This window comes from Malus sylvestris, chromosome 14 (assembly GCF_916048215.2).
Source record: "Malus sylvestris chromosome 14, drMalSylv7.2, whole genome shotgun sequence".
Lineage (NCBI taxonomy): Eukaryota > Viridiplantae > Streptophyta > Magnoliopsida > Rosales > Rosaceae > Malus > Malus sylvestris.
The window spans coordinates 13,545,419-13,617,507 of record NC_062273.1 but is presented as its reverse complement, the minus strand read 5'-3'; the positions used below and the strand labels follow the sequence as shown (position 1 = coordinate 13,617,507).

The 72,089-nt window shown below is 36.9% G+C and overlaps 2 protein-coding genes, 1 long non-coding RNA gene and 2 pseudogenes across 3 annotated transcripts; 1 reads left to right on the top strand and 4 right to left on the bottom strand.

Moving 5' to 3' along the window:
- Positions 1–7,171: 7,171 nt before the first annotated feature.
- On the bottom strand, positions 7,172–11,390 carry LOC126599964 (DEAD-box ATP-dependent RNA helicase 38-like). The gene is made up of 8 exons (XM_050266449.1): positions 10,991–11,390; positions 10,546–10,839; positions 10,098–10,325; positions 9,661–9,726; positions 8,740–9,144; positions 8,528–8,657; positions 7,766–7,851; positions 7,172–7,499 (listed from the first exon to the last, which is right to left on the bottom strand). Exons 1-8 carry the CDS (start codon positions 11,279–11,281, stop codon positions 7,443–7,445), a joined length of 1,557 nt encoding a protein of 518 aa, XP_050122406.1. The 5' UTR covers positions 11,282–11,390; the 3' UTR covers positions 7,172–7,442.
- Positions 11,391–23,136: 11,746 nt separating this feature from the next.
- Positions 23,137–26,032, bottom strand: LOC126600526 (cytochrome P450 71D8-like; annotated as a pseudogene).
- A 450-nt stretch (positions 26,033–26,482) lies between these two features.
- Positions 26,483–27,541, bottom strand: LOC126600528 (uncharacterized). Its single transcript, XR_007615459.1, has 3 exons — positions 27,159–27,541; positions 26,898–27,022; positions 26,483–26,794 (listed from the first exon to the last, which is right to left on the bottom strand). It is a non-coding gene; the product is annotated as an uncharacterized LOC126600528 (long non-coding RNA).
- Positions 27,542–29,864: 2,323 nt separating this feature from the next.
- On the bottom strand, positions 29,865–39,037 carry LOC126599037 (uncharacterized; annotated as a pseudogene).
- Positions 39,038–60,698: 21,661 nt separating this feature from the next.
- LOC126600527 (aspartic proteinase 36-like) lies at positions 60,699–65,535 on the top strand. Its single transcript, XM_050267101.1, has 10 exons — positions 60,699–61,070; positions 61,596–61,725; positions 61,834–62,084; positions 62,442–62,669; positions 63,413–63,575; positions 64,017–64,090; positions 64,239–64,335; positions 64,447–64,510; positions 64,714–64,785; positions 64,885–65,535. The coding sequence occupies exons 1-10, from the start codon at positions 60,829–60,831 to the stop codon at positions 65,049–65,051; spliced, it is 1,488 nt and encodes a 495-aa protein (XP_050123058.1). The 5' UTR covers positions 60,699–60,828; the 3' UTR covers positions 65,052–65,535.
- Positions 65,536–72,089: the final 6,554 nt, after the last annotated feature.

The window sequence follows — 72,089 nt, the reverse complement described above, 5'->3', positions numbered from 1 at the left end:
GCCTCCAGCTTCAGTGTGGTGTCAACAACATCCAAAATTGAGACAATTTCCAAGGTCCTACTTAGCTCGCGCTGCTTTTCAACTTCGGGAATGGTGGTAGGCTTTTTAGGAGAAACACATTCTTCATCACCAAACGAGATATGACTGATTCCAGCAATCGCTTGCTGGTACATATGAATTCCGGGTTTTGGGGTAGGGTTCGCACCATCTGCTTCTGTGGCATCGTTTTCTGCTTTCGGTTAAAAATGCCGCTCCCGATGATCTCCTTCATTGAGATTCTCAATGAGATTCATTTCAATGAGATTCTCAGTTTCATTGAGCATCACAGAGACCATGATTTGATAATTCAGAGAAAACTCTGAAAGAAAAAAAAAACTTCTGAACAGATTGATTTGGAAGCCTCACTTTTGTGGGTGATGCCATTTTTTTGTCGCCATTTTTTTTTTTTTTGGTGCCATTTTTCGTATCTAACCATTGAGATTGAGGGGCTGCTGCTTCCCTTCCTACATATTTGAGTGCTAGTCCTGGGATTAAATAATCCCAAACTCTCCCAATCTCTCTCTTTTTGCCCAACTCCTCAACTGCTGGTGCCTACTGTGCTGGGATCTAAATAAAATGATCAACTCCGAGGAAGGCGATATTCAACGGATCTTGGCTTTGGGCTACGTGGTCGTGGGTTGACCCACAAAATCCCATCAACTGATAGACTCTCAGAAACCCATTTGCAGATAGTAACCACCTCTTTAATTTATGCAAACCTAGTGAGAGACAAAACTGGAAGGGTCTTGGAACAATGTAAATCCGACCGTGAATCTGCATGAAATGTAAATAACACAAGATGTATCGTGGTTCACCCCAAGGTTTGGGCTACGTTCACACTGATTATTGTATTTATCTGAGAGGTGAGGGAGAGAACCTTTGAATATGAGAGGGGATGTGAGAGGGGTGAGAAGGCCTAGGAATTGGCCTCCCCTAATTGTGAGGGTGAGGAGTCCTTTTATAGAATAAGGTCTCCTCACTTATTACATATTTGCCCCTTCTTTTATTACATAATTACATTTAAGTCCCCCGAGTATTTGTATGAGATCTAAATACGGAGGCCCTAAGTATGGTGTAAACAAATTTAATTAAAAACAATTAAATAAATTGAGAAAGTAAAGAAAACCAAAAAGAAAATAGTTTTGCAATCTATTTAAGCACTAGGGTTCCACCGTCACCTTAACAATCCTACATAGTTTTTCCAATTACTGATGAATTACCCATGCATATTTTGAAGGTTAGGTTTTCCTAAAGTATGCCCTACTTGGAACTCAAACATAGAACGTATATCTAACATGCAAACCGTTCATGGCGTTCAGATCGAATGTGAACATGCAAGACTCATTGAGTTTTGTGAAAACCTTTTGAAAAACCATACAACCCTTAAAACGTGTCGTCCATCCTAAGAAGTTACACATATTAACCACAAGAAGCCAGCGCCAATTCCAAGAACAGCCTTCTGCCAAAATTGCATCAAGTTACTTTTCTAAATATTGTAATGGTGGCCAATCATCAAGACAATTAGATAGTTTAAAGCACAGTGATTAATAATTCAAAACTTGCATGCATAATATCATAAGCAAATTGAAAAGAAACTACATATTCCTATTAAAGCTCGTGGCCTCGCCCTAGCAAACAAACTAGTTCTGAACAATCAAAAAACAAAGTATTATTAAAAACATGGATAGAAAACACCTTAAAAATAAACTTGAATCGTCAAAAGCTCTCTAAAGCCAAAATGCGTTCTCCCCCCCCCCCCCCTTTTCTCTCCCTAATGGCTAAAAAGCCTTATTTATACTACTACAAAATAAAATCCTTCCTAGAAAAGGTCTTAGAATAAAACTAGGAAACATAATAAAATAATAAAACAGAAAATAAAAGATTTCCTATTTAAACTAAAATTCAGAATTCTCAGAAAATTAGTCTTTTGACTAACTAAATCAACTCCGATTTGGTCTCAAAATGTCTCTTTTTAAAGCTGAAGACGTCCCCTACAAATCCTCAGAAGGAATATTCCTTAAAATATGCCATCTTGACCTCCAAAATACCCAAAACATGTAGAAACATCAATCTGGGAAAGTTGCGCTAGGCCTTAATTCATTGCCACGGATAAACGGCTTGGTAGAAAAATCTAAAATTTTGACACAATCATCTTACAAGGCACACGAACATCCTCCAATTAGAATCACTCACTCTAAAATTTCATCCGTTTGATCACGTTTTGCTCCAGAGGAAGTCTAATGTTCTACATTGGAAATATATAAAAAAGTATCACAATTCTACCAAAATAACTAATAAATTATAACTAAGATTAGTGTAAAATAAATGGTATAATATCGACTTATCACTAACAACCACTCAAATTTGAAATATACAGAAATATATAGACTCAAATCCACTAACATGGCCTTAGAGCTTGGTTTGATTTGAATCAAGGGGCATGGATCTAGGATTTTGGTTTTTGGGTTTTCAACGAAGAACTCAATTGAATCAAAATAAGAAATGGTTGGATCTGGAGCTGAGCTTCGAGCTCTGATCTTCACTAAAGTCAACTGTGACTTCTAGTGCATTAGGATTAAGATAGTTTTCAAATCCTACAGTCTGTGAAAATTTGTAGCAATCAAGCTTCCAGAGGATATTAATGAAAAAGCCTCAGAGAACAAGCAAATTATAATCCATGATCTCATTGCAAGAGATTCAAAGGCACTACGATTGATTCAAGGTGATGTGTTCGATGATATTTTTTCTAGGGTCGCCAATCAAGAGACAGCAAATGAAGCATATGATGTCTTGAAGCAGGAGTACAAAGGTGACTCACAGGTCATGACTGTGAAACTTCAAGATATCCGTCGTGATTTTGAATATGCTAGAATGAGAAATGGTGAAGAATTGTCTGATTATGTAACTATGTTGTTTAGACTGATTATGTAACTATGTCTAACAAGAGAATTGTAGAGAAGCTATTGATTAGTCTTACTCCACATATGATAACATTGTGTATGTGTTAGAAGAGACTAAGAAGGTTAGTGGAATTAATCCCATTAAGGTTGTAGCCACACGAAAGGGATCTGAGTTAAGATTAATTAGGCACTCTAAAGATAGTTAGGTCACTGAGAGAGTCTTTAGGCCATCTCCAACTGAAGGCTGGCCAGAGGGCTCGTTTTAGCCCTCTAGCCCTCTAGCCCTCCAAGAAATTAATATTTTGCAGGGCCATATTTCTTACCATCTCCAATCGAGGGCCAAGGGACCATATTACAAAAAACCGTCTCCAACCGAGGGTCAAAGGGCCATAGGGCCAAATATAATTTATTATTTAAATTTAAAAAGGGTAAATTACATAGAAACCCCTCAGATTTGAGGGTTTATTACAATCTCATACAACATCTTTAAAACATTTCACTTTCATACCTCACGTATTATTTTATTTCAAAATAACACCTCCGTTAGATTTTCTATCCAATGGTCTGTTAAATGCTGACGTGGTTGCCACATTTGTGTTGATATGGCTGCCACGTGGTAAAAAAATAATTTTTTTATACATTAACAATATTATAATATTAACTCTATTTAAAAATTAAAAAAAAAACACCAGAAAAACCCGAACCCAGTCCCCTTCCTTCCTCCTCACCTATCTGTAAAAATCCCTTCCCCCAGAATAAAAAGAAACCAAACCCGTCCCCCGCCGCGACCCACCTGCTCTTCCCCCCCCCCCCCCCGCGATGACGCACCGGCGACGAAGCATCTGCTCCCCCCCCACGACGACACAGCTCCCCGCGACGACCCACCTGTTCCCCCCCCCCCCGCGACAACCCACTTGCTCTCCCCCCCCCCCCGGCGACGACACACCTGCTCTCCCCCCTTCCCCTCGCGACGACGCACCTGTTGTCCCCCCCCTCGGCGACGACCCACCGGCCTTCCTCTGCCGCGACGACCCACCTTCGACGATGAGCTAGCGACCCCCGCGGGCGACTATTGTAGGTATTTGGGTTATGGGTTGTGGTTTTCAGGCAGTGGGTTGCAGGTATTTGGGTTGCAGGGGTTTCTAAGAAAATTAGCGAAAAAAAAAAACAGATAAATGATTAAAGGTGGGGGCTTTGAGGTGGGAGAGGTGGAGGGGGATATGGGTTTTGGGGGAAGGAGATGCGTGGAGGCAGAGGGTGGCAAGGGAAAAGGTGGGAGAGGGGTGGAATTCGAAGTTCAAACCCTAGAGAGGGAGAGGGAATGAGGGAATTGAAGAAAGGGGGACAGGGGGTGTGTTGGGGTTGGTGTGGAGGAAGAAGAAGAGTGGGAGAGATGGGTAAGGGGGTGGGGACGGACGGACGGGAAGGAAGAGATGGAGAAGGGGTGGGGAAGGGGATCTGGATTCAGGTTTTCTGTTTTTTTTTTTTTTTTTTTGGTTAAATAAGCTTAATATTATAATATTGTTAATGTATAAAAAAAAAAAATTTGCCATGTGGCAGCCATATCAACACAAATGTGGCAGCCACGTCAACATTTAACAGATCATTGGATGGAAAATCTAACGGAGGTGTTGTTTTGAAATAAAATAGTACGTGAGGTATGAAAGTGAAATATTTTAAAGATGTTGTATGAGATTGTAATAGACCTCAAACTTGAGGGGTTTTTATGTAATTTACTCATTTAAAAACTATAACAACTGAAATTTAAAAACTACAACTTATATTTAAAAACTACAACTTAAATTTAAAAACGACAAATAAATTTAAAAACTACAACAACTTAAATTTAATATCCATAATCAATATTATCTTTATCATCCGCCATTGTAGGAGTATAGTTAGAGGTAAACAACTGTTCGTGGCTCAAAAAAAATTTTTTTTTCCTATCAAAATAGGCCTTACTCATTGGAGTGTAATTTGAAGTGTTCTTTTCCATATTCTTATCATCCATCTCTTCTTGTATTTGTTTGGCCAGTTCTTCATGCCTACGGTTCCTTTCTTCCGCGACAAAAGCATTCTACTCCGCCATTAATCGTAATGAGGCTGCCATTTCCTGTTGAGTGGCGTAATCATCCTTTGCCTTGCCCTTTTCCTTCAACCTTGGGACTTGTTTCATTCCGTAGCCCTAGGTATGGAACCTTCACCCGAAGACGGATTTTCTACCCTTGTTTGTTGAATGGTAGGAGATCCACATTCATCCATATCTACAGTTGAGGATGCAGTTCCGAACACCGGCGTAGGACCTACTCTATGTTGAGGTGGATCTTCAAATAACACCCACCCTTTACAAATTTTCCAACAACTGTGAAATTGAAAAGGTTTTGAGCTGCCTTCCATATACAATTCATTCGCTTCGTGTACCTAGAAAATATAATTACAAAAATTAAAGGAAATTAATTTATGAAATTAAATGTAATATAATTAAATATTTAAAATAAATTGTGAAAACACTTACTTCGTTGTAGTAATTGGCACCACTTTCATGCCTACTTGCGACTACTATCAGTGCTTGATGCCATTTGTTCAAACTTGGTTGAAGATGTTTCTTCCATCTTGAAGAACAACTCTCGTGGTTTCGGGTATTCGGTGAAGTGGTCCCTTCGTAGAACTCTAAGTATTTTTTGGACAGACGAGTCCAAACACCTTCACTTGTTTGAGAACTCCCCCTCACACTATCTTCTGAGACCCATCCATAAGCCCTGCAAAGAGCTTGGAGTGGTGCCTTCGTAGAACTCTAAGTATTTTTTGGACACACGAGTCCAAACACCTTCACTTGTTTGAGAACTTCTCCTCACACTATCTTCTGAGACGCATCCATAAGCCCTGCAAAGAGCTTCATCTGCTTTTCGGATCCAAGCCCTACCTTTCATTGCAAATGAGGCCCTAGGAAAGTAGTGTAAGAAGTACCCTATGCCAAGGAAATTGGAAGAGAAACTGCTATATTTGTTTTTTCTTGCAACCATATGACCTCACATGAATTATTGCTAATAAATGTCGACATAAATGTGACTTCAAGGATTAAAATGGAAAATGGACATATTGTGCAAGCCATTATGAAAGGGACATTGGTAATTGAGACTAAGAATGGTATTGGTCACATCAAAGATGTGTGATGCTAGTTCCAAGATTAGATGAGAACTTGTTGAGTGTTGACAAATGATTCAACATGGTTATTTTCTGCTTTTTGGAGATGACAGGGTTCCAATATCTGAAGACATAGAACTTGAGTATCATGTGACTACTGTGAAAATGACTGGAACCTCTCATTATAAAGGTTATGAGTCCAATAGCACTGAAGGTTACAATTGAATAAGATGTTTGGGAATGGCATAAGATGTTTGATCATTTGAATTTCCAAAGTTTGCAGATTCTAGCAGATGAGGAAATGGTGCATAGCTTAACTAAACTAAGAAATCAAATGTAGTTTGTGAAGGGTGTGTAGCAGGAAAGCAACACAGAGAGGCATTTAGCAGAGAAGTGACAGAGATGAAGAGTACACTTTATTGGAGTTTCAAAACTTTTGTGAGGATTTGGGACTTGAAAGACAACACTGTGGCTTATTCTCCTCAACAAAACAGTGATGTAGAGAGGAAGAATAGGATCATTGTCGAAAACGGCTAAGAATATGCGACATGACAACATACGGGGGTTGTGGCAACAGTTCGATTTGATAATACGGGCAATGGCAATAGTTCTGTGAGGTTTTGCATGACCATGTGGTGATGAACTTGATCCGGGACACCAAGGCGGTGATGGAGATCAGCGCTTGTAAGGATTTTTCGGACATGGTATCGAGTAACTCGGATAGAGTGTGTTACGGTGCCATGAACGTGGAATCGCGCACGAGTTGATGGCCATTGAGACACTGTTGATCACAGATGAGGTGTTTGAGAGCGAGGAGGTTGCGACAAGGCATAAGCATGGAGGGCTGGTGAAGTCCATGAAAGAGGAGGGAGGGTAGGCAGTCATATTTTTTGCAATGCATGTGTCTAGTATGGTGCTTGCTGCAACATTAAGGTTTCCAATGCCAAACCTAGAGGACAAGGTTTTGTAACATACGAGCTTTCATTGATATCGAGTTTCTTTATTTCTTCATTTTGATATGTAGAGATCAATCCAAAATTTCGGCGTTTCATTGACAACGAAACTCCACTAGAAATGTATCCAGCAAATTGGGTCAAGCACCAAACTCACTAAATGATTTATCACAATCTCTTCATACAAACATGGCACAAACTAACAAGAATGAGAGAATATTTTGTAACGAAATAATAGTGAATTTACATACACTACAAAACGAACCCATCAAGCATCTCCAGAGGTCCAGAAACAAAATCAAATAAATAACAAAATTCTTCATAAGATATGCTCTCCGCTACAACGCTTTCGCCTCTTTCCTTTTCCCAAAACTGGTGGTTCTAATTCCTGCGTAGGCCCATTACATTACAGTAAGCCAGCTGCTTTCAGAGCGCCTTCGAAAGCTTCTTCGGTGTTTTCAACCTGTAAATGAAGGGGCAAGAAAATCAATAAGATAATGTGAAACTTATCACATTTATCGAGTTTATGGTTTATCTCCAATAATGTATTCAGACCACAACGTCAAAGTTCTGTACAGAAAGAACAGACTAGAAAGGTTTGAACTTTTTTGTCAAAAACTATCGAGAGCCAGGACTCGATTTTCCATGAGCGTTTCAATGTTAAAGTAGGATGAGGTGCTTGCATCTTCAAATCAAAAACTAAAGTACGATGAGGCGCAAGATTGTTACCTCTGTTACTGGAGAGTTAAAATACTGCTCAATCTTTGACATGGTCAATTCATCCCAATCACCGCAAATCAAGTTAAACACCGCCCCTGCACAATAACTTATACACACCCTCAGACAACATTTTCATTTCAGCTCCATATCGACATAGCACTGTAATATCTGTATACTAGCTCAATTAATATATGGAGCTCAATACAATGGGAAACACCTAATAGCTATGTTTTTTTCCTTCTATTCAATGAAGCATGATGAAGTGAACGGGATGGACTGGAAAGGGGTAGCTCTTCCAAAGAAATTCTGGGGACCACTAGTGTTTTGTAGAAGTGTTGCATAAAGCTTCTAAAGCCAATAAAGTAAAGTAATGTAAAGCTTAGGATTGAAACTAATGCTTCAGAACATGACCTGTACCGGTATTGTAACTCTACACAGCCAAATCTGGCCCAAGTAGCACATAAACCAAACCGATCCATAAAATAGCTATTATGAATCTGCTTAAATGTGAGGATGTACAGCATACATGATCCCAGCACATTTCAAGGGAAAATGTACTTGAAAAAAAGTGTTTGCTAGTTAAACCCTACACAACTGTTCTCTCAGTACTTAACCCCTACACAACTGTTCTCTCAGTCACAGCTAAAAGATACACGTTTTGTTAATAAAGCAACAGGTTTAAAACTGACAACTATATTAGTACATGGAAAGAGCCAAAATATATATGGGGAAAAATCACACCAAAAGAAAGATTTCAGAACGAGAACTTACCCTTGCGACCAAAACGTCCAGCCCTTCCAATTCTATGCAAGTACACCTCATAATCAGGTTCGGGAGGATCACGTGTCCTGGGGCCCTCTCTATATTTGATTGGAAGGTCATAATTGACAACACAATTAATCTACAAAAAAGGTATCAAGTCAGCAAGTAACTCTTGTAAGGCATATAAAGGGGGGAAAAGAATAGAGGGAAAGTGAAGGCACCTGCTGTTGATCAAATCCTCGAGCGAGTAGGTCAGTTGATATAAGAACTTGGGTTAAACCATCTTTGAACTCTTTGACTATTTTGTCTCTATCTTCAGCATTGAGGGCACCTTGAATAGTAGTAACTGCATAACCATCTTGTACAAGTTGCTGATGTAACATTCTTGCACTATTTTTTGTCCGAACAAATATAATTCTCTGCCCCAATTTCTCTCCCAGTTCAAATATTTTGCTTTTGATGACGTCAATCTTTGCCAATTCATCAGGACAGTACACCTTGTACTGCTTTACAGCCTCCAATGATAGCTCTTCTTTCTTTACAAAGAGTTGGTTACCACCACCTTTGATCACTTTTGAAACAAAGTTCGTGACTTTTTCATTAAATGTAGCAGAAAACAAAAGCACCTGAAGCAAATGTTACATGAGAAAGCAGTCAATCCCACTCCATACAAATAATTATATTTTAAGGTAATATTCTACAAAGTACAGACATAAACCAATAATTTAATCACCCAAACATTCAAACAGTGGTAAATTCAGCCACTACAACCATTCTTTTGTTTCTAATACCAATAACGTTTATCATCAATACTAAAGAGATCCAACCACAACATTAATAGTCCTTAAGTCCTAGACAGTCTTTGAGAAAACGGTACTGAGGCTACTGAAACAAATAGTATATGGGATATGTTTAAGAGATTATCATTTGAGCTGACTTTTATTATGGTCAACCCCCACCGCTGGTAGTTGAATAAAAAGAGAACTAGTTCCATAACTTGTTTCATAACCTCAAAAAAAAAAAAAAAATAATAATTCATTAATACGTTACTGGACGAAATCATAGAAGGAAACATACAGAAACAATGACATAACATACGTTAAATCTTGGTGCAATACAAATTTAAATATAATTCAACGTACCTGGCAGTGAGAGCTATATCTCTTTATGTCATTCATTATCCTCAAAGAATCATCCTTAAAGCCATCCTGCAGAAAAACATTTTGCAAACAAGATCAACAATGCATGCTAAAAAAGAATAAATCGTTGCATATCCCAAGACAACATAATGCCCTAGATTGTACAACAGCACTTCATGCTCCAAGAGAAACACAGTGAGGGATGCTCAGAGGATTCATGCTCAACCAATTTAGACTCTTAAAATCCCACTCTGTTCATATCACATCAGCCAATCAAAAAACGACCTTTGGTCTATATCGTCCCTGAGGCTCATTTTGTTTCTTATCAAATAATTATGTTGACATTCTTTCAACATTTAATCCCATACAATGAACAACAACAGCAAAGAATCCAAGGTGAGAACTTTTAAAATTCCTCATATATGCAAGCACACAATTACCTCAGCAAGCATGTGATCAGCCTCGTCGAAAACAAGAATCTTGACACAGCTCACACCGATTTTTTTCGTCGACATTAATCTCTTAATCGTACCAGGAGTTCCAATCACAATTTGTGCCGATACTGGTGGCCTGGATTGTGCCGAGGTAGAACTTGTCCTATCTGTTGGGATAGCACACTCTGCAGTTATCCCTGTATACTTCCCCATCTTCTGAAGAACCTCGAGATTCTGCCGCATTCAATTAACAACATCAAATCTCATGTTCTCAAAAGCTTAGTTTTATTAAATTTCCACTCACATGGTCACGGCACAAAAAACAAATCTTCAAAGTAAACCTTCATATTATTTACCCAATATTTTGCATTCAAATTAATAAAAATAAAAAAAACAAAAAAAACAAAAAAAAAAACAAATGGAGCAAGAATCAAAGCAAACAACGAAACTTGACCTGAATGGCCAACTCTCTGGTGGGGCAAATGCAGAGCGCCTGAGGAGCTTTGATATTGGGATCGACACGGCTGAGCATCCCAAGCACGAAACAAGTGGTTTTGCCCGAACCATTATGCGCCTGAGCAATAAGATCTTTGTAGGGAGGGGTCAAAATCATTGGCAAAGTGATTGCCTGGATTTTGCTCGGCTTTTTGAATTGCATCTCGACATACAAGCCCTTCAGTACATCTGGCGACAGATTCAGATCCTCGAAACTACTCGCCGACGTGTACGGCGTGTCACCGGCCGTAACCTAAGTCAAATTCAATCCCGAAATTTATGAATAAAATCAACAAATAATCTTAGCCCTATTAAATTTGCGTCAAAAACCCTAATTGACAATAAGAATTGACGATTTCAAACATATATATATATATGCAGAGAGAGAGAAAGGAAGATCGTACGGCACTGATTTTAGAGTCTTCGGGGTCGTCGAGGAACTTGTTCTCGGTAATCTTCAATTCGGCAAGGTTTACCTCCGGTTCCGAAGTAGACGGCGCCGGAGCGTCGTCTTTCTTCTCGGGCTCCTCCGGAGGGTCGTCCTCTTCGTCGGCCCATCGTTTTGTCTCCGACTTCTCAGGCTTCTCCGCCGGCGGAGGAGTGGTCGTAGAAGCCTCGGGAGACGACTTGTTTCCTGATGGCGCTGCGGGTTCTACGGTTGATGTGACAGCGGCGGGGGCGGCAGACTCAGCCATTTCGTGAGATTACAGAGAGATTTTATGGATCGGTCGAGTCGATCGAGAGAGAGAGAAAGTTGGAGGTATGTGTTCCACTCCGCGAGGTTTATACAGGTGTCGGGTTTAAACGGGGGACTAGCTTTAGCTTAAGCTTTAGCTTTAGCTTAAGCTTTAGCTTAATAGTGACGCACTGAGTGGACTAGCTTAATAGCAACGCGGTATAATTTCTACAAAATTAATTTCTTATAGTAAATTCTGTAACTAAAAAAAATTAAAATAAAGAGTTAACTTCAATTTATTTTCTTAAAGTTTCACGGTTTTCAACATTTGTTACATGAAATTTTTTTTCATCCTAGAAGAGTCATACCTCATGCCACGCCTCAATCCGATATACGTCTAGGATCGACGCGTGATGGTAGACTTTAGGAAGATGCCAAGAAATACAACCAAGAAGTAGAACTAAAATTAACAATATTCACAACATCTGTATAAGGAAAGTAGGGCTAGGCACGGGCCAAGCCCAAAATGAGAGGGACCGAACTAGACTAGTTTAAAAATAAAACGGGGTGGCGCAGATCGGGTAATAGAAATTTGAAAACAGGATCCGGACCTAACACGGCCCGTTTGAAACGGGCCAATTCCTAAAGGTCCACAGGTCTATTTTGGTTTTTTTTTTTTTTTCTTTCAGAACAAAAACTATCTGACTGAGCTTCAAAATTAGATGGGTTTCATATCCATAACCTGATCTCTCTTAAAAAATAATCTAACAATCATGATGATTAAAGAAAATAATACATCTTTAGAGGGGTTCGGGGTTAATTTAGGTGGAGATGTAGTGTAGTACAATAAACTTAGTACTGATTTGTGTACTATGGTATTGATCAAAATTTGAATAAACCCAGAAAGCATTTGGCATAAAACAATTCACAAAAAAAAAACCTAGAAAATGTTGCTTTAGACCAATCAACCTTGGAGATGTCTCATAGAAAGTATTTTGCATAAAATCCAGAAAAAGTTTGGTATCTACAAAATCCCACAGAGAAGCAATACCCACCCTGGCAGAGAAGCAAACCCAAATTCCAGTCGAGTTGAGAGGCGATGAGGGAGGGAGTCGACGACGAACCATCGACGAGTAATTCCCACTCACAACGACAACGAACGGTGGATGGTGTGTGAATTATGGAGAGAGAGATCGAGAAACTGAGAAATACCCATGTGAATTGTGATTTGTGATATGTGTGGAAAATGGGCGTCGACGGTGGAGATTTACTCAATAAAAAGTTTGAGTGTTGATACAGTCTAGGCCGGGGACACGTGTCCTCAAATATTTAGACCCACCCCGCCCCACCCCGTTTCGTGTATAAAATATATAGACCCACCCCTAACCCGCCTTGAATCTCTTAGACCCGCCCCGACCCGCGGGTTCATAGCCCGTTTGCCCACCCCTAAAGTATAGGAGTGACCTAACACTCCAAGCTCTCTTACCTCTAAATGCTACCCTAAAACTCCTCGTATCAACTAAAACCTGCACAATCACCCCGTACACCTGGGAATGGTGCACCAGGCAAACAACATCCAGATAAGCCGCAAAACTCATGTGAGTGACAATAATTCGACATCCAAATAGCCATAACTCATACAATACACCGAAACGCAAGGCTAGAGAGACACAGTTTGGCCGAAGCCTAAAATTTCAAGTATCACAAATCAACGAAGTCAATGAATGCGATTTCAAACCACTCAACAAAATCCAATAACATCAGGTGCCGGACAATTCAACGGAACCAAAATACAAAGCGGGATTCCAGACCACTTAATGAAATTGCATAATAAAAGGGATTCCGGACCACTCAACGAAATCTGAGTGGATACGATTTCGGACCACTCAACAGAATCGTGGAATACAAGGGATTTCAGACAACTCAACAAAATCCAAAACAGGATACGATTATGAACCACTCAATGAAATCCAAACGGAGCAGGGAACTGGACTACTCAACGGAACCCCAGCAGAAGCCAGCTCCGGACCACTCAATGGAACCAAGTAGAAGTCCAAGAAACATAGCTGACAACTGCTCAAAGAAACCAAATAAAGCACAATTTACTCAATTGACAAAGGCTTAAAGATTGAAACAAGGCACAAGTACTAAATTTAGAACAAATCAATGAAGTGAGAAATGAAACAATATCGAAGCTACAAATTCTCATGACAATGTTGTTAACGGTCCACTATTAGCCCTCACATTTCACAATTATTTTCAATACACAAGTCAAATCACATTTAATAAGAATAGATCAATGGCTAAATATTCGTCGCCTAGAACAAATCATAAGTCTTGTTTCAGGATTCCATGGATAAAACACATAATTCACGTTGCACACATCCTCTAGGACAATTTAGAAGGATTCGAAACGCATTGACCAAAAGTCAACTGTAGGTCAACCGTCAACGATGGGGTCCATAACCTTATGTAACTTAATTTGAGAGATCTATATATCGGATTTCTGATCCATCATTTCCAAAGGTCTTCATTATTCTTCTAGAACAACATATTAAAATTTTATCACGATCCAATGGTCAGATTTTCGCCCATGACAATTTCAAGTGGCACTCAACAAGTCAATCACCTACGAAACTATATTAAAACATCTGAATTTCACTAAATGAATGTCAAAGATAGATTCGAGACGTCGAAAAACTTTGAGAGAGGTCCTGGGCGGAAACTCAAAAAAAGTCAACGGTCAACTCAACGAAATATTCCCCTAAGGCTAATAGAATATTCCATGTCATATTCCAATCTGGATTATGTAGGATGGATAGTGGGTCAGTCGATTTGGATTCAGCAAAGTTGGCTGGAAATTGGGTATTTTTTATATGTTCATATCTTCTTCAATTCTCAATCAAATTCGACCTATAATATACTAAAACGAAGCTAGAGAATAGTAGAACATGTTTATACTGTTTGGAAGCCAAATGGTGACCAGAGGTGGCTGGAAAATAGCTTGAAAATAGGCCTGGCAATTCCTGACACGACACAACACAAAATTAACAGGTGTTCAAGTCGACACAATAACGAATCAGGTCGTTATCGAGCAATCCGATAAGCACCTGTTAAGATAACGGGTTGGTTCGGGTATACACGTGGGTAACACAATACACGATAAGTAAAATATTGATTTTATAATTTTATAACCCTAAAAAATTACTATAATAATTATATATATATATATATATATATATTAATTTAACAATTTTATACCCCTAAAAACTATAATAATTATATATACATATATATTAAATTTAATGTAAAAAATTGGTGACCATTGGACTGGTTAAGATTTAATCTTAACCATCCACTATAAATTAGGTCTTTATTTCCCTCAAACCTCTTTTTGTCTCTCTCATTCTCGAATCATCTGCGAACTCAAACTGTAACCCACCTTTTCTGACGCCGCTCCTCCGTCCACCCTCTCCGACTCGAATCCGACCAGCCATAAGCAAGCCACACATAGAGAGAAGTAAGCATATTTTCTCCGACACAATGCTGACGAGAATCAAGTCCCAAAATCAAGGTAAGGGTTTCTAATTTTCGATCGGTTTTTGTTATTTAGGGTTTAGGGTGAAATTGCATGTTGATTTCTGAGTACTTTGTCGAAATCTCTAGATAAAATTGGACGTTGGTTTTGATTTGATAGGGTTTCGGAATTGTGAGGGTTTGAGGTCATGTGGGTTTCGAATTAGGGTGGGTGCAACCGTGTTGGTTTATGTTTGTTTTCTGCAAGTCATATGCCTTGTTTTTTTACTTTTTTCTTTGGTAAATTTATTGTGGATTTCAGGGCAATATGAGTTCTCCACAGTGTTGGCTCCATGCTTCCATGTTCTAACTCCATGTACTAGCCCATAAGATTGTGAATGTGTGTGCAAGCTGTCAGTGCATGTGCTAGCTGAAAGTTCTTCAATTTCTGTTGTGTATAAATAAGGTTTCTTATAAGGCTTTAGATATTGAATTTGTAACCCATTTTCCCATGCCATCTGTTCTTTGTAAACTGTGTTAGATATATAAAAGTGTCCATTTGCACTGAAGCTTGTATATGTGAATTTGTGGATATGTGAATTGGATTTTGAAATTGAATTGGATATGTGAATTTGAAATGGCTATAGATAGGTGAAATTGAATTGGATTGTGATTTATGGATATATAAAAATAAATTTGAATTGGATTGTGATTTATGGATATATAAAAATAAATTTGAATTGGATTGTGATTTATGGATATGTGAATTGGATTTTGAAATTGAATTGGATATGTGAATTTGAATGATATGGAATTGAAATGGATTTGTGAATTTGAATGGATATGGATATGTGAAATTGAAATTGAAATGGATATGGTATGAAATTGGTATGAGCAAGATTTTACAGTTTTGTTTTTCTTTCTTGAAGCAATGGATGCTGTAGAGAAATATTTTACAAACCTTAGTGATGGAGGGTCAATGGAAGTTACAATGGGAATACAACCTGATCATGGGAGTGAAAATACAGAAGATACAAATACAAGTCTGTCAAAGAAAAAGGCTAGAGTGATCAAATTAGGTAAGCGAACACTCAAGTCTTCTATTTGGAAAACTTTCAACAAATTGACTACTATTTTGAAGACGGTAAAAGCCGTACTCAATGTAAAAATTGTAAGAAATTGGTAATAGATGATAGTCATCATGGGAAGGGTAATATGAATAGATATTTGAAAACATGCCCTGAATGAACTGGTGGATTATTGTCGGTGTCTAAATTCTGTTCCCAAAACTTTGATCATGTGGTATTCTGTGGCTTATTGGTAGAGGCCATCATCAAGCATAATCTTCCTTTTAGTTTTTTTTTTAATATGAGGGAATTAAGGCTTTGTTTGTATATATATCTCCTGATATTAAGTTACCGTGTAGAAATACAATTAAAGCCTATGTGTTGAGAATGTTCAAAAATGAAAAACAAGGGCTTCATAATTTGTTAGGCTCAGTTGAAGGTAGAATTTGTTTGACATCAGACTTATGGACCTCGCAATACATTGATGGGTATCTTGCTTTTACTGCTCACTTTGTAGACAAAGATTGGAAATTGCATAAAAGAATTTTAAGTTTTTGTCACATGCCTCCTCCACATACTGGTGTTGCATTATCTGAGAAAATTAATGCATTGGTGACTGAGTGGGGGATTGGGAAGAAGTTATTTTCTATTACTTTGGATAATGTTTCTTCAAATATTTCTTTTGTTAGCATTTTGAAGAATCAATTGAATCTTCGAATTTTTCTCGTGATGAATGGTTACTTCTTTCATGTGCGTTGTTGTACTCATGTTTTGAATTTGATAGTCCAGATAGACTTAAAGAAATTGATTCTTCAGTGATAAAGATTCGTGAATGCATCAAGTATATAAAGGGCTATGAGGTTAGGAAACTAAAATTTTATGAATGTGTTAGACAAGTAAGGATATTGGATAGTAGGAGATGTTTGAGACAAGATGTCCCTACTAGATGGAACTCAACTTATATTATGCTAGATAATGCAATTTTCTATTGATATGCTTTGATTCATTTAGGGTTGAGTGATTCCAATTTTAGTAATTGTCCTTCTTCTGAAGAATGGGACAAAATAATGAAGATTTCCAAATTTTGGGGGTACTTTTATGAGGTTACGTGCTTATTCTCAAGGACAAAGTACCCCACATCAAATTTGTTCTTCCCTAAGGTGTTCGTAATCCAACTTCAAATTAAGGCAACCATGGATGACTCTAAAAGTTTCATCATGTACACAAAGGTTAATGACAAAATGAATGTTCTTTTTGGTGTGTACTTGGAAAAACTTTCATATCTTGATAATTCAAATACTCCAGTGAATTTAGTGCCTAATCATCAAACAGAATCTGAAGATGCTCTTTTTGAGGTAACCTAAGTTTGTTTTTATTTACTTTATATATTTGTAGTAGTAGTACTATAAAAAGTATTGATATTATATTTGAAATTGACATGATGCATGATTCTTATTATGTTTTCGTTTTTATTTTTTATGATGTAGGATTTTGATAATAATTAGGATGGTTCAAGTTCGATTGAAAAAAATGAATTGCAAAAGTATTTGGAGGATAAAAGAATAGATAGAAAAGTAGACATAGATGTTCTTTCTTGGTGGCAAATGGAGCGTTTTCATTATCTGATACTTTCTCAGTTAGCACGAGATGTGTTAACAATTTCCATTTCAACTGTTGCATCAAAATCTACATTTAGTATTGGGGGTAGAGTACTAGATCAGTATCATAGTTCATTGTTACCAGAAACAATTCAAGTTTTGTTGTGCACATGAGATTGGCTATTTGGAAAAGGAGGTAGTATATTTTTATATGGTATAGTACTATTGTTTTATTTCTTTTCATAATTATTTTAGTAAACTTCTCATAATTTGAATGATTTTTAATGTTTGGTTTTTCTATACTTAGTTTATGCAGAATAGAGTTCTAACATGGAAAACCTTACTAAAAGCATCATCAACATAACTCTTGAAGGCAATAGATCAAGCCAAAATTCCAATACAATTTCCTCATGATGATCAATGAAAATTGAGGATTTTGTGAAAGGAATAACATGCAAGCTTTGAGTTTCATTGGCAAGGTTTAAACTTTTAAGAAAGGCCTCACAACCTTGAAAACAAAAACTCCTTCATTTTGCTTATCCTAACACATTTAATATTTTGTAATAGACTAGTAGTGTATGAATATTTTTTTATTTGGCTCTTATTTTCGAGTGTAGATGGTAGTACTTAAACGACAAATGTGTTTAAATGTTTTGAAATAATATTTATGTGGCAATGTGTGGTATGTGCAAATTTAATAAAAAATATATATTTTTCTTAACGGGTCACATAACGCCCTGCCCCCAAAATATTTATTTTCTGGAAATAATTATGAGGATAGGCCCAAATTAAATTCTTGTTTACATTACTACCAATAATCACGATTCTTTATTGAATTTTCTTAATACCTCACAAAACTATAACCATAATTTACTTACCCAAAACATACGATTAAATTTGTATAATTTATCACTAACTTCTTCTCTTAAATCAAATTCCCAACTAAAGATTTAATCATGATTATTAAGGCTGGATCTAACTCTTGTTAGACTGTCGACGTACCCTTTAGTGGGATCAAACCCTTCGTAGTTCATAATTCTGTTTAAAACCATTCTTAAAGCTATTTCCAAAAATATTCTAGAAACAAAAAAATTCAACATTAGCTTTCACAATCAAAACACATCAAATGGATACCAAATTATTATTTAGAATATCAAAATTTGCACAAAATGGCAGCATCGGCTCACTGGCCACGCACCTTCATGGGTGGCGGTTTTCTGCGAACGGAAACCCCAAATTCCGACAAACTCTAAAAAATACCAAATTTTACAAGCAAATAGAGTTCAATGAGAGAAACACCTTTTATACTTAGGATGAAGTCTAATTCGACCAGGAAACACCTCAAATCATACTCGAACAGTCGGAAACTCTTGATTTTAAGGGTTCTTGATTCGACTCCAAAACATCTCTGATGCCTCAACCAATGCATGGACTTTGTTCCTAAGGTTGAGGGGAACATATTGGTGGTGGTGGTTGACTGAGTTAACTTCAGATTTGATGGATTTCCATCTCGAATTTGATGTAGAAATGGTAGAGGAATAGTCAATATGAGGATTGGGAGTGGTGGTTCGGCTCAATTCGTTGGAAAAATGATAAATTTCGCCAGAGAAACCCTCCGGCTACAACCGGGTCACGGGTCGCACAGGTCAAGGGTTAATTATATGCTTCTCATTTCTCTCACTTCCCCTCAATTCTTCTGCTCCCCATTCGTTCAACCCCCTCTCATTTCCCTCATTTCTTTCCTTTTCCCTTCTTTTCTTTTCATCACAAACACAATCATCCATCTTTCATTTCTCTTTTCTTTTCTTTCATCTTAACCACACACGTGGCACCATCTGATCATTTGAGAAAATCTGTAGCCTTCTAGTGAGCGCCAAATTTACTAAAATATCCTTAAATTTAAATGTTAATAACTTATTCGTTATAACTCCGTTTCACGAACAATTTGCACCTACGCGCTCATGAGATCGAGCTCTATTCAAATATATCAATTGTGACCTCGAAGAGTGTATGGATTTTAAATTATTACTTTCCAAACTTCAAACTTCGTACCTCATTTAATTTAAAACTCCATTCAAATAAATTAATATAAATTCTCGAAAAATAATATAAAACCTCAATAATATCAATACATAAATTATAATAATTTCTGGTAACAAAAATTTTAAAATTCCTCATTTAAATTTTCATAACCATGAATTGATTTATTTTCGTTTTTTTCTCCACATATTCATAATTATGAATATTCTATTCTATATATATAAATTTTCATGGTATTACAAGTCAAAATGGGTCTGGTCACTCTACCAGTTGGGTAAAGTGACCTGACCTGTTAAGGACCCGTTAAGATAACAAGTGTGACACGACACAACCCATTAAGATAACATGTGTTATACGAAAACGACACAAACACGACAGACACAACTCATTTGCCAGGCCTACCTGAAAGGCGATTGGTCCGCTGAAAACTGGGAAAGTTCACCGAGAAACTAGAAAAACTTTAAACGTCCATAACTTTGTCATTTCTTAACTGAATTTAATGATCTTTACATGGAAATGAACCTAATAAGGAGGAGAATACATTCCTACCTATTTGGAGTGACGAATATGACCAAAGATGTCCTAAAATTGATAGGAAAGTCACGGCTCCAAAACGTATAATGGGAATTGTGTTTATGCACGGATTTTCAAGGAATAAATGTCATAATCAGGTTCTTAGGGACGATAGAGAAGTGTGGGTAATGGTTTGGTTGACCAAATCGACCCAAACTTGGGAGGTGGAGGTGGTGTGGTGTTCATGTGCAGAAGATAGAGCTCGAAGTGAGGTGGGAGAGAAGAGTCCCATGAGAAAAAAAATGAGAGGGAGAGAGTTCCAAAAGATTAGGGACTCCTCCCTGGGTCCCATGTGGCACACTCCCATTTGCCCAAAAAGCAACATGTGTTGCAAATGTCAAATTACCAAAATACCCTCAATGTTCAAAGGTTCGTAAAATCTTTGTATAACTCCAAATTACATTACATTTTTGCATACGCATTTGTATCAACAAGCACTATCCAAATATGTCAAGACACGTGAAAAAATATGAAAGGATTAAATACAGCCTCGTAAAATCCCGTTTAGTCCATTAAGGGTGTTTTTGTTTTTTTACTTATCACAAAAATTATATGCCGTAAATATAAATGCGTCGTAGCAACATACAATAACAGAATACATAATTTTAAATAGTGAAATCTAGAGGCGACATTTCACACATCAAGTTTTAATTTTAGAAAAGTCTTATACATTCGTTAAGCTGATTGTTAAGTCAACTGTTAACTGATGATTTGGCACACCATGTGGACAATGACTGGACGCCACATGTCAATATGGGCCCACTTGGATATTAAATAATTAAAAATTAAATAATTAAATAATTAAAAAAAATAAAAAAGTTGAAAAATAAATCTTCCTCATCATTGCTGATTGTAGCATCTTCCCAAGCGTATTCCTCCTATTACACTCCCTTTTCACCTCTCCCTTGCTCCTCGTACAGCACAAAACCAACAACGATAGCGTCCTTGTTGTTGGATCTGAATAGATTCTAGGTCGTCGATCGGAAGGTCCAGATTGAGGGTTTTGATGGTGGGTGGGTAGGCCGATTGTTGAACTAAAAGTTTTCAACAAAAGGCATCTGAGAGACTTTAAGGACGAAGACGGTGAAGGACTAGAAGGGAAGGGAGGGGAAGAAGGTAGAGGAGAGGGATGACTTAATGGCCATAAAGAGGTCGAGCTTGTGGATGTAGGAGGTCGTAGATAGGGTGGGCTAGGTGAATTTAGGAAAAGAATGGGCGGCCCATTGGGGTTGAGCCACATGGTACGTCATTGAAGGAATCTGGGGCTAAGGTAGGTGGTAGTGGCAACGTTTTACTTGTTCCCACCTCCGCCTTGTTTGACATTCTTGCAATTCGTAGGAACTGAAGCCTCAACGTCTCTCGAACTAAAGTCCAATTATTGGTAACCGCCTGAATCTCCTCAATAATCTCCAACCTTGCTCTCAAATCTGTCGACTCGCTTCAACTCGAGCTCCGACAAATCGATCATCGTGGCTCCACCTCTCCCATTCTCAACTCAGCCAATTGCTACTCCTCTCTCATTCTCAACTTAGCCCAGTTACTACAACTCTCTGCCTGCCTTCGAAATCGTCGCAGTGAATGCCAGAAAGAAGGAAGAAAGAGAGGTTCTCTGTAAAAACCCAAGGAGAAGCCTACATCCCTATGGCCATTTTTTTTTTCATTTTTAATTTTTAAAATTTTTTAGTATCCACATGGACCCATATTGACATGTGGCGCTCAATCATTGTCCATGTGGGCACCACATCATTAGTTAACGACTAACTTAACAACCAGCTTAACAAATATATGAGATTGTTCCAAAATTAACACTTGAGGTATAATTCTGGGATGAAAAAAACTTCATGTACTAAATGTTGGAAACCACAAAACTTTAAGGTAGTAAACTGAGATCAACCCTAAAATAAAATAAAGCAAAGTTGGCCCTTATCTAAAGTACATATTAATAGAACCCTCTTTGTCAACCAAAAGAAGGTGAAAAGACTATTTAATCTTTTATCACAACAAAAAGGTCAAGGGCAATAACGTAATTTTACAAAACAAAATTTTGTTGTTTTTGGTTTACACCTCACCTATAGGTGATTTTAACATCTCTAATTTTTTTTAAATATTAAAAAATAAAAAATAGGGATACTTTGGATGCGGTCCCTAATCCTTAACATTCTTTGATTAAAACCTTAATGGTATTCAAAGTTTGATCAAAGTCCCTTGACTTTGTACACCTCATTATATTACAATTAATATTTATAGTTTTATAGTTTTGACATTAATTGTTTGATATTTTATGAGATTTATAATCCTATAAATTTAAAATCCCTCATTATAATACTATTAGAAACGGTTACAATAAAAAGATTCAAACATTTTGATTGAATAAATGGATAAAGACTATGTAAAAATAAGAAATAATAAATGGCAAAAGAATGTATCCATAGTGTTAAAAAAATTGGTACATTTCACATATTACAAAGTGGTACATTAATAAAGAAGAATGGGTACATTATAAATAAATTAGGGTACATATAAAAGATTAAAAAATTATGAGTACAAATGAATTTTTTAAAAATATAGGCGCTAAAAGAAATTAATACATGAGTACAAAATAAAACTAAAAAGAAAATACTACAAATTAAAAAAAATGTTGGAAATTAAAAGTGGGTACAAACTAAAAATATAAATATATGATACAAAGTTTAGGCATAAAACGTGCGTATACCATATGTAATTTTTCTATCATTGATTAAATATACAATGTCATGTGACGGTATACACATGGGTACAAACACAAATAAAACTTTAAAAAATATAGGCACAAAAAGAAACTAATATATGGGTACAAATTAAAAATAGGTACAAACTAACAATAAAAATATATGATAAAAAATTTAACCATAAATATACATATACTAATTTTAACATTATTTCTCCTAAAAAAACATCTCTAATTTTCTCTCTTCCTCTCTTCCTCTCTTCCTCTCTCTCCTTCAATTTTAAAAACAAAAAACAAAATTTCACACTTTTGTGTATGGATCCATATTAATACAACAACTTTAACATTAATATTTCAAGATACAGCTTCCTTCATCACGCTTTTTGAATCAAACTATCTTCTGGGGGCTTCGTCAAACCAAGCCTTTCCTCTAAGGCCATGACCTTTGGAAATTCGTTGACAATTCCTATCACCCACCCTTTGCCACCTTGCCCACCACCAACGATCCTAAAGAATCCTCCTTGCGCGGTGGATATTTGATCGACATGTTTGTCAATATATAATCAATACATCATTGATATTTAATTTTGAGAACTTCATTGATTTGTAACATGATCATTTAAGCCAATTTCCATAACTGTTATTCTGGACAACACAACATGACATGAAAACGCAAACACTTGTTAAGACTTAGTTATGGATTGTGTTTGCTAGTTCCAACAACGCATGCATTTCAATTCATTTCCGATGACGAAATGAAAGGAATGGCGATGAGATACAAATTATTCTTCTTCCTAATACTCAATCCGTTACATTCAGTCATGTCAAGCTCTTCTGATAACCTTGTCTCATTGCCACTGCCATTTGCATTGGGAAGTTTCCAGTTAAAGTGGTAGAGCAGATGAGAAAGCGCAAGTTCAATTCCAGCGGTTGCGAATGATATGCCTGGACAGATTCTCCTGCCACCCCCAAATGGAAGCAATTCGAAGTTGGACCCTCGAAAATCAACGGAAGAGCCTTGGAATCTCTCCGGCAGAAAACAATCAGCATCCTCCCAATACTTGGAGTCTCTCCCAATTCCCCAAGCATTGATGAAGACTGTCGCATCAGTTGGTATATCATACCCGCCAATAGTGCATTTTTGGCTTGCTTGTCTTGGGATGAAAGGAGGAGGGTGTAATCGTAGAGTTTCTCTTATGACCAACTTCAGGTAGTCGAGTTTCTTAATGTCTGCCTCTTCAATCTTCCCCTTTCCTCCGACAAGTTGGCGTACTTCGGCCTGTGCTTGTTTCATTGCTATTGGACTTCTCAGAAGTTCAGCCATTGCCCATTCTATCGCAGTTGCTGAACTCTCACTTCCAGCAGAAAACAAGTCCTATATATAAAGGGAAAAAAAAAAGTACTTAATTTGTTCACTTAATGCGCTTTTAAACTAACTTAATCAACAGATCAATTTTAATCAAGAAAGAAAGAACATAAGTTTTGAACATTAGTCTTACAAAAGATTAGAATTAAAAAAATAAAAAAAAAATAAAAAAATAAAAACTTGATGCTAGACTATTCAATTTAATTCCTTAAAGTCTACTTTTATTAAAATTTATATTCTATTTTTATTATTTAATATGTATTTATATTTAATGTCTCCACATTAAAATTTTAATTTTATTAATATGCACATATTAGTTCTTCTTTCAATTATAAATGAACATAAATGAGAAAATATTAAAAAAAAATTTGTAACACATAAATATATAAATACATAAATGTACCGAAATGTTTGTACTGACGACATATATTATAATGAACCTAAATGTATGTACTGAAATGTATTATATTGAATTAATGTATCTATATATTTGTATCGATGGATATACCGAAATATATCAAATCCATTACTGTACCTATATGAAGATTATAAAAATTGTATCGGAATATATTATATAAAAAAATTAGTTTACCTAAATGTAGACATCATAATATATTATGATGAATGAAATAAAAATGAAAATGAAATGTAATTAATACATTAAAAATAGGAAGGAAAAAAAAGAAATAAAACATCAAAATATAATGAATAAATGAGATGATTAAATGTATGAGGGGCTAAAATTAGATTTTAATCTTACACAAGGTTATAGTCTAAAACTCATCTTTTTTTAAGAATTAAAATGAAGTTTGATGTATGTATGAAATGGTGCTGATTAATTACCAGGGTGACAGCTTTGATTTGGGTGGTTGTGAGATCAAACTGGAGCTCACCAGACTCCTGGAGCCGCAGTAGCACATCAACTATATCTTCCTGATGGTCATCTCGAGCAGCTGATTCCTCATTCCTTTTCACTCTATGGTCGCTGATGATTTCATCAAGGATCTTGTCCATTTTCTGGTGTACTTTCTCAACGGCAGGCTTCAAATTTATGACATAACGGAGGAATTTGAGTGAAGGGAAAAAATCCGGCACATCAAATTCTGCTCCAAGCCTAATTGTATCCTTGAGCAGTGATAAAAATTCTTGCTCACTTGCACTTCTTTCCCAAGGCCGCACGGGCAATAATGACGTTTACCATGGAGAAGATCATTTCACTGAGATTGAACGGGTGACCCTCTGATAAGGAAATTGATTGAACAAGATTCGATGCCTCTTCTAGTCTTATTGATGTAAATGACTCTACGCGTTTTGCACTTAGGAGCTCCAGCACACAAATCTTTCGCATTTGTCTCCAAAAATCGTTAAAAGGAGAAAATATGAGACTTGAACAATTATAGCTCACGATTTCAGCAGCAAGAAACGTTGGCCGTTGTGAGAAAGCAACATCATGCGTCTTTAACACCTCTTGAACAAATTCCGGCGATGAAATGACTATGGCCGAGAGTTGTCCCAGTTTTAGGTGCATGATAGGGCCATACTTGTTGGCTAAGTCTGCCATGCAGCGATGGGGTAAAGAGCTGGCAGCCATTTGGTGCAGGTTTCCGATGAGAGGCAGCTTCCATGGTCCGGGGGGTAGCCTAACAGTTGTACTGGTAGTGTGCATCTTTCAGTATATAACAAGGATAACTGGGGCGACCAGACAAGTAAATATTACAGCAAGGAAAGAAATTTGGATCTCGAGCATTAGCGACATTAGAGAAGCTCTTACCATTTTGATTGAGAAGAAGAGGTATAACGACTGTGCCTAGCTTGATCGAGAAATTTGACTTTTATACTAGTAATTATCGGGAATAGACGAAAAACAATTCATTTGAGAGCTTAGAGATTCCAATCAAGCATGTGGTCAATGCACTGATTGTTGCTTATGGGATTTACTTAATCTACTTGTTGTATGAATTCAACTATAAGGTAATGCAACTTGACGATTAAATCAATACAACAGATTCAACTATAAGGTAATGCAACTTGACTATTAAATCAATGCAACAGACTATCTTTATTTAATTCAAGATTTCTTGTGAGGAATCTAGGGAGAACCAAATCAATATTGCAACAGACAATCTTTATCACGTGAAATGTAATTTTAATATAGGAATAGTAATGTTACATGAGAGAATCAAACATAGAAATCACTAGAAAACTTTGTCCGAGCGTTGCTGCGGGATTAATAATTGCACCAGACACTGGGCTCAAAACATGTAAAAAAAGTGTAACAGCATTAAAATTATTTACAATCAAAAGGATCGAAAATTTTAATACATAAAATGTTTAGTTTATGCAATCTATAGGGTAAAAGATTGCAAAATGTTTGGTAATCTACATACAAAAAATATTACAGTCATCCATTGTGCTGCACCAAAGCACTTAGATACTAAAGATTGTATAGTGATGGACTATTTACATGCAAAAAATATTATGCTCCCTAGGTTAGACAGAATTATTTACATACCAAAAAATATTGTGCTGTCTAGATTAGAGAGAGCTATTTACATGGCCAAAAATATTAGGGATGTTTGATACATATATTGAGAAAGGACTGTAAATTTGATGCCTGGAACAACTGACGTTTTGGTCAAGTATTTTTCACCACTGGGAAAGCAACCTAGGCAAAGAAAAATGGAAAGTAAACATTTAGATCACTGTGGCAAATTTATTTTTGAATAAATTTACACCGAAAGAAAAAAATAAGGATAAATAATATTTACCTAGTCTTTTTTTAAAGCAAGAGGACCTGTCTTTGTACCAATGGGTGATGATTTTTTTTTTCAACAATTTGATTGGAACTTCATCAAAGTCTTTTGGATTTTCTTCTGAATTTTCTTCCACGTCACTAATTTAAATGCAAAAGCAAGATAAACAAAAATGAATGCATGATAGAATTGAATATCAAAGTGCACAATGAACAAGACTAACAAATAATAAGAATATTATTAAACAAACTGAGAATGCCGAAACAGCTACAAAACCTTAAGGGGGCGTTTGTTTCACCTCCTTAGGAGGGACTGGACTGGACTGGACTACAGTCCCATGTTTGATAGGTGATGGGACTAAGTTAAGTGGGACTAAAGGGGACTCGTGTGGACTAGAGGCCTCCTTAAAGGTTCTTAGCGAGGCACTCCCCAAACCATGGGACTTGCTAAGACCGGCTTCTTCCTCCTCCCTGAGAGCCCTTCTGTGAGTTCTGGGCTTCTTCCTCCTCCCTGCGAGGGTTCTTCCACCACCAAAAAATGGCCAAATTTGTTCTATCACAAACTACAGCAAGCACATAACAAACGCAAAAATTCAATCTTTTCTCAGTTTTCCTACCAACCAAACAAAATTAAACCCAAAACCACATGAAATGAAAGAAATTAACCTCCAGAACTCCTCGACGGTAATGAAGGTGTAGATCGGGCCGATGGAGCTGCCCCAATCCTCCTGCTTGGACTTGGCGGACTTTGCGGCAGGGCTATTGAACCAGAAGGTCCAGGAGTGCTCCAGGGCGTGAGACTGCGGCGCAATTCCCTTCGAAGGCTTCGACGACGCCGAGTCTTGGTTGCCGACGATCTCTCCTTCTTCGGGCTCGTCGTCATCCTCCCTCGGCTTAGCGTTCGCCTCGGTCTTTAGAGGAATCACAACATCAAAGAAAAGGAAAGGGAAAAAAAAAAAGAACAAAAGGGGGTGATGAATGACGCTGTTTTGAGGGAGGAGAGAGTGGAAAGGAAAAGAAAAAGACGAAGAGAGGGAGAGGGTCGGAGCAAAATTAGGAAGAAATGGAGATGGGTGGTTTCAGAATGAAAAAGCAAATAGACAGTGGAAGTAATAAAATATTACTAAATATGTATTAAATAATATAAAATATTAATAAAATATAAATGAAAAAATATAATATTAGAATTTGTTGTTATCCTGTTGTTTAGTCCGACACTGCATCAAACTCTTCACTAAGACAGTCCAGCTTAGTCTAGTCTAACCCAGTCCAACTTAGTCCCCAAAGCTAGTCCAGTCCGAGATAGTCCGGTGCAACAAACGCACCCTAAGAGACTACATTGTGGCTAACTTGTTATTCTATAGAGTTACAAAGTACCATATATATAGAAAACTAACCTAACCCTAATAGGCAAGGAAACGAAACCCTAATACTAACGGGCTAAGCCCAAAATACCAAACATTAAAATAAATTTAAATAATAATATTTTCCAACACCCCCGTCAAACTCATGCGGTACACGACATAGGTTTGCCAAAGTAGATGTGGATGCAAGACTCCAAATTCCAGTGTCAATGCCGATGCCGATGCCGCTGCCGATGTCGATGCAGATGTCGATGCTAATACCAATACCAATACCAACTTCCAAACAAACAATAAAAAAAAAAATCCAACCAAACAGACCATATTTCTTTCTACCCGTGTGGGCCTTCAAACAAAAAACCAACGTTTTTTGTCTTTATTCTTTTCTACCTTTTTTTTCTCCTTTTTTTTTCCTATTCTTTTTTCCTTCAAACATCACGTCTTCTTTCTTTTTTTTTCTTTTTTTCTTATTCCTTTTTCTCTGCCCTTCTTCAATTCATGCAAAAATAGCACATGTGCAGATACGAAACAGATGCAGGTTTATAGGACTTCAAGGGAAAACGTGAAACAACACGAGTGGTGATGTAGATTAGGTGCGGATGCAATTTCGAACGGTAGCAGAGGACGATGACATGACGAAGCAAACTGATTTTTTTTTTTTTTTCAAAACTAATATCAAACAAACAACATGGATACCTATCAAGAACAGATTAAATCCCGAAAGATCAAACCTGCTCTGATACCAAGTTGAATATCAGAGTGCGCAATGAACAAGACTAACAAATAATAAGAATATTATTAAACAAACTGAGAATGCCAAAACAACTACAAAACCTTAAGAGACTACATTGTCGCTAACTTGTTATTCTATAGAGTTACAAAGTACCATATATATAGAAAACTAACCTAACCCTAATAGGCAAAGAAACGAAACCCTAATACTAACGGGGCTAAGCCCAAAATACCAAACATTAAAATAAATCTAAATAATAATATTTTCCAACAGATAGTTAAAAACCTAAACAAAATTGTTTGGTAAGTTATAGCCTTTGTTCACTACTGCTAAAAAGAGACCTTTTGACTGATTTCCTATTTCATTTATGCGATTGGGCAGTTGTTTCAGGTGTGGAAGTCGAAGATGAAACCGTTGTTGAAAACACTGTAATTTCTGTTAGCATGGCCTACGGAGTTGTTGGTTGCATGGTTGTGTGTTCAGGACTAAGCATGATGGGATAAAATGTGCTTACACATAGTAATTTTAAGTTGAATAACATATAGGTGAATATGATTTTATCCAACTGTTTTAAACACCTAAAATTACTTTACATAACCATAAAAATATGATGTGCAGACAAACATGGTAAAAAATTGGAAAACAGGTTGAGTTCATGTATTTTCAAATGGAGTAGATGATTAACTTTTTAATTTTTTTTAAGGGTTTACAATTTTGGACAATATTTTAAAAAGTTTGAATGTTTTATACCAATTTGTTAAACGTGCAATATTATCTATATTAAATCAGCAAACAAATACGTGATCGACCATATTGTTAGAAGTTGCAAAAAAAAAAAAAAGTAAAATAGACATAGCAAATTTTTTAAATGATAAATAACAAAACTAAACTATAGCATTTTAGATATTACCAAGCAGTCGGAATCTGGCTTCCATGTTTTTGACAAACCAATTGCCCAATTGTCAGATCCTTCTGCATTTGTTTGGCACAATTTGGGCAAGTGCTATACCACCAATCATAGCGTGTGTCAAAACGCTTTACAGACGCTTTGCACAAAAATGTATCGTCCTGTAACATATTTTAACAAAGATTTGTATAAAGATAATTGAAAATATATATAGTTTTAAGCAAAGATATAAAAATGTAGTTATAGATTTTTTAAAAAAGATAAAGAGATGTAATAGTTTTTATACTTTGTGTAAATCTGGATCTAGAAAAGCTAATTCCTCGATGGTTACTTTCTTGGCAGCCTGCAAGACTTCAGCTTCATTGGCCTGTTTTGAAGAGGGTGGCAGTTTTTTTATAGCCTATGTGCAATTGGCAAACCTGCAAGATTTAAAATGTAATATTATTTGGGGTAAATTACATAGTAGCCCCTCAGGTTTGAGATTTATTGCAATCTTATACAACATTTTTAAAACATTTCATTTTCATACCTCAAGTACTATTTTATTTCAATTTCATACAACTATTACATTTTCCATCCATGGATCTGTTAAATGCTGACGTGGTTGCCACATATATGCCACGTGACTGCCAAATGTCTGCCACATGGCAAATAAAATAATTTTTTAATTTTTTTTTAAAAAACCTGTCTGCCACTTTTTTTTTTCTTTCTTCTTCTTCTTCTTCTTCTTCTTCTTCTTCTTCTTCTTCCTCCTCCTCATCCTCCTCATTCTTTTCTTCTTCTTCCTCCTTCTTCTTCTGGGTTGCAGGGGATTCGATCAATTTTTTTTTTCTTCTTCTTCCTCTTCCTCCTCTTTCTTTTTCTCTTCTTCTTCTTCCTCCTTCTGGTTCGGTCCCTTCTTTTTTATTTTCTTCTTCTTCTTCTTCCTCCTCCTCCTCCTCTTTCTTCTTCTCTTCCTTCTCTTCCTCCTCTTTCTTCTTCTCTTCTGGGTTCGGTCCCTTTCTTTTTTGTTTTTTCTTCTTCTTCTTCTTCTTCCTCCTCCTCCTCTTTCTTCTTCTCTTCTTCTTCTTCCTCCTTCTTCTTCTGGGTTCGGTCCCTTTCTTCTTTTTTTCTTCTTCTTCTTCTTCTTCTTCCTCCTCCTCCTCCTCTTTCTTCTTCTCTTCTTCTTCTTCCTCCTTCTTCTTCTGGGTTGCAGGGGTTCGGTCCCTTTTTTTTTTCTTCTTCTTCCAATTTCAGATTTTTTTTAAAAAAAAATTATTTTATTTGCCACGTGGCAGACATTTGGCAGTCACATGACATATATGTGGCAGCCACGCCAGCATTTAACAGATCCATGGATGGAAAATGTAACGGTTGTATGAAATTGAAATAAAATAGTACTTGAGGTATGAAAGTGAAATGTTTTAAAGATGTTGTATAAGATTGCAAATAGACCTCAAACCTGAGGGGCAACCATGTAATTTACCCTATTATTTGAGTTCTTTGATGAAAAAAAACATGCCTTTTGTTTATACCATACTTAGGGCCTCCGTATTTAGATCTTGTATAAATACTTGAGGGACTCAAATATAATAATATAATAAAGGAAGGGGCAAATATGTAATAAGTGAGGAGCCCAATCCTAAGGCCTGACTCTCACCCTCTCAAAGCCTCACTTTCATATTCAGAGCTCTCTCTCCCTCAGATATACAATATCAATGTGAACGTAGCCCAAACCTTGGGGTGAACCACGATACATCTTGTGTTATTTACTTTCTTGCAAATTCACGGTCCGATTTACGTTGTTCCAAGACCCCTCCGGTTTTGTGCATCAACATTTGGCGCCGTCTGTTATTTACATCATGTACCATATATTGGGCCTCATAAAAAAATACTTGGGGGACTTAACCCATTATTTATGTATTAAGGAGCGAACTCTTATTCTATAAAAGGGACTCCCTCACTTTCATTAAAAGAGCACCCATTATTCATGTACTGAGGAGCGAGCCCTTATTTTATAAAAGGGACTCCCTCACCTTCATTAGAGAGCATCTCTGCCAGCTGAGCAACCGCCTCGCCGCGAGCATCACTCCTAATCAATTATTCACGTATTGAGGAGCGAGCCCTTATTTTATAAAAGGGACTCCCTCACCTTCATTAGAGAGCATCACGGTCAGTTGAGCAACCGTCTCGCCGCAAACATCAACTCTAGCCCATCATTTATGTATTGAAGAGCCGAGCCCTTATTTTATAAAAGGGACTCCCTCACCTCCAACGCCACAAGCCGAGCCAACCAAGGCAACATAAGCCACAAGCCGAGCAGCCTCGCAACATGTGCTACTTCTAGTTGAGCATCATTTCACATTGAGCACCACCTCATATCAAGTATCAGTTATAGAAGACATCCAGTTACTTCGGCCCACACATGGACTGAATTTCAAGTCTCCAACCAAAAGACTCTATTGACTGAAAACTTGGGGGACTACTGTTTATACCATGCTTAGGGCCTCCGTATTTAGATCTCGTATAAATACTCGAGGGACTCAAATGTAATTATGTAATAAAGGAAGGGGCAAATATGTAATAAGTGAGGAACCCTTATTCTATAAAAGGGACTCCTCACCCTCACAATTGGGGGAGGCCAATCCTGAGGCTTGACTCTCACCCTCTCAAAGCCTCATTCTCATATTCAGAGCTCTCTCTCCCTCAGAAATACAATATCAGTGTGGACGTAGCCCAAACCTTGGGGTGAACCACGATAAATATTGTATTATTTACTTTCTTGCAAATTCACGGTCGGATTTACGTTATTCTAAGACCCCTCAGGTTTTGTGCATCAACACCTTTTATTACAAAAATAATGAATAAGTTTTTACTTTATGTTAAAAATTGTAAATCCACTCACACTGATTTGTAAGCATTCATTCTACAATGTCTGGATCAATGAAGAAGAGTGAAGAATACTGTTCAAGACAATGTTATCTACACTTTGAAAAAATAATGTAAAAAGCAAGAAGAAAATATTAACAGACACTTTAAACACGTTTATATAACTTTAAAACGAAATAAAAATTTTCTCACAAAAGTTAACGCCTATCTAAATAATTATAACATGCTGGGCAACAACTGATTAGATCAGCAGCATTTCCATTTGTATTTACAGCTGCACAGAAAGTTAACTAAACCAAGAAAATGATTAACTATAGTTAATAAGCACCTATACATTGTAATACTTCTATGTCAATTACTCACAGACAAAGAAATTAATAAGGATAAAACTGTTAAAAGCAGAGTTAGTTAGAAATTGTTATAAGGTGGTTATGGCAGTTTGTAGTTAGTGAATGATTGTTTGGGTATTTTGTAATTAGTTGGTTAGCTAAGACTAGTGAATCACTAGTGTATATATGTGTGTATACCATTGTATAATTTTATGAAGAAATGAAAGATAACATTTCTAATATGGTATCAATCGCCTAAAAGTCTCACAACATTTTCGATCCTAATTTTCCCGCTTCTCTCTCTTCACTCTCTGCATCATCTCCTAGGGTTTTGCTTCTCTCTCTTCTTCTCCGATCAATCGATTGTGATCTCTGCTTCTTCTTCAAGCTATGGCAAACTCTGCAGCTCAGTCTTCCGCTTCAGATTCTCTTATTCATCCAATTCCTGCTGCCATTCTAACCCTAATTCTATGATTACAATCCAAAAAATTGGATCCATGGTTCCAATCAAGCTTACAACGACGAACTACCTGACCTGGAGGGCCTTATTTGCTCTGATTTTTCGCTGGTACAATCTTACCGAATTCATTGACGGCACGATTGCTGCTCCGTCGAAATTCTTTCTTGATGCATCTGGAAATCGCACTGCCACTCTGAATCCCCAATATGTTGCATGGTATGAGAATGATCAAAACATCTTGATCTGGATCAACTCTACGCTCTCGGATGCTCTCATTCCCTACATTGTTGGTGTTAATTCGCCCCTGGAGCTATGGTCCAAATTGGAATCGCATCTAGCCACTGCATCGCAATCCCACATCCATGAGCTTCGCTCTTGTCTTTGCAATATCACGAAGGGCGGTTCTACAGCTGCAATCTATCTCTAACAAATTGAAGAAATTGCTGATGCCCTAGCCAATGTCAGTGCTCCAATTGAAGACTCTGAGCTTATATCTGTAATTCTTCATGGTCTGCCTTCTAAGTATGAATCTTTCATTGATGTTGTTCAATTTCGACTTTGTTCCACCACCGTTGATAAACTCCATGGCATTCTCTTGAGTAAGGAATTGCAATTAAATGCTCGCAAGCCAGCATCTTTGTCAACATCGATTCAAGCTTTTAATACCTCTGATGGTCTTCTTCCCACACCAACTAGTGATTTTGGTTCTCAGGCATTCTTTACTCAGAATGGTTCCACTTCGAATCGTGGCAACTTCTTTAATTCTCGACACTTCCACAATCGAGGCACTCAGCGGAATTTCCAAGGCTCTCAGAGTCATCCAAGGTTCAATCGTGGAAATCAAGGTAATCATCAGTATAATCATGGAAATCAAGTTAATCACCAGTATAATCATGGAAATCAAGGTTCTCGTTCCTACTACAACAACTCAAACATAAAGCTATCTTGCCAAATTTGCCGTCAGATGGATCATGAAGCTGCAGAGTGTCCTTACCACATGAATCCTCATTATGGTGCCAAGATTTCTTCGACTGCATACAATGTAACTACTTCTCCTACATGGTTGCTTGATTCTGGTGCTAGCTCGCACATGACCAATTCTTACACTCATTTGCAAAATCATAAGCCTTACAATAGACCTGAACAAGTTTATGTTGGTGATGGCAAAGGTTTGCCCATCCTTAACTCTGGATCTTCTAATATTAACACTGCTTCTCATTGTTTTGCTCTCAAGAATGTTCTGCATGTTCCTCATCTTAAGCAAGATTTGATTTTTGCAAATCGATTCATACTTGATAATTGGTGTTCAATTCATTTGTATCCTTTTCACTTCCTTATGAATGATCTTTCTTTGGAGAAAACGCTCTTTAAGGGTCCTGTGAGAGATGGATTCTATCTGTTTCATGCATCTTCTATTGTTGGTAATAAACAAGCTTTTGCAGCACATGCTAAAGCTTCACAACATACATGGCATCAAAGATTAGGTCACCCTAGCTTCAAGATACTAAATAAGCTTTCTTCTAAGTCCTGTATTTCTCTTTCTAGTGCCTTAAATAAAACTGTCTGTTCTAGTTGTGCTCTTGGCAAGTCTTCAAAATTTCCTTTTGCTTTCGTTTCCTGTACCTCCAGTAAACCTCTGGAATTGTTGCACATTGATGTATAGGGTCCAGCACCTATTCTTTCTATTAATGGACATCGCTATTACATCATTTTTGTTGATGATTATACCAAATATACTTGGTTCTTTCCTCTTGCATCCAAGTTTGGTGTCTTTGACACATTTGTCAAATTTAAATCTCTAGTGGAAAATCTGCTCAGTTCTAAAATAGTCACTATAATATCTGATTCTGGAGGAGAGTTTCTTAGTCTCAAGTTCATCAATTATCTGCAATTGCATGGCATTTCACATCAATTGAGTTGCCCTTACATGCCTGAACAGAATGGCTATGCTGAACGCAAGCATAAACATCTAGTTGAAACAACTAGAACTCTTCTAGCAGCCTCTCAAGTTCCTAAGCTCTATTGGGATGATGCATTTGCCACGACCATCTATTTGATTAATAGAATGCCAACAGTTACCAAACCTTCTCCTTGGGAATTACTATTTCACAAAACTCCAGATTACACATCTCTGAAAGTATTTGGCTACAAATGTTTTCCATGGTTGAAGCCTTACACATCATCTAAACTTGATCCAAAAAGCAAAGTATGTGTCTTCTTGGGTTACAGTTTGAATCACAAGGGTTATAAGTGTCTCAATTTTCATCCTGGCAGAGTATATCTTTCCCGACATGTTATTTTTTATGAAGTCAATTTTCTCTTTGCTCAACAGGTCTTATCGCAGCATCTCTAATCAAGTTCTAGTTCTTCAGTACTGCAGCATCACCACACCATTCCCATAACCTTAACTTTTCCCACTATACCTCCACCACTACCACCTACTTCCCTTACTATACCTAGTCCCCTTGTTGCACTTACTTCTTCTCCCTCACCTTCTAATCCCATTTCTAATCCCATATCTACCCCTAATACACTTGCCACACCTTCCATACCTCAAAATACTCATGCCATGCAAACTAGTTCAAAATTTGGTATTGTGAAACCAAAGGCTCTTTTAGCAACTAAACATCCCATTTCCTCTGCGATATCACTGGACTATATACCATCCACTTATCTTCAAGCCTCCAAACACTCTCACTGGAGGCAAGCTATGTAGGAAGAATTTAATGCTCTTATTCAAACTGGAACTTGGTCTTTGGTCCTTTCTAATTCTTCTCAAAATCTGGTTGGTACAAAATGGGTATTTAGAATCAAACGCAAACCTGATGGTACCATTGATAGGTACAAAGCAAGGTTTGTTGCCAAAGGTTTTCATCAACAATAAGGTTTGGACTACATTGAAACATTTAGTCCAGTTGCTAAGCCGGTTACAATTCGGCTTCTTCTCACTTTGGCTGCCAAGTTTGATTGGTTTCTCAATCAACTTGATATCAGCAATGCCTTCTTGCATGGTAATCTCGCTGAATCTGTTTTTATGATACAACCACCAGGATTTGAAGATCCTACAAAGCCCACTCATGTTTGTCATTTGCATAAGTCTCTGTATGGTTTAAAGCAAGCCCTCAGGGCTTGGTATGAAAAATTAACAACTACCTTAAAGTCTCTCAGTTTCTCCGGTTCTCAGAATGACTACTCTCTGTTTGTAAAAAGGGAACCATCTTTGGTCTTCATTCTGATTTATGTTGATGGTATTATTGTCACTAGTCCAAATTCCCACCTTTGTCAAGAGATTATAATCTAACTCAGTGCCTTATTTCCTATCAAAGATCTTGGTCCCCTTCATTACTTTCTTGGTATTGAAGTAACAAGATCATCCTCAGGGATATTGCTTTCTCAAAACAAATACATTCTTGATCTGCTCACCAAAGCTCATATGGAAGGTTCCAAGCCTTGTATTACACCAATTAGCACCATTAAATTAGATCATGAATCTCTTCTGCTTGATAACCTTGAAGAATATCGATCTCTGGTTGGTGGATTGCAGTATTTAACTTGGACCATGCCCGACTTATCTTATGCAATGAATTTGGTCTGTCAATTCATGCATAGCCCTCGGCAAGCACATTTCCAGGCAGTCAAGCGCATTCTTCCATATCTTAAGGGCTCCTTATCTTTTGGCCTATGGTTTCCTAAGTGTTCAAAGTCTCTCACTCTTACTGCCTTCTCCGATGCAAATTGGGCAGGTTGCAGCATTGACAGAAGATCCACTAGTGGTTTTGTAATCTTTTTGGGAGACTCTCTTATCAGCTCGAGTGCAAAGAAACAGCCTACTGTGGCTCTATCCTCGACTGAGGTTGAATATCGGTCTCTTGCAAACACTGCAACCGAACTCACCTGGATTTGCAAGTTGCTGACTGATGTTGGTTAGCTAAGACTAGTGAATCACTAGTGTATATATATATATATATATATATATATATATATATATATATATATATATATATGTGTGTGTGTGTGTGTGTATACCATTGTATAATTTTATGAAGAAATGAAAGATAACTAATAGAAATCACTGAATCGAAAGTAAAACTATCACAAAGTAGCAAGAATAAACAACAATTGTAGTTAGAATTGTGATGACAACTATGGATTTGTAAACCAAAAATATGAACACGGGTTCCATATCGAAGACAGTAAATATGTTTAAACTGCTCCATAATAAAACACTGAGAGAGTCTAAATTAAAAAATATTTCAACGTAATAAAAAAAAGACTAAATAGATTGGTTTTTAATCAAATTAAATACCTAGGTACAACTTTACTTTCAAACTTGTCAAAACAATCATGACCAGTGGGTTGAATGCTTGAGCTGATAAAGAAGAAAAAGTTTCTGCAACATGTGCTCATAACGTGACTCTCAACTCTTTTCTCCTGCAAGAGAAGTTAATTTGAAAAAAAAAATGAAGAGGTAGTGAAAAATGTGTTGACTTTTCTATTAATAGCTTTCAATTTAATATTATAAACATGATATAATTGGTTTAATAATAAAGAATTGTCAAAGAATATTTAAAATTTGGTGTATTGTAAATATAATACATATGCAAAATAATTTATACAATATTGAAAAAGAAAAAGTAACCTGATATTCTGAATGATTATATCACACTTGCATTCAATTCTTTAATTAACTTGTGTCCGTTCGAGATGTTGTACAGTAGTTATACGACCCATGATATCTCGTAATTTAACAAATAAATATAGTTAGATTGCCAAAATTCATTTAAAAAATAAAGACAAATGTTTTAATACATCTATATATCTATTATTATTACCTGTTAGAATATCAACCCTATTCAACCGCGGATAAAGACGGTTATAGTCTTGCAAGTAAAATCGATGTCTAGGGATGGGTGGGAATACACCCGTCAGTTTTTTGAAAGTTGTTTTTCCAGTGAATACAACTTAAGTATCATATAGGACAACTCTATATTGACCTCTCATTCTATTCACATGAAAATCCATGATTTCATAACAACCACCAGCTTCAATTTTGGATCTCGTAGTCTATGTCAGCTGTATAGGCCTCAACTGCATGTTGCTTTACAATTCATTAAAGCAGAAAAAGGAATAAAAAGTCAAAAGCATAATTAACAAACGAAATTAAACGAAGATTATGATTTTAACAACATTAGCATGTATACATTGAATCGTAACTATAGAAACACAAAATGTATACGATTTTCCTAATTAGGCGGAAACTGAAGGCAGCGCACCACTCCGTCGAAAAAAAATTGTAATCTTAACTTTACCAAACCAAACAACCACTTGAAACTAAGAACAGAATACTTGCAAAAATCCTTTATTAATTTGAACAACATAAAATTTATTGGTTAATATGTGAAAAAATGATAAAAAGGAAAATTGTCATGTCCATTGTTAACTATTCTTATCATAAATTTTAATTAAAATAATAAAATAATAACTTCTCACCATTTCATCGACTAATATACAATGAAGGCTCGAAAATTTTTCTACGCTTCCGAGAAATCTTGGTCTCCATATTTTGCACACTCGAACTTTTATTTTCTGTGCTTTTGTATAAGGGCGCATTAGATGGATAGGAGTGTGGGCTATGTTTTCCATTTAGCCTTTTAAAATCAAATGTAAATTTTATAAATCTAGAAATAATTCTTATAGAAAACTAAAAAGAAACATTGAAATAATGAAGGAGAACAAAATTTGTTTAACAAAATGAAAACAAAAAATGCATAAAAAAACATTGACCAAAATTGACACACCTCGTCCTCAAAGGAGGGCATGCTGGCCGTCACGAGAGAGTGACGTAACCATTTACATAGTTTGGAAGCTTTAAAGATACAATTACTAAGATGTAACACCCGAGGGTGAGTCCTACTTTTGTGAATTCTGTCAGAACACCGTTGGATTCCTCGTGGCCACCAAAGCTCTGCTATCTAAACCTGGAGGGGCACAAAACAAAGTTGAGTGGGTCAGTAAAACAAAGTTTTGTGAAAATCATCTCATTATCAAAACGCTAACCCCTCACTGTAAAACCCGTATACTTTCCCAGAAATATGTAATACGTATACTTGTCTCAAAACCATACTCAGAAGTAGTAATATGTGAATTATATGCCATGCCAAAATATATATCTCATCAAATCATATAAGTAACTCATGCAAAATAATATGTCAACCAGATCCACCTATAGTGGCCTGTACGGCTGAATATATAGCTCATAATCAATCTCATCAATCTTATCTAGCCGGAGTCATCGCAGGTGACCTGTACGGCACTGCACTGCACACAAGTCGAAACCCCTTAAAAGGTCTGTACAACTGGGTGAATATAGTTATGCTCACACTATCCTCCCTTGATAGCTATGCGATAAATCTCTAGTCACCCCCGCACCATATGCTCATAATTGGATCCAATTTAGGTGCTCAGTCTTGTCGTACAGACCACTAGAGGTGGTTCCGATTGTAACATCCCACATCGCCCAAGGGAGTGATCCTTAAATGTATATTCACATCCCTACCTGCATGAGGCCTTTTGGGAGCTCATTGGCTTCGGGTTCCATCGGAACTCGGAAGTTAAGCGAGAAGGGGGATAGAGCACTCCCAGGATGGGTGACCCACTGGGAAGTTGCTCGTGAGTTCCCAAAAACAAAACCGTGAGGGCATTGTCAAGGCCTAAAGCGGACAATATCGTGCTACAGTGGTGGAGCGGCCCTGGGAAGTGAGCCGTCCCGGGCCGGGATGTGACAAATGGTATCAGAGCCAATCCCTGGCCGGAAGTGTGCCGACGAGGACTTCGGGCCCTTAAGGGGGTGGATTGTAACATCCCACATCGCCGAGGGAAGTGATCCTTAAATGTATATTCACATCCCTACCTGCATGAGACCTTTTGGGAGCTCACTGGCTTTAGGTTTCATCGGAACTCCAAAGTTAAGTGAGAAGGGGGCTAGAGCACTCCCAGGATGGGTGACCCACTGGGAAGTTGCTCGTGAGTTCCCAGAAACAAATCCGTGAGGGCGTGGTCAGGGCCCAAAACGAACAATATCGTGCTACGGTGATGGAGCGGCCTCGAGAAATGAGCCGCCCCGGGCCGGGATGTGACAAAAATACATTCTCTATTATTAGCTAAGGATCAAGAATTTGTAGGTCATTGTCTACTTTATACTGGCAGCAAATATTTTTTTACATTGAGTTTGGCCACAAACATAAATAGTTTACAAACTTAGAAAGCATTATCAGAAAGCAAGTTGAACCAAATTTTTTTTAACTTAAATGGAAAAGCGATCAAATAATGATTTTTTAGTAAAAGTTAATGAATTGGTTTAGTTTCAACAATCTATTCAACAGTTTACACGGAGAAATTTTTTTTGCCATAGAATGAAAATCTGTACAGAAAGCCATAGTCAAGTGGGAAGCATCAATGTTAATTTGAAACGAAAAAAAATTCTAATAAATATGAAATGCCAATTAAAACTTAAATGGAAAAAGGATTAAATAATGCCTAAAAAATTATAAATGTTTTCTGTAAAAGTTAATTGAGAAGATGAAAACAGTGACCCACTTTTTGTTAACAAACTGCTAAATTTTTCATGTAATCAAATTGCTAAGCAGCATATATATATAGCCAATAAATCAGATGAATTAGATATTTCATGTATATTTAATATATTAGGGTATAAAACATAGACCAAATGTGTAACCTTAGCCAGTTAATCACAGCAAGACATTATTTTAACAAAAACAGAAAAATATTGCATGAATTTTTTTTTTCTACGAAAAAAAAAAAGGAAACAGGGGAAAGCAAAAGCATTTCCTCATATACATACTTGCTAACTTATCATAATAAAGCACAACAACATGTAAAAAGATTTACAACACATTGATAAAAAGGACAATTTCTCAATACACCTTAGCTAACCATTTTCTGGGAGTAAACAGAACCACCATTGACTAAATAATAATGTTATGCGAAACTAACATAATACTTCAACCGCAAAGTAAGAATAAGTTACAAAAATACATGACAATAAGAGAAAGTAAAAAGCAAAGAATAATGAAAGCCAACCAAATAACCTCAACTAATTGAACACCTAATGTAACATCCAAAATCGCCCAAGGGTATGGATCATGTAAGCCTTATATATATATTCTCATCTCTTCCTAGTATGAGGTCTTTTGGGAGCTCACTGGCTTCGAGTTCCATCGGAACTCCGAAGTTAAGCGAGTTCGTGCGAGAACAATCCTATGATGGGTGACCCATTGGGAAGTTCTCGTGTGAGTTCCCAAAAACAAAACCGTAAGGGAGTGATCGGAGCCCAAAGCAGACAATATCGTGCTACAGCGGAGTCAAGCCCGGGATGTGGTAGGGGCCCGGGCCGGGATTTGACACCTAATTTCTGTAAATCCAAAACTAATAACTCATTATACATACCTACCAGGTTATTATAATACACCACAACAATACATAAAAAACTTTACAACACATTCTAATTAAAATCCAAGGGAAAAAAAACTTAAGCTTTTTCCATTTTAAAATAAAAAAAAACAAAACCCACAGATTTTAATAACCATGTGAATTTTACCCTCAGCGGAGTCAAGCCCGGGATGTGGTAGGGGCCCGGGCCGGGATTTGACACCTAATTTCTGTAAATCCAAAACTAATAACTCATTATACATACCTACCAGGTTATTATAATACACCACAACAATACATAAAAAACTTTACAACACATTCTAATTAAAATCCAAGGGAAAAAAAACTTAAGCTTTTTCCATTTTAAAATATAAAAAAAAAACAAAACCCACAGATTTTAATAATCATGTGAATTTTACCCTCAGTGGAGTCAAGCCCGGGATGTGGTAGGGGCCCAGGCCGGGATTTGACACCTAATTTCTGTAAATCCAAAACTAATAACTCATTATACATACCTACCAGGTTATTATAATACACCACAACAATACATAAAAAATTTTACAACACATTCTAATTAAAATCCAAGGGAAAAAAAACTTAAGCTTTTTCCATTTTAAAATAAAAAAAAAACAAAACCCACAGATTTTAATAACCATGTGAATTTTACCCTCAGCAGAGTCAAGCCCGGGATGTGGTAGGGGCCCGGGCCGGGATTTGACACCTAATTTCTGTAAATCCAAAACTAATAACTCATTATACATACCTACCAGGTTATTATAATACACCACAACAATACATAAAAAACTTTACAACACATTCTAATTAAAATCCAAGGGAAAAAAAACTTAAGCTTTTTCCATTTTAAAATAAAAAAAAAAACAAAACCCACAGATTTTAATAACCATGTGAATTTTACCCTCAGCGGAGTCAAGCCCGGGATGTGGTAGGGGCCCAGGCCGGGATTTGACACCTAATTTCTGTAAATCCAAAACTAATAACTCATTATACATACCTACCAGGTTATTATAATACACCACAACAATACATAAAAAACTTTACAACACATTCTAATTAAAATCCAAGGGAAAAAAAACTTAAGCTCTTTCCATTTTAAAATAAAAAAAAAAACAAAACCCACAGATTTTAATAACCACGTGAATTTTACCCTCAGCGGAGTCAAGCCCGGGATGTGGTAGGGGCCCGGGCCGGGATTTGACACCTAATTTCTGTAAATCCAAAACTAATAACTCATTATACATACCTACAAGGTTATTATAATACACCACAACAATACATAAAAAACTTTACAACACATTCTAATTAAAATCCAAGGGAAAAAAAACTTAAGCTTTTTCCATTTTAAAATAAAAAAAAACAAAACCCACAGATTTTAATAACCATGTGAATTTTACCCTCAAATGTTTCATAAGCACAGAAACTATCCAAGATGTTGTTCTTCCTTTGCAAATGCAACCTGCAAAACAAATCAAGCAACAAAAAAAAACAAACGAAAGGGTAAGTAACAAAGCTCAAAAATGCTAGCACAAAAATGTCATAGATGTAAGAAGGATAAAGTGCAAGATGATTGTACTCGATACACATGGATTTTTCCATTAAGAAATAAATTAGAGGTTTTTGCAATCTTTGCTCAGTTTCATGCCTATTTGTGCACTCAGTTTTCCGCTATAGTAAAAAAAATTCAAAGTGATGGGGGTGGTGAATATACTAGCAATAAATTTCAACAATTTTTGTCAACACATGGTATTTTACATCACAAATCATGTCCATATACACCTGAACAGAATGGTTTGGCAGAAAGGAAACATAGGCATCTTGTAGAAATAGCAATTACACTACTCCAAACTGCAAACTTGCCTACCCAATTTTGGTTTCATGCATGTGCTACTGCCTCTTATTTGATCAATAGGATGCCTTGTGCTTCTTTAAACATGCACTCACCATTTCAAAAGTTATATAACACAGTGCCTGAGATCAAACATCTTAAGGTCTTTGGTTGTGCCTGTTTTCCTCTCTTAAAACCCTATAACACTTCTAAACTTTAGCCTAAAACAGCAACTTGTGTGTTTTTGGGATATGCGGGTCAATATAAGGGTTTTCTATGTCTCAATGTTGCTCATGGTAAAATTTATGTGTCTAGGCATGTTTTGTTTGATGAATCTAGTTTTCCATATTCAAACCCTAGTTTAGTTCAACACTTAAAATTGTCTTCTGCATCATCACAATTACATTCACCAAATTCTCCCTTACATTCACCTCAGTTGTCTCCAATCATCACATTAACAAATCGAGCATTACAACCCTTATTGCACTCACTTTCACCCTCATCCCATTCATTATCATCTCCGACCATAGATTCATTGAATATGCATTCATCTAGTGCTTCTGAATCTTTGTCTGCATCTCGAGCCTTAGATTCTTTGGAAACAATTGCATCCAGTGCTCCAGAGTTGCTTTCTATACCTCAAAATGCACATCTTACATCAAACATACCATGTCGCAATCACTTATCTCCAATCAGTTCCAGTACACAGCACCATATCCCTATGGATCCTGATTTTCAACATGAGCACCTTAGTGTTGTTTTGCCAATACCACAGAATATCCATCCTATGCAAACAAGATCCAAGAATGAGGTGTTCCAAAGAAGGCTTTCTCAGTTAATGTTACTTCCGAACCAAAAACCTTCAAAGCTGCCTCACAGGTTCCAGAATGGCAGCTTGCAATGAAAGAAGAAATATCAGCTCTTCATTCTCAAAAGACTTGGTCTTTAGTTCCTTTACCACCTGATAAGAACTTAGTTGGTTGCAAATGGATCTACAAAATAAAGAAACATGCATATGGGTCTATGGTAAGGTGTAAGGCACGGCTTGTAGCACAAGGGTATAGCCAAGAAGAGGGTGTTGATTATCTAGAAACATTCAGCCCTATGGTTAAACCTACAACTATAAGGTTGATCTTTGCCTTAACTGCTCAATTCAAGTGGTCTCTCCGACATCTCGATGTCAAAAATGCCTTTCTCCATGGCATACTTCAAGAAGAAGTTTATATGGCTCAACCTCTGGGCTTTGAGAGTGTCAATCATCCCTCCAACCATGTGTGCAAACTTTACAAATCACTATATGGCCTCAAACAGGCTCCTCGAGCCTAGAATGAAAGATTCACCAGTTTTTTACCAAGTTTGGGTTTTCAAGTCTCAAATGCTTATCCATCCTTGTTTGTGTAACAGTCTTCACAGGGGACAATATTATTGTTATTATATGTTGACGATGTGATTCTCACAGGTAGCAGCTCTCACTTGATCAGTAAGGTTATCACGGCCCTCACTGCAGAGTTCGAAATGAAGGATTTTGGTTTATTACACTACTTTCTAGGGTTACAGATCACTTATACCTCAGATGGATTGTTTGAATCACAGACCAAGTATATCAATGAGTTAGTCGATAAGGTTGATTTACAGGAGTCAAAACCATGTGCTACACCATGTCTCCCCTATCACAGGTTACTCAAGGATGATGGTAAGCCTTATCAAAATCCTGAGAAATACAAGAGTGTTGTTGGGGCACTTCAGTATCTTACTTTTACTATGTCTGACATCGCTTTTTCAGTGAATCAAGCCTGCCAGTTCATGCACAATCCTATGGTTTCCCATGTTATTGCAGTGAAACGCATCATTTGTTACCTTAAAGGCACGTATACATATGGTCTTCATTTCAAACCAGGACCAATGCATCTACAAGCTTATAGTGATGCTGATTGGGCAGGGGATCCAAATGATAGGAGATCGATTTCAGGTTTTGTTGTGTTTCTTGGTTCAAATCCTATTTCTTGGGCATCTAAGAAACAACACACTGTTTCTCGATCATCTACTGAAGCTGAGTATCGAGCCATCGCAATCACAGCTGCTGAACTTGCATGGATTCGCCAATTATTTTGTGATATGCATATACCTTTACATTCTTCTCCTATGATGTACTGTGATAATGTTTCGGCCATAGCATTATCTACCAATCCTGTGTTTCATGCTAAGTCTAAACACATTGAAATAGACTATCATTTTGTGCCGGAAAGAGTCACTCGGGGAGATCTTCAAGTTCAACATATGTCTTCAAATGATCAATCAGCATATATTCTTACAAAAGGCTTATCTGCACCCTTGTTTCAGCAGCATTGCAACAATCTCATGCTCAGTGCCCTCGAGCATCAGATTGTGGGGGGATGTAAGAAGGATAAAGTGCAAGATTGTGATCCAAGTGAGGAGATTATCAATGGTCAAAATAAAGCCACTTGTAAAAAAAAATAAATAGGCTGTTATGCATATAGTTAGTAGTTAGAATCTGGTGGGTTTGGACAGGGTTGGTTAGAGATAGAGTTAGTTAAGATAAGGAGGTAACTAACAAGGAATACTTGCTTTACAAGCTTTGTACCAAAACACCTATATAGGTGATCATTGTAAAACCTTTATGACTGAACAAATACAAAGCAATTTTACAAATACAAATTCTCCCTCTCTTTCTCTTCTCTCTCAATTCTGCAAATACTGATATCTTCATAATAGAGAGGATAAAATTGGCAAAAAAGCATATAAACTCTGTCACTAACGCTCTTAGCACCAATCAGAACCCCAAACCCATGCAAAACCCCAAATCAGTTTAAAAATAAATACTCCAAACAACTGATATCACAATGAAACAAACCTAAAGTGCTACCCTTTTTTTCACCAACGAAAAACCTGACAACAACACACAAAAAAACAAACCATGATGATTGAACAAAAATTTGGGAGCAGCGGAAGAAAAAATGAAGAGCAAAACGAAATTACCTCTGAGAACGGCACAAAAGGACATAGAAGAAAATGAGAGCAAGAAGAGAAATGAAAAGCCGGGAAAGAAAAAGCAAACAAACCCAACAAAGAACGCATCGATCATCAACACCTGGGAACAATGATACACGCCTTTCCACAAAAAAATAATTAAAAACACAACCAACAAAGCATCTGGAACATGGAGGAAAAAAAAGATAGAAAAGGGAAGAGAGCAAAACAAATGCTGAGATTGGATAAAGAGAGAGGGCACTTATCCACCAAAAAAAAAATCAAACTAGAGAAACGAAGGATGAAAGACAAATGGCAAGCATGGGCAAAACGGACATTTTCCTACACAAAAGAGATAACAAAATGGTAAAGCCAGAAAAATCCAAGGGCATATTTGTCATTTTACTGTTCATTAACAGTGCAAAATAGTGCCTGCAAACTAGGTTTTAGTATATGTATAATATGTCGGTAGTGGTTCCTGGTTTTTACTCTCAATTTTTCTTGATGCGCTACTCCACTTGTGTATAGAGACAAAAACATTCACTACATTTCAATGAACTTTACTAGTTTTTACACATTTTAAGGAGAGACAATAACACAAAAACAACTAAAACTCAGCCTAAGAACATGAAAACAATTTTTTAAAATACCAGTTATACTAGGGCTGAGCACAGGCCGGGCCAGGCCCAGTTTTGAAGGAACCGGACTTTACCCGTTTTAAATAATAACAAGACGGGCTGGACTGAGTAAAAGGATTTTGAGTTTGGAACTGGATCTAACCCGGTTCGTTATTTACCTGGACCCGCCCCGCCTCATCCCACGGGTCCAACTCTTTTTTTTTTAATTTTTTTTATATAACTTATAAACTAAGAATAGGCACAACAAGGTCTGCACGGCGAAATGCCTAAAGGACCGTCGTGTCTAGCTCGCCACTCACACCGCCATTCAATTCTACGACGTCCAGGACCGGCTCGGCTACGACTGACCCAACAAGGTTGTCGAACCAGCCCCGAACCTTGATTATCCGCCCGACCTGCGGTTCCTATACCCGTTTGCCCACCCCTAAGTCATACCTCTAACGGTTTTGTTTGTTAACAAACTTCAACTTAATAAAATTAAGGATTAATCTCAGTTTACTCTCCTGAAGTTTCTTGGTTTTCAACATCCATACATCAAGTTTTTTTCATCCAAGTCTGGTACCTAAAGCGATAATTCTAGGACATTACGTCCATTAAGCTTTTTATTAAAACAGTCATTAACCAATGATGTGGAGTGATGAGTCAATATTATACTATATATTTTGCCTTATTCGTAGTTATAATATATTGGTTTCTTTGGTAGAATTTTGATACTTTGAATTATATTTCCAATGTAAGACATTCGACTTCCTCTTAAGCAAAAAGTGGCCAAATGGATGAATTTTAGAGTGATTCTAATTGTAGGATGTTCATTAGTCTCTCAACGTGATAGTATCAGATGGTGGATATGGATACGGAGGAAAGAGTTGATAAAATATATTCTAACGAGATGACGAAGTATGTTAGGAAGGTGATTGGTGTTGGGAGAATGACTATTGTTAAGAAGGAGATTGATGCTCATAAGGAGATTGTTGTCGTGAAGAAGACTCATGACGTGAGTGTGGAAGAAGATGTTGCTCTAATGAAGATATAACTTGCTTCAAATTCTGAACCTCATTTCTATCTTGCTGAGACTCTTCACGTTGTTGCACATAGTTTGCTTAAAGCTATAAAAATTGAGATTCCAAAAGAGCATAATTTCATCCCTTACGTGATTGACGACATGATGAAGATGCTAGTTGAGTTTGTACAACCCAAGGTACCATATTTGGTGTTACCCCCGCTCCATAACCACGAATTCTATCACGTCTCTCAAATCCCATCGTCGTTACATATTCTTTTTGTCTGAACTCTGGTGTCTCTTCACCATTGGCAACTACTAATTATGTTAATTCCTGAGATATCTTACCCTAAGAAAATGTAAAGTTATATGTCAATTTCGGTTGCCTCGTGAAAACCTTGATCTATTTTGGTTTCTCCCCCTGATGAGTATCTTTCCCCTGATTTTGAATTCTTCAATCTGGCTGATTACTAAGTTGATGTAATCTGATATCATGCATGACAGTTAGAGTGTTTGCTTCTGAAGGTGGTTCATAGACGTTCCAAATTTTTGGTCAAATACATTCATGACTAGCTTTATGGAGATATGTATTTATGAGAGATATGAAGATGCAGCAAAGGATCCTTGCTTCCTTAATCATTGCAGAATCAATCTATTTCCATATGTAAATACAAATCCTTTCTGAGAGTGATTTGTATGCAAGCTAAAGAGGTATTCAAATTTTTCTTGCCCAATAAGACTATGGCTATTAGTGATTTCTTTGGAATAGAACAAGTATGAAGGATGATTTTGTGAAAACATGTTCATTTGAATAACATCTTAAGCATGCATTTAACAATTAAAAGGCGGAATCATGCTTGCATGCATTCAAAAACAAAACATTACCCATGAAATTCAAAGCCTAGTAGATTGGTGAACCAAGACTCAACTCAAAACAAAGTGAGTTGAAATTTATACCTTTGTAGATTCCTCTTTGCATAAGCAAAGGCTAATCACCCAAAGAGAGGGCCTTCATTCCTTGCTTCTTAGATCCATGGATTTGGATGGAAGAATATGGTTCTCCAAGTTCCCAAAATTGAGAACCTCTAAGTATCCACACCAAGGTAAGATTGATGAAGAAATGAGTGACCTTGGAGTAGTGGGATTGCTAGATACACCCTCCAAGGGGGCCGGCCTCTTTAGAGAGAAAGGAGAGCATTGTGTTCTCTCCAATTTCCTAAAAGAAAACCCTTAATGAATTTTGGCTATAAAGTCATATTTATACCTTTATTCATTGGAGTGGCAAACTTGTAATTAAAGCAAGTTCACTACCCTCCTCTAAATGGCCGGCCATAGGGTTTTGTTTGGGCTTTTTGGGCCTTTGTGAATTAAGTTGTCATACAACTTAAGTCAATGGGCTTGACGTTCGAAGCCCATTGGGCCTTAAGGTCCAAAACTATCCCGAGGTCTTTAACGAACTTATTCGTTTAATTAATTAACATATTAATTAATCCTTGCCATAAATAATTAAACCATTTAATTATTCTTACTCATCTCCATTGTTTCTTCAATCTCCACCTTACACGGTGTACGATCCATTAGGTTCCTTTTAGCGAGGCAGTGGGCGATTAAAACTCTTTAAAATCGATTGTGAATTGAAACTTACTTTCAATTCTCCCTTTAGTGTTTATACACGTTTAGGGCTTCCACAAACCAAGAGTGACACCTAGCAGCATATCATGGTTACCCAAGCTAATCAGAAGAGGTAGAGAACCTATTCAGTTTAGGATTACAAATGCAATACGGTCTTTCTCTAATACAATACTCTTGACCACATTGTTTGGTTTGATAGTTTATTCATGACTACTATCCAATGTGATTCGTGTGCTTATATGATTACCTTGAATGTGATTTAGAACGACTTTTCTAAATCTCATTCATAGTCTGGCCAGAGATTCTTAATCATATCATAGAGTATTCTCCCCCAAACGGTTTGAAGGTTAGAGATCCCTTGTTGCGCATTCACTTGCCTTCATAGCTAAGTGGCTTAACCCCAACGATGCCGTGGACACCCGCGGATGGGGTGACTTTGACATAATCAAAGATCAAGGACTTAACCACAAGACAAACGTGATGCCTCAGGTCAAAGGACTACTTTGCATTATCCCAACCATGAGTTCTCATGTGACATGAATATGAGAACTCTTCGTTGATCGTGTTCAGTGAACTCATTCTCTATTGAGCACCTACGTACTTGTCTTGATGTCACGCACACCAATGACTCGAGACTAGTCACTCTCCCTGAGAGAATACACAGCACGTACTGATCTTAATGGACTGTCAATGCCCAATTGGCAATCCTATGATCAGGAACGTTTAGGATGTGTCTACGAAAGAATGGTCTCATGAATCTAACTTCTTTCGATCGCATTCTCCCAATCACATATTCCTTGGACTTATTGTTTAAGCATATAACATTTATATGAGATGGCTCAAACAATAATCTTTGCCCTTTATAATTTAAACTAGATTAGTTTAACATGTGAAATGTCCGTAAAGTATCATCATATGATTGGTTTTAGGGCACATTTCCAACAAAGTACATGTCTATAATTTCCTAGAGATATCAATAAATAAACCTTGTTTCATTGTAATACCCATTTGTTGGTATTATGCTCCACATAAAGTGCAACATCTGATTCAATGTATTATGTTAAATACAGTAAGGTACATACTTCACTAAAATATGGTACTCCTAGACCAAATGTCAATTCATCATTTCCCTCACGAGGATAAATGATCTTTCTTAGTGTCTAAATATTTGGTAATCATTTGAGTATTCAACTCATAATCTTTAATCCATATGGTTTTTTTTAATACCATAAACATTTTGGATAAGATTTTTGTTGGCATATTGTTTGACCTGCAGCTCGAGACAACATTACTTTCAACACTTTATAATCTTTCTAGACTCTTCAAGAGTCCCAATTTAATATCAACTCTTGCAAGAGTATGTTGCAACAATATCATAATAATAATACTCACTAAGGTAATTTATACCATCTATTGGTGTTGAGTACATAATTTATGCTTTACCCTTCTAGGGCTTTCTTCAAGCAATTTGAATCCTTCAGAGATTTTCTACACTTAATGACACATTCTCCTTTGGAATTTATACAGAGCAACTTCTTTCCATGTATACTTGAGGGATTTACTTGTGGAGATATGCTTCAGGCATTTCATGAAGTTTTATGTATATATAATTCTCCATTTAAATGAACAAGTTTCATAGTGGGAAATCATGTTTACAAGAGTATATCACAATTTTAGGTTTTAATTAGGAACCTTGTGTCATATCATGTGAGTGTAGTTCCCTGTATTACAAACACTCATATGTAAACTTTTGGGTTAAACATCATTTGGTAATTTGTACCATAGGTCAATTTTTCCACGTTTTTAATAAATTGTCATGGAATTGCCTTTCTCCATTTGGCCAATAATTTTGCTTTTTGTCGACGAACAAAAAAAACATGGCTTAATATCAACATCACTCTTTGATGAATTTAGTACCTATTGTAAAATCAAAATTAACATTGGTAATCATCAATTCGTGATCCGATAATTCTCATGTGCATGCGCATGCATATTTATAAGCATTTCATTACTTTGTATATCCTTGCCTCTTTAGGGGCTTTACATTGTCTCTTCTAGGATAGTCTTCTCTTATTAGATGAATTGTTTGATAATTTGGATCATAACCTCCTCTAGAGCATTATAGAGCTTGGACTTTTAATCTCCACTTCTGGGAAGTTGAATCATTAGAACCTACACATCGATCATGCTTTAGGCATGAGATATATTAAGATTGTCATATCTATAGATTATCCTTTTGGAACTTGCATCCATGCGGCAACTATCATGCTTCAGGCGTGCAACAATTTAGTAGTGCCAAGTCTATGGATAGTCTGACTGAGACTTCAATATGTGCAGCAACTTTGTAAGTTGTAATCAATTAGTAATTTTCATTACCTTTTTGTACATAAATTGGTAGTTTTGCTGGGGTTGTGAGTAGGATTCCCATCATTGAACTTTGGTCTTCCATTAACTTAGTCAGCCACCAATTTTCTTCCTTTGGAATTTCATGGGCTCATCGTTGATCCTTTTGCTTCATTCTCTTGTACAGTAGAAGTAGTGCGCAACCTTTGCCTTTGAATGGTCTTTCAAAGCATCACTTCTTGGTGACTCATCCATACTTGACAACTTCAATGTAAAGAGCCAACATCGTAGCAATTATTCTACGGTGTTGGTGACTTAAGACCCGGCTCCAACAACAATTGAAGATGACTACTCGAGAGCAATGCAAGGTAAGCAATCATGGAAAGGTTCTAGGCAATTGGTTCCTAACCGAAAGTTTGATTCAGATTCCGACTTATTACTTTCTTTCTCCTTATCTTGTAGGTAACAGCAAGGGCAAAGGAAAAGGCAGGGAAAGAGCATAATATGAGATACTCTTGCTCTCGACCTTGATGATATGAGGTACTTTTGCTCTTGAACAAAAACAGTAAAAGGATTTTGATGCTGATGTAAAGTTTCTCGATCAAAAATATTTCTTGCTGAGAAAATGAGGTTGGTATTTTGAGGGACTTGGTTGAAAATGTATATTCAGAAAGGGGGAAGACTAAGTATTTTATGAGGCTTGATTAAGGATGTATTCTCGGCAAGGAAGATGAGTAAGGCGTTTTTGGAGGTGTGTCTTGCCATGCAGAATGAAGGTCAACTATATAGGGATTTCCCAAAAGCAGATAGTGGTGCGATGTGATCTTGTCACCCACGTTTGTCAGCAACATTGATGTGGTTGGGATGGTGAACTTTACACATTTTAACTTTGACAGAGTTGTCCTTGATATCCAGAAAGCTGAGATTGCGTTTGAGAAAATGTTAATGAACTTTATTCAAGAAAATCCGGCTTTTGAAATTCAGAAAATGGTGTTTTTTCAATTTTTAAACAAGTGGCTGTGTTGCCTCTCCTTTTACAGAGTTGGTTCAAAAATCGAAAAGGCACCACTCTCCGGATTCCAAAGAGGCACCACTTTCCACACGCAACATCAGCTCCTCAGGTACCACAGATAACTTTGCCAAAGATCTCTGACAAAGTTAAGACACATAAATTTTGAAGGTCCAACTACCCTACTATTACCCACAATGGTAAAGGAATAACACCACTACTTGATAACTAGAAAGTCTCCATGTGTGTCAACCTCCGTGCTCCGTGGCAAGGCAGACTGGCAAAAATGCCCAACCTTTACTCACATTCAAGAAAATACTCCCAACAAGATTGCTTGCCCAAAAATCGAAGAGGCACTACCTTCCGAATCTAGAGAGCCAGACTCCCAACAGGATTACTTTCTCAAAAATCGAAGAGACACTGCTCTCCGAATCTCAAGAGTCAGATTCCCAACAGGATTGCTTTCTCAAAAATCGAAGAGGCACCGCTCTTCGAATCTCGAGAGCCAGACTCTCAACAGGATTACGTGCTCAAAAATCGAAGAAGCACCGCCCTCCGAATCTCAAGAGCCAGACTCTCAATAGGATTACTTTCTCAAAAGTCGAAGAGACACTGCTTTCCGAATCTCAAGAGTCAGACTCTCAACAAGATTGCTTTCTCAAAAACCGAAGAGGCAACATTCTCTGAATCTCGAGAGCCATATCCCTGACAGGATTGCTTGTTCGAAAACCGAAGAGGCACCGCTCTCCAAACTTCGAGAGCCAGATTTCCTTGGATAAAGCTTGTCTGCAATCTTCACACGCAACATCAGCTTTCCAGATACCACAGACCACTTTTTCAAAGTGCTCTGACAAAGTTAAAACACGTGAAGCTTGCATCTCCCACTACATTGCTATGACCAAGAAGGGTAAAAGAATAGCACTACTACTTGTTGTTAGGGAGACTCCTATATATGTCGACCTCTATCCTCCACAGCCAGGCAGACCTGCAAATAAAAAAAAATGCTCAACTTTTCTTCACGTCCGAGATGGCACTCTTAGCAGAGTCTCTCGAAATACTCAGCTTCTTTTCCTCCTGATAATACCTCTGCAAACAAGACACACCAGAGCAAGAGTATCTCATATCAGCAGGGTTAAAAGTAAGAGTATTCCATATCATGCTTTTTCCTTGTCTTTTCCTTTGGCCTTGTTCTTACCTACAAGACAAAGAGAAAGAGAGCAATCAATTAGCACTTGGAATCAAGCTTCCAGTCAGGAACTGACTACTTGGAACACCTTGCCTGATTACTTACCTGGCATTGCTCTCGAGTACTCATCTTCAACATTTTATGCTTCTAGAGAAAATACCACATCTGTCTGAGGAACAGATAGGGTGAGAAGGATACAAGGAAGCATGTGGTGACAAGTGTAACAGAACACGTGCTGATACATCCACTACTTTGTCAACAACAAAAGTATCCCATATCATCAGGGTCGAACATACTCTAGATTTGATAGACTTGTTTTGACCCTCAAATTCTTGAGTCAGCCTTATACTCTGGAGGAAACCAGAAAACCTTCCAGCCCAGTTCAAGAATAAGTCTGTGGAAAGTTACTTCTTCAAAAGCAAAAGTATCTCATATCATCTATTCTCCATTTGCTTCTCCTTATCCTTGTTGCTGTTTACGACATAAGGAGAAGGAGAACAATCAATCGGAAGTCGAAGTTGAACCTCCGATCCAGATTGCTTGCTTGGAAATCCGATTACTTACCTTGTCTGTTATCTCCTTCGGCAAATCTCCTAACTCGACGACTTGGGGGACTCCTACTATAGGGTTTGTATTGCACTTGACCAAACCTGAAACTACAAATAAGCTTCAAGTGAAATTGATACATTACCTTGTGCATCTTTATTAGTTAAAGATACTACCCATGGATGGAGGAAAAGTACTTCCAAAGAAGATGCCACATCTACATATGAGACAGATAAGGCAAGTGAAAATGATACCACACTTCGGTACTTAGAAGTTTCGTGATTACTCAATAGCTTGGATCTTGCAAGTCCCCAACCGAGGAGCATCCCTCACTCGGGAACTTAAGGGAGCACTGTTTGTACCATACTTGACCAATCCCGAAACTACTGAGCACCGATCAATGTTATACCGTCAAGGACCCGGAAGAGTTTCCCTCCAATCAGGAGGCCAATCACAGCACAACACGTGTCGACATCAGAAGCCAATCATAGCGCGACATGTGTCAACATCAAAAGCCAATCACAACACGACACGTGTCAATGTCATAATGAAACTAGAAACTCTCTTCTATAAATAGAGATCATTCTCTCACAATATTTCCGAATGTCATTTGTACTAAATTATTCACTAGTACTCACTAAAGGAGAGCTTGAACCTATGTATTTGTATAAACCCTTCACAATTAATGAGAACTCCTCTACTCCGTGGACATAGCTAATTTGGGTGAACCACGTAAATCTTGTGTTTGCTTCTCTGTCTCTATCCATTTACATACTTATCCACATTAGTGACCGGAGCAATCTAGCGAAGATCATAAACTTAACATTTTATGTTGTACCAAAGTCCTCACTGATTTTTGCATCAACATAATTATTTTATTATTTTTCTAGATTGAGGAAGAGGCTCAAGGCCAAAGAGGTAGAGGAAACCTATGAAGATTTGGAAAAAGACTTTAACACAAGACTTGGATAACTTGGATTTAATGGAAGACATGACACGCAATCGAGTGCAGTAGCGTTCTATGATTCATATAACCAACCTCACTTAGTAAGTCAAAGCTTTGTTATTGTCATTAATTATTTTCCTATTTATTCGAGTTAAAAATAAAAAATGAAGAATGGTGTCTGAAAAGTCATCCTATTCGTAGCTGTATGAAACTATGCATAAGAAAAATAATGGCCCAAAAGCATTCAACAAAGAGCTGTACAATCTTTTAGTACTTTCTTGTCGTGGAACCTAATATGCAGCAGTGGAATAGCAAGAGTTTAGAGTTTAGTCACAGAACAAAAGTCATCCTATTGGTAAAGCTAAACGTTGCTAATTAATTTACTTAATTAGCCATAAAGCACAGATCAAGCATTAATCTACAACCCAAGGAAGTTTTACATATAAAATTAATTAAAATACCTTTAGTCATGCATGATTTGAGTTTAACGTGGGCAGATGTGATTGTCACATCACCAAAGTCACCTACCAACTTGAGTTCTGTTCTCTTAGATTTAAAGTTCAATAAAATCGTAGTCACTTACTGTTTCATCTTAATTAATTCGACAATAAAGAAAAAAGTACAACAAAAAATTTAAATGATCACCTTTTGTTAGATTATGATCAAACGGTAAATAACCATAATTTTCTTTGTTGAGAAATCAGGGTCCCTTGTATATATCTTCATCTTCTTTGAAAAAGAATAGGAAGCTTCCTTCCTTCATTGACTCATGTTGTATTATTGCTATACATACATTATAGGTTTTGGTCCATGGAGGGAATCGACTCTTCAACTATTTAATTTAAAATAAAGACAAGCAAATCATACTTTATTACTTAGAATTTCCATGTTTCTTCCTCAAATTTATTAATTAAAGAATTTGGTTGCTGAAATTTGCAAAACGACTTGAGTATATATGCGTAATTTAAGTACGCAATGTAATGTCACTTAATATTACGGTCTAACAATATTCTCTCTCACTTGTAAGTAAGAGATCTTAGGTTCGGTTTTCGCCAAAGACGAATTTCAACTAAATTATTGTTAGCCCATTGTGAGGCTAAGTCCATCTTCTCCTCCATAGTGTAGATAATATCGTTTATTCAATAAATAAAAAAATGCAATGTAATGACGATGAAGAAATATGAATTAAGATTAACAAATGGTAGGATTTCTTTCGCACTCAAGGAAAGGAAACCTTGCATATGTAAGAGCTTACATATTTTGGGCACGTCCACATTCTAACACTATAAATTGTGAATGTTACATTGAATGTATAACACTCTAATAGTAACTATTGTGAGTTTCGTTTTAGTCGAACAATTTAAATTGTGCTAAGGTCAATTATTTATGCGTATTAATAATATTTTCCTCCAAGTTTAGTGCTATATATAAATGATGAGCATGGCGATTTTGCTTGTCTTTTTTCCGAACGATAACTATAGTAATAATCACTAAATTTGAACCGATACACCAACCTCAACAACTAGGATATTGAATTACGTGAGGGATTGATCATGGAAGTGTAGTATTGAAAGGAGGATGTTTGCATTGACTGACAACTTGAAGTTAACCATATTATGAATTAAATGACATCACATGTCTATATACAAACATATAATTGGGGTTTGTGTGTGGGAAATGCACTTCACAAATTATGCATTTGGCTTTTGAAAAAGACTTGACAAGTCGACGTACTACCTCTCCCTTTCATCCAACTCCATCCATTTAAAGCTACTACGTACAACTTGTTTATTTAGTTGGCATTTGAGCTGCCTAGCAGTAGCCTAGGGCTTGTTTCTTTTGCCTCCATCTGATTAAATTTCCACATTTGCACCCACAAATATGTAAAGCAAAAGAAAATATTTAGCCGTTTATGGTACATCGTTCAATCAGTTTTCATTAGGTATTGTTTGTGTTCAATTTTAAATAATAAAAAATTCAAATGATTTTTTACTGCAAAATGATTGATGAACATATAGAATGAATTAATCCCTAGGATCCTCACAAAGAGGATATGGATAGGATCTTGTTCCAAAAAAAAAAAAAAAATACAATCTTACCACATTTTCATGGGCTTTGCTCATCAAGGAAAGAGGTTTACTTGTAGCAAAAACATTATTACATTTTTTCCCTTCTAAATTCACAGTATAATTAGTGTAATAACATTATTGTTTAAGTGTTGTAATATTTCTTTTTACTTTTAAATAAGATGTTTTAAATTCGATTTTCATAGATGTCCAGTTCGATACTAATTTATTAAAAACGACTCATTGTGTGACTTAATATCTTACCCCTTAGTGTAAACATAATCGTTGTTGTATCAAACAAAAACGTTAGCATGACAACGTGCACAATTCAAAATTTCAAATTAAAGACTATGGGTTTTCCTAAAAATTAAAAACCAAAGAGGCAGCCAAAAGGCTAGATTCAATACAAAAAGTTAGTCTCCAACTACCTTAATAATAAAGCTTACGTATAACAATTGTAATTTTTTTTTCATTTCACCATTTTCATCACGTAACAAAAGAGTATATGTGTCGTAAAGATAAATAAAAAAATAATTTGATAGAAATAAACAAACGAGAGTTACGCTCAAAATGTGTTAATTTTCTTTTGACCTTAACAAACGCCATATTTTATTATGTTAAGCGATGATTAAAACTTTCGAAAGTTAAGTAGTGTGTAAGATTTTTTTTTTTTCAAAAGATATTATTCGACTTACTCCCAAAACTTGTAAGAACACCTAATTTTTTTTCTTGAACTTTAACTTTAACCAAAAATTTTATAATTAGACCATTTTTCAACTTGCGCCTATATTTACGAATTTTTGGTCCAGTATTTCGTCAATATCTAGCCACGTGCTGTCCAAGTGAGCAACAAAAAAGGGTAGAACTGTAATTCTATCCCTCAGGAAAACCTAGTGTCTTCTTCCGCATCTTCGTCATCTATCCAAGCCTCTGCAACTCTCAACAACTCACCTCCCAAGACTATCTCCAACTCCCATTCCGCCACAAACAACCTCTCTCTTCCCCCTCTCAAGCCCTCTCACACGACCCACCGGCTCTCCCTCCTCAGCGCGTCGTCCTCCTATAACAAATCGAACTCCGGTGAGATGCAGGGAGAGTAAAGCAAGTGAATCCAGGATCACCGGCATGCGAAGCCGTGCGGGTCCTGCGAGGTGGAACTGAAGAGGGGGTGATGTAAAAACGAAAATCGGCTAATTATAAACAATCACGCTCGGATCCCCCAGTGAGTGGTACACAGCCTCCAAACAGTGACTAGTGTCAGCAAATGTGGCCGATTTCATTGTTTTCTTTTTAACAAATAATTTTACTCCTATTAAAACGGTGAAGGAGTTTATTAAATTTTATAATAAGTTATCAATAATATAAGTTAATTTTATTTTTGACGAAAAATGAATTTAATAATTCTCATTTACAAATCAAGAGTTCTACCGTCAGACTTGTCACTGCTAAAATGGAGCGTGCTGTACACGCAGCGCGCCGAACGTAGAGAAGCCAACTCACGTTTTGCCACCGGCAAAGTCTGTTATTCCCTTTTCGTTTTTTCCACTTCTTTTTTTTATTCACTCCTCCACTTGAAGAAATTTCAAGAGTAATCCAAATTCCCACAGTATAAAAAAATACAAAAAACTTTCCACATGCCCGAGATTACCCTCCTGCTTCTAGAATCATAATAAAAGAATGTGTGTTTGAATTTTTTGGTCTAATGTGTGAATTCGGTTTTTTAAAAGAACTTAGCCCACTTTGTATATGGTAGGAGAAATTTTTGAAATCGAGCTCCAAATAACATTACTGCGACACTTTTTATATGAAGATAATCGTTAAAGTGTTATATTTATGTTATTGCAATATTTATGTGTTATAATATAGATTGATACTTAAATAATAAACCAACGAGAAAATTTACAATTACAAATTAATCGTATCATATTGGATCCTATTTCATTTGTCAATTAACGTAAAGCGAAGAGTTGAGCTCGAATTAGCAAACCGAAGTCACTTTCAGAACCATACTTCCTAATATGCGTATGTGCATAATAATTGCTTCTTATAGTGTTGAAGCAGGTGTATTGAATTTTTATATTAGAATTTTGTTTTGGTAGACAAATATATCTTGAATAAGAAAATGGGTACAACTAGACAATTGTTATTATTGCGGTATATATAATTTGAACTTTAAATTTTGAGGTCTCTTTCCACAATAACACGGTTTAGTTGAAACCAGATTTGCCCAAATGAGTTTGTTTTGGGTTTGTAAAAACACTCGTAGAAATGGGACAAATATTCAAGGGTATATCTCTTTAGTATTACGGTCTAGTGGTATTCTTCTTCATTTATAAGTGAGAGACCTTAAGTTCAATTTTTGTTAAAGGCGAATTTAAACAATATTATTGCTAACACATTGTAAGACGATAATAAAGTCTTGTTAAAAATAGAAAAAGTATTCAAGGGTATAATCGTCCTTCTAGTATCTATTAAACTCCTCGAGTTGAGTGCCCAAATCATTTCTCGTAAAACTTAAATTTTACAACTTTCCGTTTTAAGCAGCAAACAGCAAACGAAGCAAGAAGCACCAACACCACCACCTCCATCTTTGCCACTGAATTTCCCTCTCAGCCAACTCAAAAAAACGCACCGCTTCGCCGAAATGCGGGTCTCCAAAGTTCCGATCTTGGCCTCCCTCGCCGCGCTGCTCTCTCTCTCCGTCGTCTACTGCGGCTTCCCGGCCACCTTTCTTTCTCTAGAACGTGCCTTTCCGCCGAGCCACCGAGTCGAACTCGACCAGCTCCTAGCCCGCGACCGAGTCAGGCACGCCCGGCTCTTGCAGAACGTGGCGGGCGGCGTTGTCGACTTCTCAGTCGAAGGCACCTCCGATCCCTACCTCGTCGGGTAATTTTATCATCCGGGTTCTCTTGAATGAAGCTTCTAATGTGTTTGCATTAATGGGTTTGTCTCAGATTTTGGTAGATTTTGTTGGATGAGTTGAGTGTTCTTTCTGGGTGTTTGTTAATCTTTTGTGGGTTCTTAATTGGGTAAGCATTTATTGTGTCTCTGAGGGGTTTGTATTTTCTATTTCTAGTTCTGTTTGGTTGCTGAGAAAATGTGAAGTGAAAGAAAAGTACAAAAAGCTCGAGTCTTTCTGTTATCAGTTCCTCTGCAAATGAGTTCTTCAATGCTTACTCACTGACCAAATTTGACGATTCATGGGTTTTTAGAATATGCAAATTTGAAGGAAAAAAAACATTTTTCTTTCTATTTTTATGTAGTTTCTGTTGAAAACGTTGACTGAGTTTGGCTTCTTGCTGTTTGTTTCTGGGTCGATGGATTTTTTTTCTTGTTTCTATTCGGTTTTCTTCTGTTTTATTATGCAACTAAGATATATGATTTTTTGTTCCATCATTTCGGTTTATCCAGGCTTTATTTTACCAAAGTGAAATTGGGCTCTCCGCCGAAAGAATTCAATGTGCAGATTGATACCGGAAGTGACATCTTGTGGATTACCTGCAATTCCTGCAGTGATTGCCCCCAATCTAGCGGACTCGGTGTTAGTTTCTGTTTCGTTTTCTTGCTTGCTGTCGTTTGAGAAGTTTGTAGAGTAAATAGGTAATTTAAAGCGTAACAAACTTGCAAATTTCTGTCCCCTGGCTTGCAGATTCAGCTCAATTTCTATGATTCTGTGAGCTCTTCAACTGCGGGGCTGATCCCCTGTACAGACCCAATGTGCACTTCCTCAGTTCAAACTTCGTCAACTGAATGTTCTCCGCAGAGTAATCAGTGCAGTTATACTTTCCAATATGGTGATGGAAGTGGGACGACTGGTTATTATGTATCGGATGCACTATACTTTGACATGATTCTGGGACAGTCTTTTATCACTAACTCTTCTGCATTTGTTGTTTTCGGGTGAGTGTTTCAACTTCAACTGAAATGGTGTGCACAACAAATGTGGAATAGAAAGAAATCCTTAATGAACAAATGATAGAGGCAAAATATAATAATTAACTTTGAATGAAGATTGCTCAGGTTTTATCAATAATTAATTCATGTTTTGTTTCAGGTGGTACATAGTTTATCTGTATTTACTATTTACGATAAATTTTAAAATGGCATGGCTGAACAGTCTCATCATTTAGCAGTAATAGTGACTGTGCTTCATAAATAACAATAAGCATCATTGTAATTTCTCTTCATTCTTTCTGGATGCCTACATCATTTTTCATGTTTCTTTTTATTGAAGCGTATTGCCTTGGATGGGTGCAGGTGTAGTACGTATCAGTCTGGGGATTTGACTAAGACAGATAAAGCAGTGGATGGGATATTTGGGTTCGGTCAAGGGTCTCTCTCTGTTATATCACAATTGTCATCTCGAGGGATGACTCCCAGAGTGTTCTCCCATTGCTTGAAGGGAGATGGAAACGGAGGGGGTATACTTGTTCTTGGTGAGATTTTGGAGCCAAGCATTGTATATAGTCCCCTTGTGCCGTCACAGTATGTCTCTACCCTGTTGAAATTTATTTATTTATGGTTGTGATGTTTGATTTAGGTCTAAAGTTTTATGATATAAGTATAACCCAGTCTGTGAAGTGGAATTTAATTTCTACTACAGATTTAGATTATTGTTTGTGTTTTTGTGTCTCTATATCTGTTTTATTTCATTCAAACGCACGATTTATTCGGTCAGCAATGGACCTTGACTCTGAATATGTTTTATGCACCAAGGCTTGGATACCGCAACTTCATATCGAGTCATATCACTTTTGGCCTTTTAAACTTTTAGTGCTTGGCTTTTTTATATTAGCACAGAGGTTGTATTTGGGGTCTGCATGGTTGAAATACGAGGATCGCTATCATTCTACCCAGAAGAAAAAGAATACAAGGATCAACTGCTGCATTTTTTTCTGTCATGACATGAGAAATAATGTGTTTATTCATTGTTTGTTGCTAAGTTGGATACCGTTCAGCATCATTCATCCCCGTCATGCTAATGCTTTGTTTTTAACATTATATGTTAAGAATACGATTATTGTTTCACTGAGGAAGTCTGGAAGTTTTCTCTCTGTTACTTTAATGTTCTTTTAATTGTAACAATTTATAACAGTTATGGTTTTGTCTTTTCATGTGTACTTTTTCGGTAATACAGTGTTCACTATTAAATTGAAAATTGTCATGAGTTTTGTTTTTTGTTTTATGTTTTCAGTTTATGTAACTGATTCCTTATTTACTATTTTCAGGCCGCATTACAATTTAAATCTGCAGAGCATCACTGTCAATGGGCAAACCTTGCCAATCGATCCAGCAGCCTTCACCACATCAAATGGCCGAGGAACTATTGTTGACTCGGGTACAACGTTGTCATATCTTGTGGAAGAAGCGTATGATCCTTTTGTTAATGCTGTAAGTTTGTTCACTTGATTTGATACGCTAATTTGCTTAAACAATTTTCATCATTAGCATTGGGACGGAAAAGGTCATTTTGTTAGAGGAAAAGAATATATATGTATTACATATATTTTTTATGATTCACTTTTAAAAAATTGGTCAAGTTGATAGTGAGTCATCTTTAACTGTATTGCTTGATCTATGACGTAATTTCATTGGCAGAAGCTACTTTAATTAGGGCACAGTTAAGCTTAGTTCCTATTGTAATATTTTTTTTCTCATTTGATTCATTTCATCTCTCGTTTTAGTTTCTAATGGGGCCAACTTGACTTTGATGTGGTTGTGCAATGTCTTCTCCTTCCTTTCTATTTGACTTCAGACTTTTTTCATATGTTGTATGGAAACAAAAAGATTTCATCTCTGTACTAAAAACGGATTTTATGATTGTTTTTGTAGATAACTTCGGCTGCTTCACGAACTGTAACTCCCACCATTTCGAAAGGAAACCAGTGTTATCTAGTTTCCACCAGGTTGGTATTGTGTCTAAATATCTTTGAAGTTTTCTCTTTAGAACAGCGGTGGACCATGGAGGGCGGGCAGAATTGTGGCATATTCATTTCTTTCTCTTTTTGTTTATAAAAATAAATAAATCTGAATGACGTCTACTTTATTTTTCAGTTTGGCTGATGTATTTCCTTCGGTTAGTCTAAACTTTGCCGGAGGTGCATCGATGGTGTTGAAACCAGAGGAGTACCTTATGCATACAGGTTTCATTGTAAGTATTCTCTGGCTTCCATTTAAACTTTCTTATTTAAAGTAGTTTCTTTAGACATCACGACTGCAAATTACATTGCGTAATTGTAATGTGTCATTTCTATTGTAATAGGAAAGTGCTGCTTTGTGGTGCATTGGCTTTCAGAAGGTTCAGGGAGGGGTGACTATTTTAGGAGGTTAGGCCCCAAATTTAGGCTGGTTATTTAACTCTGGCTGAAAGTTTGAAGTAATATTGTATGTGCAGAACATACTGAGCGTTTTGTTATTTTGTTTTTCTGATAGATAGTGACTATCATAATTTGCTTTTTTAGAACAATACTTAAACATGTGTGCAAATCATATATGTGCCATCTGATGACCTTTCGTTCTTCAATTGCAGATCTTGTTCTAAAAGACAAGATATTTGTATATGACTTGGCTCGCCAACGGATTGGGTGGGCTAACTACGATTGTAAGTTGAATAACGCGTCCACATAAACTCTCACTTCCTTTACAACTTTGGACCGGTTACCAATACCTTTATCATATTGTTTGAGTTTCTCCTTTACAGGCTCAATGTCAGTAAACGTCTCTGTAACTTCTAGCAAAGACGAATATATTAATGCAGGACAGCTGAGTAAAAGCAGCTCATCGGGAGACATGCTCTTCAAGCATCTAACGTCAGGAACTCTGATTTTCCTAATGCACATACTGTGGAGCTCCCTCGCTGTAATATAAACATCAGATTGTAAGTTCCATTCTCTGTTGAAAGCGTTGTGGGTTGGCTGATCTGTTATTTATAGTGATCAGCGGGGCCTTCTGCTGTTTGTTTTATTGCCAAGCACCCGGTTTGGTCTGCTCTACTTCTGATTCGCGTGAATGGGGGCGTCATAAAGTGTTCTCCATCTACAGCATTGCAGAACGGTAACCTATCTTTCCACAAGTTAATGAAGGTAGTATCCAAGTAGAAATTCTGTTCGTCAGTCCGCGTCGATATCATGTTGACTTGATGATTCCATGCCTTTGTACATAACTGAAACTTCTAACGGTTTCTTGACGTTGACACACGCGTTTTGTCCTCGAAAGAAATTTAGAAAAAAGTCCATTGTTGTAGTGTGGAAATGTTGCAGAGAATTCAAAAGTGTTGTAGTTTTGATGATTCTGTTTGAAAATTGAAACCCATTTCATTAAAATATGTAATGGAATTAATTTGGTTTTTTAATTTGGTTGAAATTGTACTTTTGGGGTACATATGAAGCCCTCACAATTATTTAATATGTACTTGTTTTTTATGAAGCACAAGTATTATGGCCCCGAAAGGCCATTCTATTTATACCGGCCAAATTAATTTGTTTCGTGGTCCTTGTGGTGACATTTCATTTTCAATGTGATGTTCGTGTTGAAAAAGTTGTCCAAATTCAAATTTCCGTTAGTTTTCTGTCAAAAAAGTAGTATGTGAGGTTGCTAAAACAAAATGAAGAAACCAAAAACATGGAATTGTCGTGCGCTGACTATGAGTTGAAGATGACTTAGGTTTGGATGAAATTGGGATTTGACGGGAATTCAGATGCTTGCAGCTGACAACTAGCTTTGAAAATGGAGACCAGACATGACTGTGAGGTAATAACACCAGCGTTAGAGCATCTCTAATGGGGGTTTTATCTTCTATAAGGCTTCTATATTTAAAGTTGGGCCAGGGGGAAATTTCTATCGTCAATGAATCAGAAAATGTGGATGGATTCATCGCTTGGGCTAGCATCTTCCTTTTTTGAGTAGCAAATTATTAGGCTACATCTAGCCTCAAAAAAATAATGGATCCCACGAGAAAAGTATCAATCAGTGTGTGCCAATTCTATCACTCTCTCCCCACTAGCAAATACACTTATACTATCATTTTATTCTTTCTTTTTTTAACATATTTGTTTCAAAGGTCCTCCTCCATTGTGTTTGTATGTTTAATGCTTAAGCCATAACATAATATAACTTGTTTTACTAAAAAGGCTTACTTTAATTGATTTCAAAATAAAAACACACTACATATTGAAATGACTTTGGTAGTTTAGAGACCTAAACCGAAAACATAAACAAACAACATACCTAAATTGTAAGGGCATTACAATTTAGTTAATTGAAAGCATAAGTAAGCAGACCTATATTGTAAAGCCTTTACAATTTAGTTCTTTAAATGCTACAAACACAAGACTTAGCTTCTATGTGCATGTTCATTCCACACGTGTGCAATCAAATTATTTCGGAGGGCGAAGTGGGCATTTGCATCTTCCAACGGATAAGATTGAGATACAAGAATCTAATCCAACGAACGGTTTATAAGTGATGAAGTCTAACTTTGTCAAAATTTTAATTTTTTTAGGTTGAAAAGTTCATTAAAAAATTTAAGATAACAAGTCAAAAATCAACTTAAGAAAAGTTAACAAAAATAAAAATAAAAAAATTCACGTAAACAAATTACTTTATAAATAATATAGCCATATGTAAAGCCCGAAAGATATATAGCCCCTCATCGAGGGAGATTCTTTTTTAGAGCCCAAAAGATTCCTCGGAGCTCTAAAATTGATTATGTCCATCACTTTTTCAACCCCATATAGAGCCCCTTATTGGGGATTCTCTGTTATGTTGTCTCATAGCTTGATACTTGTTACCCTTTCCTGGCCCCGCTTGGAGAGAACAATTTACATAGAATGAGTATATTGTTATGTGGCATCCTGTGCCGATGATATAAGGACATGTGATAAAAAAAACTTACACATATCTTTATTTCAATGGTATGGGACACCACAATGATGGTGTCCTAATGTTGTGTAATTCTTTCTCCCACTCTCACTCTCAGAGCTTTTTCAATTGGAAGATGCAATTTTGATATATTACATCCCGTTTTATACTTCCTAAAAATGTAAATGTGAGTTTTACTCTAATGAGAAAATTGTAAACTTAAGTCCTATTTATGTTTTACTTTTTGGCGAAGATGGATTCCGACCAAATAAATAGGTAAAATAAACATTTTACTGTTGTAGGCATAATTTACTAAACAATTATGGAGGCTAGATAGAGGGGTGTGGCATTAGTAGAGAGAAAGAGAGAGATGTGTAATTGTGAGGTGTGTTCTATTCCACCCCATTGTGCCTTTATTTACAATAGTAGGGAAGGTTAATTCCTTACCTCTAATAGGATTACACCTCTAATAGGATTACAACTCTAATAAGATAATATCTAGTCTCAGAGATATGGTAGAATCCCATAAGGAGATCCTAGATATGTTAGGATTTACACAATCACATTTCTAAGTTAATAGGACTACAACACTCCCCCTTGAGTGTGTAAATACTCAACTAAGTGACGCATCAGGTCTTCAGCAATGAAGTAAATACAGTTGATGAAGTTGTTGGCACAATGAGCGAATACGAGTCTCAAATCAACGGATGAAAGCATAAAAAGGGTAAACCTCACAAAACCTCGCTATGGTAAAACCCAAGGTGGGAGAAAAACCCATAGACTAAGGAGAAAAGTGAGAAGTTGCATTAAGTCAAAACTATACGTCTTCTGGATGCAAGTAGAAAAGCTCACAAGGGTATGACCAGCTCAGGATGGGTGCCTCGTTAAAACCTAGTTAGGTAGCAAAAACCCAGTGGAAAAATGCTCCTAATCGTAGGGAAAAATAGTACATTAAGATCAAGTGAGTATACTTCTGGATACTCATCCTAAGTTTGACAGAACTTCTAAATGAGAACTACAAGTACTGCATATGAATAGTTAGGCATACCAATTCTTCAGACAAGCTTCTGGAAGGTTGACTTCGATAATGATGTCGTGTAGAGGTCAGCAAGGTTGTCTGGGATTGGCTTGCATGACTTCAATCTCGTGATGCTTTGCTGATGTGATGTAGATGCAATATGTCTTGGTGTTGACTTTGTTGATGTACCATGTCTTGGTTAGGTTGATACATGCGTCATAGTCTTCATGGATTATTGTCGGGACTCAACGATGGATGAAAACAGCAAGTACTTCGAATATGCCCAACAAGAACTCCTAACCATGTCTCACATGTGGCATAGTGAAGTAAGGTGAGTCTTGGAACGAGTCAAAGATTTTGCAACTAAGGTCATAACGTGGACCTCCAAGATATTGCGACATCCCTAACGGTAAAGACATAACCATTTAGGGATTTGCCTTGTGTGAGTTTGATAAGTAACCTGCGTCAACATAACAAACAAGGCAAGCATCATTCCGAGGACCAAGGGATCGGATATACTCGGGATGCGTTGGGATTTGCCTACATTCGTAGTACCTTTAGGGTACGTCTTTAATATCAATTCAGTGGTTACGTGTAGGTGCAGTACAGCATCTTTATCAATAGATCAACAACGAATGAGATGTCCAATCTAACTGCAATGAGCTAAGTACAATGAGCGCAAAGTTGAACTCTCATATGGAACTTCGGATTCCATAACCTCTTCAAGGGTCTCATTTGCATATCGTATATGGAAGATCATAGGTATACTCAAAGGATAACACCTTCGAGGTATAGTTCGACTGGTAGACCAAATTACAGTTGAAACAATGCTTTAACTTCAGGTTAAAGTATAAACGAGTTTTCCCAAGATCCTTCATCTCAAATTTCATCTTCAGGTATGAGGCAATTTTCTCAAGCTCTTCTAGAATCTTAGTAAGATTCATGTCATTGACATAAACTATAACTCTAGCAATTTGGAATATGACTTCATAGTTTAACACGTAAGGGCATACTTCATGTCCTTAGTTGATCAAATAATCACTTAGACGGGTATGCCACATCATCCGGATTGCTTCAATCCATAAGTGAACGCCGCAAACTAGTTGAGAAGGTGTTCCGTGATTTGGAACTATTTGAACTAGTCCATGTATTTCTTTGGGAACTTACATGTAAATCTTCGTATTCATATCCCCATGGAGAAACATTAACCACATTTCATATTGTTGTAGTAAATCACAGGGCGTTTAAGAGAAACCTTACACCATAAGGCGTGCATCATATCACATTATTTCATTCATCTCATAACACTTCCTTTCCCACTTGTAACACAATGGGGTTACCTTGGGCAGTGTAGGAACGATAGGTCCAAAACACACTTTGGTAAGGAATTTGACTTGGATTGTAATTTCAGTTATCCAATCAGTTTTATGTTGTCACTTAATCAACAGAACAGGGTTCGATATCATTGCTTTTCATTTATGTCGATAGCTACCATATAAGTGAAAATATCATCGATGGTAATCTCATTTCAATTCCATTTTCTTATTCAAACTAGTATACTGGACCAAGAACTTTAAGTCTTAGGAGTAATTCGAATTAATTTCATGAGATGGAAATGATTTGAGACAACGATCAAGTATAGATTCATTTTGTGCCGTGTCTTCCTCTTCTAGGGAAATGAATCATATGAACTAAGTAATCTGTCATGCCCTAGGCCAAGACAGATTGATTGGCTATCCGCCGATGTACTGGACCATCCAACAGGGGAGGCCAAGCCATCTATCAAGGGTGACACACCCTTCGAGGAAGTTGACTCAACATCCGTTAAGTACGTCTATCCTTGTAGACATGTTTGCAGTTGGTATATTATCTCGTCACTTTAGCTAGATTAGAGGAATGCATCTGAAGCAACATTCTGAAAGCTAGATTTCATCGCACTTGCTTACCATACTTGTGCAATACAAAGATAAAGATGAGACATAATGGGCAACGTCCACGTAAATTCGCACCGTTCTACAGGAATGTTAACGTTCTTATCTCCTCCTAAAGGTGGGAATATGTCTCATTGAAGTGAAAATCCATAAATGAGCAGTAAAGAGATCGATTGTAAGGGTTCTAATAGAGCTAGTGTGAAGGAGAATCGTAATTGACAAAGATTCACATCCTTCTTTGAGGACCCATGTTGGTACATTGCGGTGGTGTAACTTGGCACATGGAATGCACATCCAAATGAGTAAATACAAAACGTCAGGCTCGTACCCAGTAACCAACTGTAACATTAAATAGGTTGGGTGGCAATGAGCCTCAAGACGGACCAATATAGCTACGTACAAGATTGCATAGCCTTCGGCAGAAACCGAAAACTTGGTGCGTTCACCCAAGGTCTAGGCTATCAATTAAATTGCTTTTTATGATCACTTTGCGAGGCTATTTTGGGGTGAACATGGGAACTCAATGTTCAATTATAAACCCAAAAATGTGCAATAATTTATCGAAAAAAGCAATACTTCATCGAAAAAATCGTTGATATAAACTCTCCAACATTATCTAGTCTCTCAGACTTTATGGGATAAGTAGGTTGGTGAACCTTTAGAATCGGCCATGAGGTTTAGCAGCAATGTATATGGACAAACATGTGACCAGTTTGTAGATTCATTAACCAAAACATAAGTTTTTATATGGTCAACATTTTGGTTAGATTAGTCCACATATATTCCCTTGAATCCATTGTGAAAAGGGGGGGTCATTTCATATGTTTGCTAGGAATGATTTAGAAAATCATTTTCCCACAACGAGCAGGCTTGGCAAAGTGTGCTTGTAAGCACAAGATCCTTACTTTGGGTAAGGAGATATGTTGGAGCATCATTGTTCGACCTAAGTGTCCCAAATGGTCATGTCAAAGCAAGTAAATTGCTCAATCACCAGGCTCTAAACCGTCCATATTTGGCGTGTTCCCAGTTAAGAGATAGCCCATTGGCCCCAAAGCAAAGTTTCATGCTCATTTTTTGTAGGTGGTGTAAAGATATGCAACTTTGTTTTCTTTAGTAGTTTCATTTATGATCTTTGTTCTCTCAAATATCCTTAAGATTCAACGACGTTCTTCTGTAACGGGGAAGATATAAGGTCTCTAACATGGTAATGTATTACCATTCATACAATGAGGAGCGTGCCAATGCTCTTAATCAGGTTGGATAGACCTGAAGTCATTCTTAGAGATGTGATTTAGGTGTAAAGTTAGTGTGCATAGTATCACATTCATCCAAATAACTAACTATCCCACATTCCTACCTAATCACGTGTTTAATTGAATTTGGTCACATGTATACAAGAAACATGATTCAATTAACTCATATTCAAGGACAAGATTGATAAGATTATCCATAACTAAAACAAACACCAAACGTGAATCCAAGAATATAAAAAAATGTTCACAAGTAAATGGTTTACTAAGGGGATTCGGCCAACAAGGCCATCCATGTCAAAATTATGCTTTTCCAACGGTGTTTTGTGGAGCAAAATTAGTCTCACATATTGACTACTAGAATGGTACTCCTTAACAACATTGGTAGGGGCACAAATAGATGCATAACCAATTATCTATTCCATCAAGATGGAAGTAGATTTTGCATGGTTGAGGTTGAGGAACAGTATCCTTTATTCTTGAAATTTTAGGTCTTAGATGCCAAGGATCATACTCGAGCGTGATGCCATACCTTGATAGGTCCTGATTTTACCATAGGTTGTAAAAATAAACTCGAAATTGGATCGTGAGAGAGACAGACACAGAATTGGGTTTGGTGGGCTACATCCGAGGCTGGAGGGGTCTATTCGGTAGGCCTTTACCAAAGCAAAGCAATGTCATTCGGTGCATCTTTGCTGAAGCAGATCATGCCTTTCTATGCATCCCTGCTGAAGCTAGGGGTGGGCAAACGGGTTTTAGACCCGCGAGTCGGGTGGATCTTTGTGGTTCGGGGTGAGTCCAAAAATTAAAAATACAAAATGGGGTGGGGCGGGCAAGTTCTTGATAA

Excerpts from the sequence above, each read along its gene's own strand:
- LOC126599964 (XM_050266449.1), bottom strand. The coding sequence starts at position 11,281 with ATGGCTGAGTCTGCCGCCCCCGCCGCTGTCACATCAACCGTAGAACCC. Across the intron at positions 9,727-10,097 it reads CTGATCACATGCTTGCTGAG|GATGGCTTTAAGGATGATTC; the intron begins GTAATTGTGTGC and ends GTTTTTCTGCAG. Across the intron at positions 9,145-9,660 it reads GATATAGCTCTCACTGCCAG|GTGCTTTTGTTTTCTGCTAC; the intron begins GTACGTTGAATT and ends CATTTGCTTCAG.
- LOC126600527 (XM_050267101.1), top strand. The coding sequence starts at position 60,829 with ATGCGGGTCTCCAAAGTTCCGATCTTGGCCTCCCTCGCCGCGCTGCTC. Across the intron at positions 62,085-62,441 it reads TCTGCATTTGTTGTTTTCGG|GTGTAGTACGTATCAGTCTG; the intron begins GTGAGTGTTTCA and ends GGATGGGTGCAG. Across the intron at positions 63,576-64,016 it reads ATGATCCTTTTGTTAATGCT|ATAACTTCGGCTGCTTCACG; the intron begins GTAAGTTTGTTC and ends TTGTTTTTGTAG.